Genomic DNA, 72,089 nt, shown 5'->3' with positions numbered 1-72,089 from the left:
ACAACGAAGTTAAATAGTATTGAGCCCATGACTAGTGAATGGCCTCCAGTTCAGACTTCACACTGTTTATCACAACCCTCTCAATTTGGCCAGTTTTCAATCCATCACACTGAGCATATCTAGCCTCTTAGCTTCTCTACGAAAATATTATTGGAGAAATTCCTGGATTACTTGTGCCTTGCTGTGTTCTCCCTCCAGGAAGTATCAAGGCAGTTGAAGTCCTCTTGTCATGAGGACAAGAGCCTGTGAATATGGAGCTTCTTCCAACTGTCTGAAGAGGCCTCATCTACTTCTTCCTGATGAGGTGGCCTAGAACAGACACGCACTGCAAAGTTGTCTATACTACACTGCCCACTAACCTGACTCATAAACTGACAGAAAAGAAAAAAACAGTAAAAGAAGCAGCTCACCTCTCTTTTGTCCTGGGATGGGAGTCATGTGGTCCTCCATTATAATATGCTTGGATGAGCAAACAAAATGCTGTAAGCCCTTTGTCTAAGGATAATGGTGTTATATCCAACCAAAACAAAATATCTCAAACATGTGCAAATACTGGACACAGGGATCACAGGAGAACATCAGAAGACTGATAGTGAATCTCATGTATTCCAGAATAAAAGTGAAAACTACAGGTTGCAAAAATGAAAATTACAGTTACAAAAAATCCTGTAAGTATTTTTCTAGCTTTTGCAAGTTTTTTTTTTTCTGATTCAAAGTTGTCCCTGATTTTGGATTTGGATTTGGATTTTTGACAAACATATCATTCATTTTCAATTAAAAAAAAAAAAAAGCTATAAAGCTTAGTACTTAAGTTAGCATTTACCTCAGAAAACATTCAAAGTGTTCAAAGTTCTTTAAAAAGGAACTGGAGAGTGTGCATTTGTGCACCTGTTTGCATGTGTATGCGTGTACCTTCAAAGGGGCACTACAGAATGACAACACATTATTTTCATTAGGACCACACAATTCAGTAGATAAAAATTATATACCTCATTTGGGTAGGAATGAAACTAGAAGAAAAATGAAAGAAACAATGTATGAGCTTTAGAAATTTAGAAATTAAAGTAACAAAAAAATAAATTACATACGTCTGAGTTAGTGCAGCTGTGTTGCATTTCCAAGAAGTGTTCTAGAAATTCAGGAGGCTTATGGGAACAGTAAAGTTGGCATAGTGAGGGTGAGGGGGAAAAAACAGAAAAAGTCAAAAAAAAAAGAAAAGAAAAAGAAGTTTTCTCTGACACTCTCACAACATACAGCGAGACAATCCTTAGAGAGTGGGAGCGATTCTCCTGTCATTTAAAAATCAGACCCTAACATACTGTGATCCTTGTCTTAGCCAAATCATAGAATATTCCTATTATACAGAGCAGTCAGAGTGGATGAAAAACATCTGTGAGATTTCGTCCTTCTGTGAGCTTGTCCTTCTAAATTAGGATAAAAATAAGAATTGCTTTTTCTCAAAAGCATTTTTAATTGGAATTAGCTAACACTGTGAATCTTTCCTTCTAAAGACAGAACCATTAAAGGAAAAATACCTAGGCAAAGGCAACTGGTTTCCATTTTGTTATTTTCTTTCCTGAAGGAGTGATGAAACCGGGATGGTTCCTTTTTTGTTTCCTTGTAACAGGAAAACAAACAAAAGTCTTAAACCAGTGAAGCCCAACAGTGGAAATTCCTAAGTGAAAAATGTACAAAGGAATTATTACTGGGCTTTCTTACATTTTATGACTAATTTTGTATGTTTGAATTCACAATTAGCTCATGATGCAGCTGGATGAATTTAATACAACACGCTGCAGATGACCAGCTGGAAGCAAACCCTTCTGTAAACCAAGGAATTGGTACAGTCAAAACAGCATATGCCACAAGACCCTCTGCATCGCAGCAGTGGAATAAAACACCCTCCAGTGGGTCCCTGCAAAAAGCAGCTGAGGTTGCCATGGGAGCACTAATGCTTCCAATACAATATGTGCTAAAAATCTGCACTCTAACGCTCTGCTCTTGGGACTATAGAGACTTTTTTATGTAAATGCCTGTGACTTCATGGATCTTTAGAGACCTCTGTACTTGCTGCCAGGAGGTTGGGCATTTCAGTCGTGAAATCATTCCTCTACCCTCGTGTTTTTTTTTATGATATGATGATGATGATGATGATGATGATGATGATGATGTTGGGAAGCATCCGGTGTCCTCCGGAAAGGCAGCGCTTGAACATCCCCAGTATGCAAAGGCTCCTGTAAATAGCTGGATCCCCATGCCAGCCGGGACCGCTCCTGCGCTGAGGCCGCGGGCTCCTGGACGGGACCGCAGGTGCCCGCGGAGCCCCGCGCGCGGAGCGGAGCGGCGCGGAGCGGCCCGCGCTGCGGGCCGGTTCCTTGGCCCATGCTGCCCTCTCGCGGGCTGCCCCGCTGCGGGGCCCGCAGCCGCGGCTTCGCAGGCTGCACACAGAGCTTTGGGCACCAGAAATTTGAGCAGAGAAAGAAAACAAAGACAATCAAAAACAATCAAAAACAATCACAATGAAATGAAATGAAATGAAATGAAATGAAATGAAATGAAATGAAATGAAATGAAATGAAATAAAATGAAATAAAATGAAATAAAATAAAATAAAATAAAATAAAATAACGGGGGACATCCCCCAGGCCCTGGGCAATTACCTTTCCAAACACAAGACGTGCAGCTTGTGCATGCAGAATTAGCAGAAGCACTGTTTTTTACTTTTCTTCGCTGGTGTATTTGTATGTCCCTCCCACTGGTGACATACACTTGTCGTAACAACTGCTGTCACGAGAAGAAAGCTTCTGTCGGAGGCAACCAAGTGCACACAAAGCAGTTGGAGGGATGTTGTAGCATTTAATTAGAATGTTGCCTAAAATAAATAAATAAATAAATAAATAAATAAATAAATAAATAAATAAAACAACGAATACAAAACACACTCTCCTTTGAAATCTAACACTCTCTAGGCACTGGCTGGAGATCCCAGGCAGCTTGCAGAAGAAAGCAGCATGTTTAAGAGCTTTCCCAGAAGAATATATTTGCACTGGTTTTGGACACCAGAAACCGTGCAAAAGCTGTCTTGCAGACCCCCCCCCCCCTTTTTTTTTTTTTAATATATAGTTCTGATAAAAAAAATCTGCCTTTGGTAGTGAAGTATAAGAGAGAAAGCAATGTGCAATACATCTGAAATTTTAGACACTTGCTTAAATCCTCATATGACCTAATTTGGAAAATCAGGTGTCCCTTCCTTGACCAAGATTTTTTTTGTGCTAGTCTGTGTTGACTTTTTTGTTGACATGTCCATTTGTGGGCCTCTGACTGGGTACCCAGATGCCATTAAAAATCTCAGCTGGTGCATTGGCTTCTCACTGGAAAAATATGTACATTCTACCTCCCTGCTCTTCTTGCTTGTGAGGAAAAGAGCAAGAGGAGCTCGACTAGTGTGAGAAGTTATGAAAACTACTACAGCAAAACTTCAAAAATCACAGATTGAAGTGTCTCCAGAAGTAAATATGCCACCTGCCTCAGGCCTAGATGCATCCTGTTGCTCTCTCAGAGACCACAGCAGATGAGTCTTCACTAAAAACGAGGATTTACATTTTCCTTAGCCTAGATAAAAGTGCTTCGTCCCCATTATCCAAGAGTCTAGACTAAATGTAGATTTCATTTAGTTATTATTTGTATATACATTGGATGTACATATTCAAACAGCTGTCAGCACTGCTCATTTCTGTATATACTCTGTTTCTGAGCAGGTTCTGCTTGTCTTATGTGTGTCTGTGACAGCAGAGCAGAGATTGCACAATGAGCATCGGCAGCAGGTTGTGTAACATGAAAAGCCTCTTTTAGCAATAATTCAGTCCATAACTCTTTCCCTCACAGCGTCCAGTTAACTGTTCACAATATCTAGGCGAAATCAGCAGTCCTGAAGCTACCAGTTTACAACATTTGTAAATGTACAACATTTGCAACGTACATCCCCCTAGTGTGCTCAGTCCCCCAATATGTGTTCCCAATACACATCATCTTTTAATCTTACAGAATCCTCTTGAAAACCAAGGAAAGACAGGGGATCTGATCTCTGCTCACTCATTCCCTGCTGTCTTTGATGACTCCTCTTGCCCATAGGTCATAAATCAGAACTTGGCTGTCCCACTGCTAGCATGGGGTAAGGTTGCCATCCAGCTTCAGAGAGGCCTGAGCTTGCACTCTATCCACCCCACAGGCAGCAGCGGACTATGGAAAACTCGTTGACTCAGCAGCATTTTTATCCACTAAATTAATATTTCTGTGAGAATAGCACAAAGGAGCTCTTGAAACTTCATCTCAAGAGCAAGTTCCATTTTTTTCCCCTATAATAGTCATGATCTCCCTGGTGCAATGGCACCTTGCTTTCCAGCTCTGACTGCTGGTGCACCTGTGTGGCTGCACCTTGGAGCCTGATGGCACTCTGGGCACTGAGGGGAAAAAACACAGCAAAGTTGCTCGCCTTCCATACGATATGGAAGAACAATGGCAAACAAATGAGTATTGGTACAAAAACCCTGAGAGGCCTGGTCATGACACTAGGGGGACCTGCACTCATTCCACACTGCATTATTTTTCCCTAGGGGTAAATTTGGCCCAGACACAAAGAGTAAGAAGGGATCACAGAAATAACTCCAGTACAAAAAAACTCTAACTTGCCAGCACTGGAAATCCTCCACAAACACCAGCTCGTTCATGTTGCTATTTTCAGAGAGCCAAACAGAGGCCTGAATGACCCAAGCTGACACTCTCATTAAAATGAACTGTTCTACCTAATCATCATATAATCAACCAATCAGCTAAGGGGCAGATCACCAGTATGGCTAGTATGGCTATAAATAGTGTGTTTGAATAAGTAAATAAGCAGTCATATGCATTTAGATTTCTCTTTGCATATTGTTTTACTTAGTCCAACAAATGCTAGAAAGAACATTTGTGTGCGTGCGTTCTACTGAAGGATTACATTCACTTTAGTGAAAGCAATCCAAACCCTGGGAAAAAGGAAAGATTCTGGATCACAAATGGAAAAAAATGAATTGGATATCTGGTCATGAAAAAATCAATGACCTCATTTACAAGCATAGGAGTACTCACCAGTTTTCTGTGTACCACCAAATGGGGTCTAGCAAACCAGAATTTCCCCTGCAACTCTACTGTTCTGTGTAGTGAGAAAGCTCCTGCTTTCTAACCTACTATAGATGCAATTATTGCTGTATATTCTCATTCCTAGCACATTTTAGTAGCATTGAGAAGCAAAAGACAGCAAAGATATAGAGAATATGATTGTTATTTATATTTTCTGGGTGAACTGAGGGAGGAAAAGGCTACTAATCATTTTTACATAAACCCTTACATTCTGCTGACTCTGCCTCAGTTTCTTTGGCCTTCATGATCGCTTTCTTCTTGTGCTGTAATTTGATATCATAAAGTAGATCTTGACACTTCATGATTCCTTTTATAGGCTCAGTACAGTGAAATACTTTCAGCTCATGCATGATTCTGTTGATTTCAGTGAAGGAAAATCAAAGTTAAGGCCACCTCCACTAGGGATAGGTTCCCGATTCAGTCCTTCCAATCCCTCTGAATACGTGGAACAGTTCATTTATCTACTGTTACTATAACTATCTTCTCACCTTGAAAATGACACTTTGCTGTAATTTGCAACTAGACACAGTTCATGTGCTTCAGCATATGGCTGTTTTTCCTAGCTTTCTTTTCATAAACTCAGTGCCAGCACCTGCACTTTGTGTGGAAGCATAAAGCAAGAGAGATATTTTATCTGATCATTAAGCTTCTTTTGAGGAGTCCTGGCTGACACCAAGTTAACCATGAGTCAGCAGTGTGTCCTCATGGCCAAGAAGGCCAATAGGATCCTGGCTGCATCAGGAGGAGTGTTGCCAGCAGGTCAAGGGAGGGGATCCTGCCCCTCTGCTCAGCTCTGGTGAGGCCGCACCTGGAGTATTGGGGGCAGTTCTGGGCTCCCCAGTATAAGAGGGACGTGGAGCTTCTAGAGAGGGTCCAGCGGAGGGCAACAAAGATGATTAAGGGACTGGAACATCTCTCATATGAGGAAAGACTAAGTAAGCTGGGCCTGTCTAGCCTAGAGAAGAGAAGGCTGAGAGAGCAGTTATCAATATGTACAAATACCCAAGGGGAGGATGTAAAGAAGATGGGGCCAAAGTCTTCTCAGTAGTGGCCAGTGATGGGACAAGGGGCAATGAGTACAAATTAAAACACAAGAAGTTCTTCCTTCTCCCCTTCTAAGAGAGCTTAGAAGTGTTGGGAGCTTAGCATAAGTAAGTGACGCAGCATAAGACAGGATTTAGTATAAGGCATGGCGTTTGGAAGATCTCGCGATGTTACGGAAAGAATAGGGACGTGTCTATAGCGCTGCCAAATAAGGATATACTGCCAGGCTACGCTTGTGATTGGAGATTGGGCATCGCCTGCAGCGCTTCCGCCAGAGGGGAWACTATAAAGGATGTGTGAAGCAAGCAATAAACATCACTTAGCATACCATCACATTGGTGTGGGAGCTTGGTAACCCCGGGATGGATGACCTCCGCTCAGGAATCGAAGTGGCGTCATTTAACACTATTTAGTGAATTCCAAAAACTGGTGATCCCGGACGTGATCCAGGGAGTTCACAACTGGTGAGAGACATGAGTCACAAAGTTCTATCTTCAAGTGACAAAGAACTTCTTCACTGATAGAGCCCTGGCACAGGCTGCCCAGGGAGGCTGTGGAGTCTCCTTCTCTGGAGATCTTCCAAACCCACCTGGATGCCGCCCTGTGCCCCATGCTGGAGGAGGGGGTTTGGACTGGATGATCTCTAGAGGTCCCTTCCGACCTCAACCACTCTGTGATTCTTTTTAGGTATTTGTATGCGTTTGCCAGCTTAGTAAAGATTAACTACTTTTGTTTTACTAAAAAAACTTTAAACATAAATGATGAAATTAATAGCTAACAAGACTGATTTTGTGCTCAATGACATATTTTTTTTCTGTGGACAAACACAAATATTTCAGTTCTTTAGTATAGTTAGTTGCAGGTTTTCTAACGTTCTTATGCCCATTTCCCCTTACAGACCAGTGTGGGCTGTAATCAAGAGGAAACTCAAGAGGAAACTCTCCAGGAGTTTCCAGAACAGTGTCTGGTTTCCCATTTTACTCTCTGGTACTCTCGGTCTATCTCCTGCAACCTATCATCTACCTCAGTCCAGAGGACAACCAAGTCCTCCTTTCACAAGCACTGTCACAATCTTTTGCTTTGCTCCAGAGTGGTGGCTACTGCTGCCGTTACAGCTGTACCTGCATATCCCTCCTTTTGGAAAGCAGAGAAACACTGAAACCAGTTTCTCTCCTGCAATGACCTCTGCCCAAGAATAATTCTTTTTTTAGATTTTATCTTGATTTTAGATGACAGAAAAATACATAATTCCCTTAAAACAGCATAGCATTCTGCCTCTTTGAGAGGAAGAACTGATTCGCACTACAGAATTAGTCTCTGGCAATACAAGGCAAGTTTGCTAGAAATTGGCAAATGAATTAACAGTGGACATTGATCCAACTCATGGATTTTTAATCTTTTTAGTTCAGCAATTTATTAGCAGCAATTATCATATAGCATGTGGAACATCAGGCATTCTTTATTAAAACGATCAGTTCACTATCTGTATAGCTTGCCAAACAAGTTTAATTCTGACAACACAGGTGCAGAATGGTTCACGCGTAGGCACAAACCAGAAGCACTGAGCAGAACAGAGCATGCACAAAAACCTGAGCCTGCATTAATGACAGCATTGCTACTCAACCATCACATTAGCCAGTGATGAAGACTGCATCTAACACAGATCATCCTGCATTGTCATCCTGGTATGTTTCTCTTCCCTGTTCTTTACTTCAGTCTCTCATAAGCAAAGAAGTAAGCCTAGAGAGAGTTTTCCACTACAGTGCAGTGCAATCCCATGGAACTAGCAGCTGGTGCTCACAACCCCACTAGCTGTTGCCTGTGCAGCAGCATGCAGGTCCGAGCAGAGAGTATATATAAAAATTCACATTTTTAAAGGTTCTTTCTAAAAGTCCCAAATAGAGCTCTTGAAAACAAACAAGACTAAGGTTAGGCAGTATAAAAAGCAGAGTATACTTTGCTCATTTCTCACACCTTTTCCTAGGGCTGGTAGTGCTGTAGCTGATTGCCCGTCACTGATGGTGACCACCTGCTGTAAGGTTGTCTGTGGTTCAGAGGTAAACCCCAGCTTCAGCTGAATGTACCTAATTGCTTTTTGTCTGCTGCATCCATGGTACTGGAGTATCAATTAATCTGAGTGTCTGAATCTTATGGCATGGGCCTAAAACATCCTCAGATACTCTCTATCAATACTGAAGCTGGTGCGAAGGATTATTCTTAGAACACATCAAAGTTGTAAAATATTGTCTAATAAGGAAGGAACGTTTTTATCTACAGGATTGAAATATTCCATTAAGAAAGAGTATGCCTGAGTCAAAGATAGTGCAGTCTGTCCAGCCTGACTTTTGAGTGAATATTCTACTTCAGGCTGCTGCAGGTCACAGTCTGAGTGGGAATAGAACCAAGGAAAGTGGCCAAAGTGGCTTTTGGTAGCTCTGAAGTGGCTTATTCAGTAGGACACTCCCAACACAGGTTTGCAGACTTTCCAAGAGACAAAAGATCACTGGATTTTTCAAAACAGACAAAGTCTTCCAAAGGATTTGTTCCTTCAGATGTTATTGCATCTTTTGAGAAGGCTGATGATATTTTGTGTTTCTTCTTTTCTTTTAATCTGATTTAGGAAGGAGGAACTCTGAACAGATTAATGCTACAATGTATAATATATATAAAATATATAATATAAAGTTAAAATATAAATAATAATATAAAATATATGTATATATTATATATTATATATAATATATTATAATATATATTATATAATATATAGGAAGCAAAGAAAAGTGTTTCCAAACAGGTCTGCTAATACTAAAAAAAATAATTTCAATTTAAAAATCATCACTGTTGCCTAAGATCAAGTGCTACTCTGGAGTTTTATTTTTCTGGCAGGCAGCCAAGCATAAGGAAAGGTACCAAAGGTATTTCTGCAGCTTTCAGAGAGCCACACTTTTTCTCATGAAAACTTGAAATAACCAACTTCATGTAGCAAAGGGTATTCTACCAGCAAAAGTGACAGGTTCTTTAAAAGTTTCATGATAAAACCTCATTCTTTATCTGTCATCCAAAGTGCCTTGTGCTCTTATGTCAGAACATGCCTTTCACAGCTTAGAAATGACCCATTAGGAAAGCAAATGTCTCACTTTTCCAGCCAGATAGTAGACAGCAGCACAGAAACCAGACAGTCGGCTCAACAGCTCAGTAACAAGGACAAGTGACTTGCTGAAGTTTTGACCTCTTTGTTTTGCATGGCTTTCTCACATAGCATGAGTAGAGTCTTTAAGTTATCCTGCCAGCTGCCTTCTGATATGGACAGTGGCCTTTTTACTTGCAGGGAGCAGTACCTCACCCTTGACTCTAAGAACATCTGTAAGAGCCATTCAACGAATACAGGTCTGTTCAATAGGAGTGGGGATGGCATAGTCTGTTCCTTATTCTGTTTATGAAGACATAAGCTAACAAAAACAAGCACAAAAAGCATCCCAAATCAGTCTGAGAAAAGGTATGTGAAGAGGCGATGGGAAGAAGGAAGAAACAAAAAATTGTTACCAAACAAGTCACCCATCCTGTGCATTGTAGATGGTCTCTGAAGAAACCTAATGGCAGGGCAGGAAGGGGTGGTTGCTGAGGCTCTCCAAGACTTATGCCTTCTAAACTGATGTGTGATCACCAGTCATAGAATCATAGAATCACAGAATCCTTAAGGTTGGAAAGGACCTCAGAGGTCATTTAGTCCAACCCCCTTGCTCACGCAGGGTCACCCAGAGCACGGGGTACAGGGCTGCGTCCAAGCGGGTTTTAAAGATCTCCAAAGAAGGAGACTCCACAACCTCTCTGGGCAGCCTGTGCCAGGGCTCTGGCACCCTCACCGTAGAGAAATTTTTCCTTAGGTTCCTGTGGAACTTTTGGTGCTTCAGTTCGTGGCTGTTTCCTCTAGTCTTATTGCTGGCCACCACTGAAAAGAGGCTGCCCCCTCCTCCTCACTGCCTCCCTTGAGGTATTTATAGACACTGATCAGGTGCCCCCTCGATATTTATAGACACTGATCAGGTGCCCCCTCGACCTTCTCTTCTCCAGGCTGAACAGGCCCAGCTCCATCAGCCTTTGCTCATAAGGCATATGTTCCAATAACATTAGAAAGTCTACATAAGCTTGAAGGCAACTTCAATACAACAGAAAGTTAGAGTCAGAGAAGCTCTGACTGGGAAATGTGTTTAAAGCACTGCTATTCCACTTTGTCTCAGATCCCTCAGCCTGAGAATGGCAGAGGGAAATCTGAATCTTCACAACCATGGTTCTTGTAAATCCGGTAGGTACTCTCCAAAAAAGGAGGGAGGGAAAAGTCTAAAAGAAATAGTGAGAAAGAAAAGAGAATAAAAAGAGGCTGCCTAAGCAAGAAGACAGGGCAGGAAGAGATAATCTAAGAAAGGTTGGAGACCAAGGTCCTTGAACTTCCAGACAAGCCAAAGTGTTACAGTATCACAGGAGGATCTTTACTCCTATTTTTTTGGCATGTTTCTAAGATTGTGACAAAAAAAAAAAAAAAAAAAAAAAAACCACCTTTCTTGGAGTGGATTTTTTTTTCACTTTACACTTAAACAGAACTCAGGTTAATCTGAAAAATAAGAGGTATGTTTTACTTCTCCAGGGTATCAAGTGTACATCTACTTTGCATGTCTGCTCTCATGTAAGTATATGAAACTCTGGATGTGAAGCGACTACTCACCAAGCTTCAAGACACAGGTTGCAGGCTAGTGTGGAGGTCAAGTAACAGGAAATGGAGAGAAAGTATTTGCATGTATTTTATCTCAACTCCATACCCTCATATTCTCTTAGGCAACATTATTTCTCGGCCTCCAGCACTGCAGTTGCTGCTTGTCAGACCTGGAAGGATACTCAGGCGGATTCTCCCATTAGCATTTTGCAAGAAGATGATAAGGGACCAGGAGAGAAGACCCAGCTACATAGAGAGCAGTCGCAAAGCCTGAGGACCTGCTTGTGCTGCAGGCACTCAGAGATAACTTGCGCTTTGCTTTGCCAGTTTTGTCTTTCTCTGGAAAGCAGCACCTCTTTTATAGTACTATCTTATAAATCCAACAGAGTGCATTTGTGTTTTTTATATAAAATAAATATAAATAAATATTATATAAATATTTTTATGCCATTAAGCCTGTAGTAAGGTCTGGAAAGAAAAGGAAGCATTGAAAGAGTTGAGTGTTACAACCAGAAGTGCTGTGTAGAATATATGCTGTGCTGTGTAAAAATATGCTGTGTAAAAATATGAAGATTCATATTTTTAATTGGCATAGCACATCTTGCCTCAAAGCTTGCTCCTGGGTTTCCCACACATTTTTATATAAACAATTAGGTTTAGGCAAAACATAATTGCAGTACAGAAAACACTGTATTTTTGTAACAACAGAAGCAAAGAAAGCAACACTTGAAGGCTCAGAGTTTGTTTTCTAAGTGGCATGCCAAACATTTGGGGTGTTTTCTGAAAGTTACTACTATTTTTGAATTCTCAAGAAGGGCATTTCTCTACATTTGGGATAGAAAGCATGTACTGCCTATTCTTGTGACTCTACCAAAAATCTTTTGGTACTTGATGCTTTGGATTTCAGATTTTACGACTAAACAAAAATCTTATATTATGCTGTTTTCTAAGAGGCTTCTATCATTTATAACTGTAAAGAAGAAGCTGCAGCTATAATTTAGGTATAAGACAATGAAGTAAAAGCAATTCCTTTCCCCTAAATCTCATCAGTTTTAAGCCCACTTAATGATTTTGGTGGGTCTATGGGGTGATGGTTGAAAATTTGTGAGCAATAGTCTCAGTAACTTTGTAAAAATAAGGCTACTTGTGCCCCCTGATTTGAGGATAAATGCTGCCTGCATGGTCCCATTCTGTCTTCTACCCAATCTTCCACTGTCATGTTTTACATATCAGTAGACTTTGTATTAGACAATATCTTCACAGGAAAATCCCCTCTCTGTGCTGAATATCACCTACACAGATGTAGAGTGACTGCCTAGCCATGGAGAGGTCATATCTCTCAATTTATAAATTGTCAGAGGGGTTAGAGTACCAGGGCAAAGAGAACATCCCATTCACACACTGTTAGGCTTGAAAAACTTTAGAAAAATCCTCTGGAGCATCTGGGGCAGAGAAGAAGGTATGAATAGATGATGAATTCCTGCATGCAGCATGGTGTATCTCTGCTCGTTGTCCTCCTCCTCCTCCTTCCCAACATGAAGTGGCACCAAATTCAGTCCTTGGAACTTCTGGAGGGAAAAGAATATAGGAAAAAATCTGTATCTCAGGAGGAAAAGGAAAAGGATATAGGAGATACCCTATACTTCAGGAGCATATAGGCTCCTGAGAGGAAAGCCTTCTGTGTATTATATCAGTGTTTTATATCTTCTCTAAATCAGATGAAGTGTGACCAGAGATTAATGAAAATGAAAATAATGGGGGAAAAATATTGTTTTTATCAGCCTCAGAGGCTGATAAAAGTTTGAACTATTTCACCTACCCATATCAGAACTGTTGCATACATGCAATAGGATCTGGCTGCATGAGCTGTTTTTCTCTCTCTCTCTCTCTCTTTGCATATATATTTTCTATATATATATAACATATATATATATGCCTATATATGTATATATACATGTATATATAGTATATAGACAGAGTTATATAGAGAGAGAGAGAGTAAATAAAAGCATATCCATTTATCGTTTGCTCTAATCCATTGTGTTGCTTGCTCTAAATTGCAAGAGAAAAAATACATTACTGCACTCTATGTTTTAAATTACAGCTTTTCATCCCAAATATGAGGATTGGATTTTACTCCTGCCTACATAGTCTCAGAAATTAGGCCAGATTAGGACAAATACTTTTTGTTTTCTTGATTCTTTGCATTTATTCTAAGCATTTCAGGCACCTAGCTGGTCTATAAAAAAACCATAGTTCAGGCATGTTTCTTCTTTTTTTCTGACACAGCTCTGTCACAGATAACTGCTGCAGGTATTTGTACTAAAAGAAGTGCTCCACCTGCATAATAAGAACTCAGAAATCAATGACCTTCAGTAAATGAAATTATCACTTATTTGAATACTGAACAGGTACCCCAGGATCACGATGTTTTGTACTTTTGTGGAACCACAGTTGCAAGAAGAATCAAGAGAAAAGTATCTTTATTCCTTTTTTCTTCTTCTTTTCTTTCACACATGCTTAAAAATGCCAACTTCATCTGAGCAATTATCTGCTAGACAGCCAGAAAACACATTGAACAGGACCAGGAGATCTTTGTTTTTAGGATTTTCTATTCAGGGACAATGTCAGGGCTACCAACTAAAGAAATTATTTCACTTTCAAAGTTGAGAGAAATACAGAGCATATAGGTATCATTGGTGTGTGTGTGGAAAGGGACAGGCAAATAAAATAGCATGGTGTCAAAAGAGCAGTCCTGGAAGGTCATTCTGATCAGAACCATAGGTCAGGAACTTTCTGCCAGAAGGGGCCTGTAAAACATAGCTGGAAACAATATGGATATATATGGATAGAATTAGGGTTGAGAGAAACACAGAGTGGAGAGGCACTGTTGAAGTGCATGGGAGAAGGAATTGGCAAAGGAAGCAGTACAATGCCAGGAGAGATGTGTTTTGAGGACTTTGAGTTTGAAGCTACAGTAGGAGTTCTTCCTGTAATTCCAAATTGACAATTAGGTTTAGAGTTAGTGTTAAGAGATCATAGAAGTTCTGTTTAAGTGTGTGTGCAGGAAGGGGTTGTCAAAAATATCAGTAAATATGGGGCCAGGAGAGATGTGTTTTGAGGACATTGTGATTGGGGCTAAAATGTGGGCTCTACTTCATAGCACCAGCCTGAAAAATATTCACAGCTAGAGATATGGTTAAGAAAATGAGATATCATAGAGACACCGTTTAAGTGTCTGCAAAAAGGACTATAAAGTACAGTACCAGGAGAGCTGTGTTTCAAGGACTTTCTCACTGGGAACACAATTACAGCTCTTGGTGGCAACCCTGGCCTAAAAAACAGTATTCAGTTTTAGGGTTGGAGTTAGGAGTTAGGGTTGAGAGAATGAGAGATTGTAGAGGCAATCTTTATGTCTTTGCAGAAATGGGCTGGCAAATATCATAATGCAGTGCCAGGAGAACTGTGTTTTGAGGAATTTCTCTTCAGAGCCACAAATGCAGCTCTCCGTGGCAACCTTGGCCTGAAAATATATTTTCACTATAGGAGTTAGGAATAGGGTTGAGAGAAAGAGAGATCACAGAAGCAAATTTTATGCATGTGTACAAAAGGGATTTGAAATATAGCAATGAGTTGCCAGGAGAGCTGTGTTTTGAGGACTTTCTGATTGGAGCCACCATACAGCTCTCATTGGCAACTCTGGCCTAAAAATGTATTTTCACTTTTAGAGTTAAGGATAGAATTGAGAGAATATAGACTCTGAGATCATAGAGACTCTGTTTATGTGTGTGCAGAAAGAGTCTGGCAAATGCAGTAGTGTGGTGCCAGAAGAGAGGTGTTTTGAGGTCTTGCTGATGGGTGACACAGTTTGAACTCCTACCGGTACTGCTGGCCTAAAAATATATATTCATCTTTAGGGTTAGGGTTGAGAAAGCGAGCATTAAGGCACTTTTGGAGTGCATGCAGGAAGAAGCTGGTACAGAAAGCACAGCCGTGCCAGAACAGCTGTCTTTGGGATGACTTCCGGGTCAAGGCCTTAAGCGGGGTTTTTTTTTGGCTATTCTCAGCCTCAAAAACATTTTCAAAATTAGGGCTAGGCTTAAGATTGAGAGATGACAGAGCTTAGAGGTTGCATTGAGGATCACGTGGAACAAAGTTGACAAACGAAGTGGTAGGGTCCTAGGAGAACTGTGTTTTTATGACTTCCTTGTGCGAGTCATGAATGGAGCTCTGCTTGCCAACTCTGGACTGAAAAAACTTTTCACATTTAAGATTAGGCTTATGGTTTGAGTTGAGAGAAAGATGGAATATAGAGGCATCTTTGAAGAACATGTGGAACAGGAACGGCAAAGGAAGTGGAACACTGTCAGGGAGCTCTGCTGGAAAGACTTTCTAGTCAGAGCCATGGACAGGGCAGTTTGTTCCAGCTCTGTCTTGGAAAAATATTTCAGAGTTTGAGTTAGGGCTGGGTGTGAAAGAGAATGTAGAGGTGCTGTTTAGGTGTGTCTGGAAAGCTGTCGACAAAGGAAGCTTCAGGAGAACTGCACTTTGGAGACAATCTGGTTGGGGCTACACTTCTTGCCAGCCCTGCCTGAAAAAGTAATTCACAATTAGAGTTAGAGTTAGGACTGAGAAAATGAGGGAGTGTGGAACACCATTAGAGTGCATGTAGAAAGGGGCTTACAAAGGAAGTGGAGTGGTGCCAGGAGAGTTGTGCTTGGGAGGATTTTCCTGTTGGGGCCACAAAATGGGTTTTTCATGCCAGGACAAGCCTGAAAAAGGTTCTCACAGTTACATTTAGGATTAGGATTGAGAGAAGACAGATTGTAGAGGCATTGTTGAAATGCATGCGGAAAGGAAGCAGTGCCAGAAATAATGTGCTAGGAGGACCTTGTCTTCTTGGTCAAAAATGGGGCTGTTTGTGCCAGCCATGAATAAAGTTTTAAACAATTAAGGATAGGGCTAGGACTGACAGAGAGCATCGAGGCACTGTTAAGAATGCATTTGGAAATGGTCTGCCAAGGGAACCAGCATGGTGCTAGGAAAGCTCTCTTTTGAAGACTTTCTGATTTGGTTATTCATGCCAGGACAGGGGTGAAAAAGGTTTGCACATTTAGGGTTATGGTGAGAATTGAGAGAAAGACCAAAAAGACCTTCCAGAACAGCTCTTAACCCTAGCCCTAACTGTGAAAAGGCTTTTTATTGTAGTGCTGGCGTGAAGAGTCAATTTGTTTTCCAGACCAGAAATTCCTTCCAGCAGAACTCTCTCGACACCACATCATTTCCTTTGTCGTCGCCTTTCCCCACACATTCCAGCAGCGCCTCTGTGCTCTCCCTTTCAGTCTAACTCTAACCACAACAACGTTTTCAGGCCAGTGCTGGCATAATGACTCCTATTTGTTGCCTGATCAGAAAGTCCACCCAAGAGAGCTCTCTTGCCACCACAACATCTTCTTTTGGTTGTTCCCATTGAGTATGACCCTACTTTTAGTTCTTTTACTGCATCTTTTTGTAGATTTTGCTCCCTTTTTTTTTTCATGGAATAAAATCCTCTATGTGGTACCTAGCATCTCTTGCTCCCTAAAATTCAGACCAAGCAGCTAGGGGTATTTAATCTGTATCTAAAGCCCTTTTGGAAGATCTTCACTGAAGTCTCTCTGTCACCATTTCTTTATATTTTATCTGCAAGTGTTAGTAGAACTAACGATCCACAAGGAATTATTGGATTACAACTTGTTGAAATCAATTCAAGGCTTCTTTTATTGGAGGACAAACAGAGCAATATACTTTTTAATGAAATCCTTATTACTAGAATCATTGAATATAGTTTATCACACGCTTATTAAAGTAAAATCTCATTATAAACAAGTCATGAAAATAAACTAAATAGAAAGGAAAATACTTCACATATTTTTTTAACACCAGCAATTTAACAAATGTGCATAATTAAAGAAAAAATTAAACATAATCTTTCTAGGCACAAATGCTAACTTGTACTACCTTTATTTGTTTTGTTAGCTTATGAGTCACATATCTGAAATGATGTTTCTTTTACATCTAATTAAACAACAACAACAACAACAACAAAACCATAGGGACTGTAAATCCAGGAGATGTTTATCAACAAGTTGTCTGAGTTCTTTGGGTGCTACTATAATTAAATTAATGACTTATTAAATGATAGAAACATCTAAAAATAATTGTTTTCTTTCAGAAAAGCTGTATGGAGAAGCATAGATCCCGAGGAAAAAAATAGCTTTTCACACTTCATCTATTACTTCTAGAAGTACTGTTTACATGTATTTTAATACTATGAAGCAAATTTTCCTAACTCTTTCTAGCCCCAAATAGCATCTGCCTTTATTTGTTGGATAGTTGCCTGGAAATATTTGAGTTCTTCTGACTTATCTAAATTTTGGCTTAATTTCATTCACTTATTAAGCCTGACCAGTATTCCTAGGATAGTGTTTGTGTTTCCAAGAAATATTTCAATTTAAAATATTTGAAAATTTTTAATCTTACATGAAGAGGTGGTTTCAAAACTCTTACAATGTCAGTAATTTTATAGAGAATAAGCAGTCATTCAGGGAAATTACTTTTTAAATTTTTAATAAAGTAACTGTTTCCTTTCTAAACTATTGTGGTGAATTTTGGAGTCTCACATGGCTATCGTTTTACTTAACGATATTATTGATAATATTCTATCCTAGAAAGAAATCATTTCCGTAACTCTTTTCTTTTTTTTTTTCTTTTTTTTTCTTTTTTTTTTTTTTTGTGGCTGAAGATCCTTAAAAAATATAAACTGAATTCCATTTTTTTTTCTGAGATCAAAATATATTCTGATGGTTAGAGGTAGTCAGATTTATCCAGTCTGTATGCAACAGGATTTTTTGAGGGAATGGCAAACTTAATTGCATATCTTCATTTAGCATTCCACTTCTGGACATATGTCTCAGCTTGGATTTTGTTGTCCCATCCCCGATCTGGAAGCTCACTTTGAAAAGTTGGATGAACATTTTAAATATATTCCAGTAGATTTAATTAGAGACATTAAAGTAACAATTGCTAACCTTAATATTGTGGGTGTAAGAAGACACCTTATATCGGGTAATTTATTTTTCCTTTCCCCCACTGAAAGTTTCCATGCTCTCAAGATGGAGTGCAGCCACACAAGTGATTCATTCAGCACTCAGCACTGCAAAGGGGGCTAAAATCTCTGGAGAGGTCCAGGAGAAGGAAAGCAAGCTCCACTCCTGAAGACCAGAAACTCTACCAGTGACTGATGTTCGTCAAAAGGCCTTGGCTCCTGATGGTACCATATCCTCTTCCACATCCCACTGCCACCACCAAGTGTTTCTGATCTCACAGTTGGGAGAAATACTGTGTTAAAAGGTCTGTTCGGGTGCATGGTAATTAAAAGAGTAGGAAGGTCTAGACAAGAAGATGGTAAGCACTACGTTCTTATTGACTGTGTGTTGATTTTTCACAGAATCACAGAATATTCAAGGTTGGAAGGGACCTCTAGAGATCCCAGTCCTGTTTTTTTTTTTTTTTCCAAAAGACTAGTTTTTATGATTATAAGGTAAAATGAACTAATCAAATGCTAGCAACCACAGTGACCAATAAATAGCTCCAAGATGCTTATTCATTGATGAAAACTTGGCATAGTGTCTGAAGAAGAGCTAGCCAAGAGTCATGAAAAAGTTATTGAAAACTAAAATGAATAGTGATGAGCAAACATGTCACAGCAATCTTGGTACGCAAAAATATTTTTCATATCAAGGAAGACTGTTTTACAATATCAGACTGATGTTTGCTTTCTTATCAGTTTGAATAGATATCTAACTAAGAAAGTGGACTTGAAAAGCTGAGAGTATGCATCCTAGTATAATAAAAATCTTATATTATGTACTCAATGGACCAGAGGGAGAGAAAAGGATCATATGAACACCCGATGAGGTACTTACTGAGGACATACAAACAGCCAAGGAGACAAATTTTCAGAGAACTCTCCTCATAGGTGCACTCCAAGGTGCAAGCAGTGGGACAGGGGAACAATAAAGACAAGCTGAAATATGGGAAATTCAAAATTAGTGTGAAGAGAAACATCTTTACCGTGAGGGTGGTTAGATCCTGGAACAGCAGGGAAACACTGCAGTCTCCATCTTTGAATATACTCAAAACTCAACTGTATAACCCTGAGCCACCTGCTCCAGCTGGATCTGCCATGGAAAGGTTGGACTAGATGACTTCTGTAGCCTTCCTTGCTATTTGGGAATACGTGTTTCCCCAACGGTTTAATGAAAACACTTGGAGTGACTTCGCTCTGTTTGGATCTTGTTTGTTTCAAAGAAAAGTACTTAAAAGATTGAAACAATTTTCTTGAGTAGTAAATTTTTGTAGACATGAACACTATAAATTAAATGATAAGCCCAAGCATAATGTAAGATAATGTAAAAGTGTTATACAAAAATAGAAAACAGTCCTTAAGAAATACAGTACCACCTAGAGCTAAGTTTTGAAGTTACAGCTATGCTTGCTTTTGCTCAGCAAATGGACTTTCGATAAAGTGATGAGTCTGATTTTGGAAGAGTTTGGGTTATTTTTTGTGTTTTGGGATTTTTTTTATATATTTTGGCTTGGCATAACCCAAAATACTAGCCATGAGATTGCTAGAATGAAAAACATGTGTGAATGTGAGTAAAGTAAGTGAACAGCAAGGAACTAAACAGTTATACAGTGTACTAAAGTGTACAACAAATAATATTATTCTTGATAAAACCATTTTATTATAATGGCATTAGGTTTTGCCCAAGTCATTGTTACAGTTTTTGAATGCATTAACAAGACACAGATATATGAACAAGATACAGTAATAATAAAATAAGGACAGACTACAAAACTGCATGTGTCTTCCTCAGGGATTATGATTGATTTTGCTCATTGTCTGAGGTACAGCTGCAAAATAATGACTACTGACTATAATAACTATGATAACTCTGCCTACTGATGACATGACTTGAGAAGTTTGACTTCCTCACATCAGTCATGGGTAAAAGTGAAGGACAAAAGCACACAGCACAATAAAGAGTTTGATGATGGCACTTATCTTCGGGTTGTTTTCTTCATGTTCTTTGATCAAGAAACTGATGTAGTTTGTTTTCTCTATAGTGCTGCCAGACAACATTTTCACTGCTAACAAAGCAGTAATCTTGAGTGACAGACTTGTTCAGAACACTCCACTTAATCTTCCATCAACTTGTACCAGTTCCTCCTGGTGAATGTCAGTCTGCTTCACTTTTGTGACTCACTATACCTTCTTGTTAATGATGATGCATATTCTGCAAGTTCTGCAATTTCTTAATTCTACTCACTCACTGAAAGAGACATAAATCACTCAGACAAATCTCTAAGGAATATTTTAAGCAAAGGTATCTTTGTGTACTGGCCATCCAGGGTTGCCCTCCTTTTTTTTGTTGTTGTTTGTTTGTTTGTTTTGTATTTAGCTCTCTATTCTGAGCAACAACTTCTTTCCAAACAAGTTTCTGTCTTTTTCCAATAATGTTAAGGGAGTTGCAGTCCATTTTATTCTCTGGATGACTAGACACATTTAAGTTTCACTTAGAAAAGCTAATCAAGGAGGAGGATTGCTTACAGAATCATACGCCACATGCATCCTCCCCTTCTGCTGGCATTTCCAGCAAGTTCGGAGGAAGCTCTGATGAACTCAGCTAGCAGATTGTCAAGATCTATTTGATCATCTTCCACTTTGTTCTCCAGCAGGGCTTCAGCATTGGCTGGTATTTTTCAAATCCTAAATAACCACAGACTTGCAGGAGTTGTTTCAAGGTGCTTTATTTGTCTGAAACAGAGGCTAAGTCCTTAGCAGTCACATAGTTTTGGTAGCACCTGGAGGTTGCCAATGCCTGAGGCAATCACTGGTAGCCCATGTAATATTTATTCCAAAGGCTGAGGCATCCATGAAGCGTATTTTATATGTAATTGTCATCTCATTGCTAATGATACTCTAGGTAAAATCTCAGGGATCTCTTGGTCTTTAATGTGATCATTTCCACTCCGTTTAGCACTAGACAATTTTGGATGAGCTGATGCAGCTTGTCTAGATACACAGAAATTTCCAAATGTTGTTAAATATTTTTACCCTCCAAACTTGGCCTCTGCTTCAATGCAGAGGGAAATACTTGAGGCTTTTATTTTTTATATGCCATGTGATGCTACCTGCAGTTAGTGTAACTGTGAGAATGGGTATTTTTATTACTCCCAAGAAGCAAAGTCTTCTTCCTCTGCTGAGCAAAAGCAGCTGTTGGTTCTTTGCATTTTCCATTTCAGAATATTTGTCACTCTCACAATCACAAAACCACAGAATGATTGAATTTGAAAGTGAGCTCTGGACATCATTTGGTCCAAACTCCCTGTTCAAGCAAGGTCACCTACAGCACGTTGTCTGGGGACTCGTCCCAATAGCTTTTCAATATCAATATTTTTTCCCTATGTTCAGCTGGAGCTTCCCCTGTTTCAATTTGTGTCAGCTGCCTCTTCTCTTGTTGCTGAGAAGCACTGAAAAGAGTTGGGTTCGCATGCTCCTTATATCCTCCCTTCAGGTACTTACATACAGTGATAAGATCTCCCCTTGGTCTCCTCTTTACAAGGTTGGACAGTCCCAGCTCCTCAGTCTTTCCTAATATGAGGAATGCTCCAGTCCCTTTATTATCATCTCATGGTTCTCATGTTTGTGGTCAGCTTGTTGTCCACCAGAACTCCCAGGTCTTTCCCTGCGGAGTTACTTTCCAGCAGGTCAGTCCCAGCCTGTTCAGATACATGGGGCTATTCCTCCCCAGGTGCAGGACCCTGCATTTCCTTTTGTTGAACTCCACAAGATTCCCCTCTCCCATTTCTCCAGCCTCTCAATGTCCAGTTGAATGGCAGCACAGCTTTCTGGTGTGTCCAGTCTTGGACTATGCCCTTTTTTCCCCCACTTTAGTTTAGTATGTGCTCCAGCTATATGTGCTTTTGGTGATAGATAGATTGCAGCAGCAATCTCAGTGATCTGTGTTTCTCTAGAAATCCCAGGCCCTAGGGACACACGAAGAGAGCCAGAGAGAGGAAGGCTTGCCCTGGATAGAGGAAGAGTGGGTCAGAGAGCATCTAGGGAGCCTCGACACCCACAAATCCATGGGCCCTGATGGGATGCACCCCAGAGTGTTGCGGGAATTGGCAGATGTCCTAGCCGAGCCGCTCGCCATCATCTTTGGAAGGTCCTGGAGAACGGGGGAGGTGCCGGAGGACTGGAAGAAAGCCAACATCACTCCAGTCTTCAAAAAAGGCAAGAAGGAGGACCAGAGTAACTACAGGCCGGTGAGCCTCACCTCCATCCCCGGGAAAGTGATGGAGCAGCTCATCCTGGCTGCTCTCTCCAGACACATGGAGCAGARGAAGGTGCTCAGGAGTAGCCAGCATGGATTCACCAAGGGGAAATCCTGCTTGACTAACCTGATCACCTTCTACGAAGGAATATCTATCTGGATAGATGAGGGCAGAGCGGTGGATGTCATCTATCTGGATCTGAGCAAGGCTTTTGACACTGTCCCTCACAGCATCCTCCTGGGCAAGCTCCGAAGGTGTGGGATAGATGTGTGGACGAGGAGGTGGATTAGGAATTGGCTCGATGGCAGGGTGCAGAGAGTGGTTGTCAATGGTGCGGAGTCCAGCTGGAGGCCTGTACTTAGTGGTGTCCCCCAGGGGTCAGTTCTCGGTCCGGTCCTGTTCAACTTATTCATTAACGACCTGGATGAAGGGCTGGAGTGCTCCCTCAGCAAGTTTGCCGACGACACCAAACTGGGAGGAGTAGCTGATAGCCCTGAGGGCTGTGCTGCCATCCAGAGGGACCTGGACAGACTGGAGGACTGGGCGGCGAGAAACCTCATGAGGTTCAACAGGGGCAAGTGCAGGGTCCTGCACTTGGGGAGGAATAACCCCGGACACCAGTACAGATTAGGGGTGGACCTACTGGAGAGCAGCCCCACAGAGAGGGACCTGGGTGTCATGGTGGACGACAAGTTGACCATGAGGCAGCAGTGTGCCCTGGTGGCCAAGAAGGCCAACGGGATCCTGGGGTGCATTAAGAAAAGCGTCTCCAGCAGGTCAAGGGAGGTGATCGTGCCCCTATAGGCAGCCCTGGTGAGGCCACATCTGGAGTACTGTGTCCAGTTCTGGGCTCCCCAGTACAAGAGGGATGTGGAGCTGCTGGAGAGAGTCCAGCGCAGGGCTACCAGGATGATCAGGGGCCTGGAACATCTGCCCTATGAGCAAAGGCTGAGAGAGCTGGGTCTGTTCAGCCTGGAGAAGAGAAGGCTGAGGGGGGACCTGATCAGTGTCTATAAATACCTCAAGGGAGGCAGTGAGGAGGAGGGGGGCGGCCTCTTTTCAGTGGTGGGCAGGGATAGGACTAGAGGAAATGGCTTCAAACTGAAGCATCGGAAGTTCCACAGGAACTTAAGGAAGCATTTCTTCACTGTGAGGGTGACAAAGCACTGGAACAGGCTGCCCAGAGAGGTTGTGGAGTCTCCTTCTTTGGAGATCTTTAAAACCCGCTTGGATGCAGCCCTGTGCCCCGTGCTCTAGGTGACCCTGCGTGAGCAGGAGGGTTGGACTCGATGACCTCTGAGGTCCCTTCCAACCTTCGGCATTCTATGATTCTATGATTCTATGATTCTATGATTCTATGATTCTAGGTAGACAATCTTTCTTGGAGAGGTAAAAATCTTCTATTATAGCATCTGTAGACACAGGTAGTACACACATTTAGCACCATAGATCTACTTAACTTTTTCAAATACTTAAGATTTTTTTTTTAATTTTGGAAGAAGAGCGATCATTCTGTTTCTCATATTGTTCCATCTAGAGTTTAGTGATTTCTTAGGGGTTTCTGCCTTGAGTCACTGCTGCCTTGCTCATTTGATACAATTAGCAGAAAGCAAAAGCCTTATTTTTTTTCCAGTGTAAGAGAGCCAAAGCATTTCCGAGCACATTGACTGCATAGTATTGCATTCTCATTCTTTTTTTTTTTTTTTTTTTTTTTTGGGGGGGGGGGTCATATATAGATTTGAAATGCTGTTGCAGAACTAGCCAACTCTCAGAATTTATATCAATATTCTCTCAGAACTTATATCAATATTTAACATGAAGTGGCATTAGGATTTCCTACAGCTGTATGAATAATAAAGGTCTTTCGTGCTTACTTGGAAGGGAATGGACATGCTCCATATTTTTCTTTCTACTGAGCTTTGCAGAGGTGATATTTGCACTGCTGGAAATAATATATATGTGTATATATATATGAAATGTAAAATGGCCGAAAACCGTACGCATCATGAACTGCCCTGAAGCAGCGATAACCGAAGTACAAACAAAACTGTTATTTTGGCAGCTAGCTTTTTTGTCAGATATGGTCTTGGCAAGGCTGCCTTTGCATAAAGGCGAGTGCTTGACTGCCCCGCTAACAGCCTGGCTGCATCTATGTGCTTCCCGCGAGAGGTAAGACCCCTGTGCGGCTGCAGCTTGTAAGAGTGACCTCCTCTGCGCCCAGGCCACCAAATAAATGCAGATAAAGAGGTCGCCGCTGCAGGAGCAGCCGCTCGCTGCTGCTGCGGCTCCTCGGGGCGCGCTCGCCGTCCGCGATCCCCGCTCACGCCGTGGCCCCGCCCCTCGAGGCGGTAGTGGGCGGGGCGAAGGGTTTGTGCCCCGCCCCCGGCGGCGCCCATTGGCGGAGGAGGCGCGGGGCGAGCCCAGGGGGCGGGGCCTCCCGTGGCGGCACTGTCCGCCCGTCGGGGCCGCGCCGGGGCCGGAGCCGCCGCGGGAGGGAGGGAAGGAAGGAGGGAGGCAGCGGGAGCGCGGGCGCCATGGCCGAGAGGTGCGACGTGGTCGTGGTGGGCGGCGGCATCTCAGGTGGGTCCGGCGGGAAGGAGCCGCGGGCCCCGCCGTCCTTAGCTGCAGTTGGGGGGTCCCCCGGGGCGTCAGGTGCGCGGCGCAACGGGGCGCGCTCAGCGCGGGCGTTCGGGGCGCGCTCGCTGCTTCTTGCGCCGCTTCGCGCGCGCTGCTCGGAGCAGGGTCCTGCGGAAGCCCCCGGCAGGTGCGGGCGGGTTGGAGTTTTGAGTGGTGCTTTCCGAGGGGGCTCTTGCACCGGTGCTGCGTTGTGCTCCTCTGATGGGGGCTGCAGGAAGGTGCCGGGAACCGTCTGTGAAAGCAGCTTGCATGTGGTTACTTTGAGAAGAGCTGTGCTCAGGAGGCAGCAGCTTCCCCGGTGGTGCTGGAGGCTCCGTGGTTTAGCCAGGACTTCCTGAAATACGGCTCAGATCCACTTCTGGCAGTATCAAGTGCCTTGTTGGTTCCACATCCCATTCCTTGGGAAAAGAGGGCATTTTTTCTGATAGAACTGCTACTATGGAAGCAGCTCGGGCCGGGTTTCAGTTTTCAGGGAGTCTCTACTTCACTAGCAGCCCAGAGAAGTCAAGTTACAGGATAGAGTGGCTCTAGTACCACTCCAAGCGTGACTGCTGCTGCTTTGGGCACCGTGTTGGTCTTGCTTAGAACTGAGAAGCGATGGGAGGCTTTCCTTTCTTTAGTCTGCGGTGCATTGGTGCTCTAAACATCATTTGCTATTTACTCGAAAGCCGCCTCAGTAACATAATTGCAATATTACAAAGTATTACTTCAATAATTACAGTTGTTTTTGTAAATAAATTGATGCATAGTGTGCTCCAGCGGAAGAGGAACAGCTTGCGCCTACTTCTGGCTTGCTTTTTTGTTTCAGCAGATGCCTGAGTGTTTTCCTGGTAACACAAGTAATTTGCTCTTCGTCCGTAGGGTTCCTGTAATCCATAGAGCCCCTTAAGGGAATTACAGACCGTGCTGTGTGCAGCTGATGGTGCTCTGTTCTTAATACGGTTATTAAGATCCGAGAAGCTCCTCTTCCCTGGAGCATGCCTTGCTCTTCTGGTTTTCTAACCTATGGTAGCATTTTGGAGAATGCATTGAACATTGCATTGAACACTGTACGTTGCAAAATGCATTGTACATTGCGATGAAAATGCATTGAAGTAGTACAAGTATCAATAAGTTACTTGAGGACACTTATTCCTTGGACTAGAGCCTACTCTGGAGTCCGAAATGGATCCAAGCAGGAAACTTACAGGTGTTACAGTCCTTAAAAATTTGGCAGTAACACTAATAAAACAAATAACTGTGTCATGGGACTCTTTGGGTATATTTTTCTTCATACTGGATCATACCAGTTGCACAGAAATCATACCAGTTGCACTGAAACTGGTGTTTACTTTTATGAATAGGAATAAACATCATTTTAAGAAAGTGGCCAAGAAAGTCAAAATGAACAAAAAATGCCTTATTTCATGACTAATCCATTGTCACCCCACTGCTTATAACTGTGCACCCTGACTCCTATTGCCTTTCGTTTTCTTTTGCTTTTCTTACAGCTTCACTGTCACTGCTGGTTTGGTACCAATGTGCTAGCTGTATGAGAGGGTGAGACAGTGATGCTTTCTGGTCTTAAATAAATAAATAAAATTCTGTTTTTAGTCTTTTATTTTTTTTTTTTTTGGTCTTGGTAACGTTAAATACTAAAACTTGCTTCAGCATGGGCAAGGTTTCACTGCCTGAAAACCCTGATGCAAATCTTGACTTGCTACTGCTTATTCCATCCAAGGTACTTGAAGCTTTCTCAAACTAGTGAGATTATTATCTCCTCTCCTCCTACTGTTTTAAACAATCCTTGTCGGATGCTTATAAGAAAGAATATGAAATGTTGGGATAAACTTGAGACTTTCTTTACTAGAAAAGCACAAAATGTATATAAGGAAAGCTGCTTGCTGTCTTAAGTAAGTGTGAGCTTCCCAAACAGTGAGATTACAGCTTTTTAATATGTTTGTGCAATGCCTAGCAAAATGAAGCCAAAATCCTGTCTGGCATCTCTGGAGGTATCTTTTTTTTTTCAGTGAAAATGAAGAACAATCTCCAGAACCAAGTTCTGAACCAGCAAGTGCATTCTTCTCATACACGTTGCTGGCATATGGTCTTTCACAGGGATGCAGAATCTAGTCTGTGCTTAGAAAGGCACAAGCTCGGGATGAAGAGAGGATCTGCAAAGAGTATTTCACAGCAGGGAAACTACTTGTAGGAAACAAGAAGGCTTTGATAGCCGGTGCCACTTTTGGTTTTCTGTTTATTTGTTTTCTATATATTCTAGGGAATCATGTTCAAACTGTCCATACTGTATTTGGACCTCTAGGGAGAGGCAGCTACAAAATTTGAGCTAAATTCCTATTTATTGGTGCTTTAATAGCCTTAATATCATGTCTTTAACATGCCTATTTGATAATCCCTCTCATGTAGGTGATGATAATTATAACATTTTAGTCTCCACCATATTGGTATATAAGGATTTTTCTCTTACCTGTGGGAAGTCCGTGTGTTTATCTCTTGAATCTAGTTCCCGTGCCTCATTTACAAGGTCTTTACTTCTCTGTTTTGGTGTAAGCTGTATAATTCTCTATGTTGTTAAAGGCAGGAAGCTGGCAACATGTGACACATTATGGATGTGTGTCTGATGGATCTGCAGGAATGTATCTTGATGTTCCATCAGACAGATATCTGCCACTTCAGTTAAGGCATTACTCACAATTTGTTAATTTCTGTGTGGACTAGTTAGTCTAATGGTAATTGCTCGTTTTATGCGGCAAAGTCACTGTCATACTTCTCCTGATTCATTGTCCCAATCCAAATTCCATTACCTGCTTCCCAAGCTAAGGCCACAATTAAAGGCAAAGTCATATTTTGGCTGCAAAGCCGTAGGGTGAAATGTGGGAGAAGCTATAAGATCTGACTTTTTTGGACAGTGTTTTGGGCACTGTACATTGTTGGGCAACATTAAGTGCTCTAAGAGTTGTGGAAGAACTCTCACATATTTTAGCTTTTAAGATCTAGGAATTGGCTTACATATGATCTGTAATTCCTCAGAGCTTTCTAACTAACCTTATTGGGTTGTATTTTCACATGCACAAGCATTATGTTGACTCAAAGACTACCTCCTTGCCAAATTTTAAGTCAGTGCTAGAACTTCCAAAGCAGAAGAAGAAGAAATTGAGGAATGGAGGGAGGTCCATCACTTTTCAGCATTGAAAAAAAATGTTTGTGTCCTAGAGGACTGCAAATACTAATTGTATTAGTAATTGCAATTTTAGCCAAGATTTCTCAAGGAAAAAATTCAAACAGAAAAAGACACCTCCCAAAATCAGGCTTAAAGCATTAAAATTTGGGGAAAAAGAAAAGAAAAATAAGAAAAAAAAAAAAAAAAAAAAAAAACCAAATGCTTCAGTGGAAAGTTTTAGAAATATCCCAGCCTCAACTTAAGCATGAGTTTTGGACACTGAAAACTTAGTTTATCAAAAGGGCATATGCAGAATTAAGAATCGTTTGCTGCATGATCCAAAGCAGATATTCATTAGGTTTGGATAAATATAGCCACAAGTATGCAAGACAAAAAGAACTTGTACTAAAATATGTTTTGGAAGAATTTGAGCACATTGTGTTACAAGAGCAAAGCAAAATGGAAATGCAGCTGTAACTGAAACTTTCACTGAAGATTATCATTTTTTGACATGGATAATTTTTAACTCCGGGTTAAGAAACATTTGTTCCTAACTAGATGCAGAGCGCTTCCATGACTGAACAAAAGGGACGCTTAGATTTGCCAGCCATATGCAAGAAAAAGCAGTGTTTTCTAGTACAATTGTATACAAGTCCAAGGGCCACAAATTGTGGGAGAAATGAGGATATAAAATTAGGTAGCAATTAGTCTTTATATGGCAAGACAACAAAATGCCATTAGAGATTCTGGTTTCTGACCATGAAAGAGCACCGGTATCTTGGTAACTCTTCGTACCTGCTTTAATGAGCAGCGTTAGGGCTTGAGCTGCCCACGCTTTGGCTGTGGTCTCTGCGCCAAGTCCTGGCTAGCGAAGAAACACAGATTTTCCTTGCTTTTCCTATAACAGCCATTCAACTTATGTTGCATACTGCTCAGTTGGTTCTGACAGCGTGCCAGCCTGATGGTGGGTGGTAGTGTTAGCTCAACTGCCAAATACGTGCTTACTGGTAGAAGACGTCACACCTGTGTAAATTTGGAGAAATTTCCTGTGTCTTTTGTGTGTGTGTGTGTGTGTGGTACTTGTAGATTTACAAGTAGATTTAGAGTTTGACTTGTAGGAATGCAGTCGCTGGTTCCTAAAGTGTGACTTGGCTTCTCCTTTTATAATCATTGCATGCTGAACTTGGCTGCCCAGTTCCCGATCATTGTCTTTCCGGATCTGAAAGGAATGATGAAAATCAGTGACAATAGCATTACCTGGTATTCAATTCGGATGCAGGAATGTAAAGAACTGTTTCACAGAACTCTCAGTTTTCCATGCGCTGTTAGCAAGCTGACTGTGATCATGTGAAAAATGCACTGCAGGATCAGAACAGTTGAACCAATACATAAGGTATTGTGGAAAATACCTACAAATAAGCAGAAATATCAGTTTTTGTATGCCTCCTTTTTTGCAAGTATTTTTAGCCCATTCAGTTACTACATGTTCTAGTGTTTTGCTGCTAAAGATGCACAATTTTAGCACATGTGACACTATTTTATTTAAGATACTCCTTTGTGTTGTGCTCTACGCTATAGATATGCTAATGATATATACTAAAATATAATTGCAATTCATATTATGTAAGCACATACAGAAATATTATTTTCTTCATCGTTCATCATTTTCTTCTTCATGTGTTTTTCTATGGTAAATGCATCATTTATAAATGTTGCCCAACCTGAGTGGTAACCTGAGCAGTTACAGCTGCTCCTGTTACAGAATGAAAAATGTGCTAGTTTTGTCTGACAAAAACGGTACATGCAAAAGTGTGACTCATTACTGAGCAAATTCAGAGTGCCTAAGAAAGCACTGTAAATCCAGTTTGTCCTTGAGAGCTAGACTTTGCACCACACTTCAGATTTAGCTGCAAGTTGTTGAAAGGTGTAAATAAGTATTCCTGTTATCTAGATATGTCTGAAATCTTTAGAGCATTATTTATAGTCACTAGCAGAATAATCAGCAGTTAGAACCTAACCCTAAGTATTCCAGCATAATGAAAGCATGCAGGGAACAGATATTAAATCTTTTGGTAGAATCTCAGTTCTGACGTCTTTGATACTGTGGAAATGCTATTGATCATAATTTTGTTGTGACATTTTTTCACGTGAAAAATGTTACTGAAAAATGATGCTGAAAAGGACTATTCAACAGACAAGAATTTATTGTGCATACCATCCAATTTGTATGTAAAGGTAAGGCAGGTGCTCCATTTTTAACTCCTTGCTCTATTTTTTTACTTGCTTACTTCTTTTTCTGTGAAATTTGAACTTTAAAATTGCAATGAATGTATATGTAAGGGTGGATACATCCTAGGAATACAATTCCCCTTTCTAATCCATTGAGTTTCTATTAATATTTGCCATGAGACACTGCCTTTGTACTCTTAAGAACAAGGTTTTCATCTAGTTGTTTAAACAATAGCACCATTTAAAACAGTTAGAATGGCTTGTTCTCCGTTAAACGTTGTACTCTGTGGTAGAAAATATTTATTCTCTTTTGTCTCAAATCTTAGATGAATCGACTAGATTATTTTTGAGGAGGGGGGAAAAAAGCACTGACATATATGAAAATCTGAAAGTGTCAAATTAAATAAATGCACTCTCATCCCTAGTATTGACTAGACTTGAATAAGGATTATGAAAGAACTTAAGGAAAAGTGAAATAGTGATTTTTGACAGACATAATATTAGTGATATTATGGTATTAGACTGAAACAAGAAATGAATGTGGACTTGTAGCCGTGTTCCACAAGTCAGTCTTTCTTTTTGTTTGTTTTTTGTGCAATCTTTCTGTTTTTCTGCAATATTTAATGGGCTGTAATTAAATTAATAAGTTATTTTCACAGAATCACAGAATGGCTGAGGTTGGAGGGGACCTCTAGAGATCACCCAGTCCAACCCCCTGCTCCAGCAGGGACACCCAGAGCACGGGGCACAGGGCGGCATCCAGGCGGGTTTGGAAGATCTCCAGAGAAGGAGACTCCACAGCCTCCCTGGGCAGCCTGTGCCAGGGCTCTGTCGCCCTCACAGTGAAGAAGTTCTTCCTCACATGGAGATGGAGCTGCCTGTGTACCCATTACCCTTTATTGCTGTCCACCACCAAGAAGAATTTGTCCCCTTCCTCCCTGCATTCTCCCCTCAGGTGCTTATAAGTGATCTTATGTATCCCTGAGCAAGTTTGCAGATGACACCAAGCTGGGTGGAGTGGCCGACACTCCGGAGGGCTGTGCTGCCATCCAGAGGGACCTGGACAGGCTGGTGAGTTGGGCAGAGAGGAACCTCATGAGGTTCAATAAGGACAAGTGCAGGATCCTGCACCTGGGGAGGAATAACCCCAGGCATCAGTACAGATTAGGGGTCAACCTGCTGGAAAGCACCTCCACGGAGAGGGACCTGGGAGTCCTGGTTGACACTAAGTTAACCATGAGTCAGCAGTGTGTCCTCGTGGCCAAGAAGGCCAATGGGATCCTGGCTGCATCAGGAGGAGAGTTGCCAGCAGGTCAAGGGAGGTGATTCTGCCCCTCTACTCAGCTCTGGTGAGGCCGCACCTGGAGCACTGTGTGCAGTTCTGGGCTCCCCAGTATAAGAGGGACGTGGAGCTTCTCGAGAGGGTCCAGAGAAGAGCAACCAGGATCATTAAGGGAATGGAATATCTCTTGTATGAAGAGAGACTGAGTGAGCTGGGCCTGTTTTCTCTGGAGAAGAGAAGGTTCAGAGGGGATCTGATTAATTTGTATAAGTTCAGGAAGGGAGAATGCAGGGAGGAAGGGGACAAGGTCTTGTCACTGGTGGCGAGGGATAGGACGAGGGGTAATGGCCACAAGCTGAAGCACAAGAAGTTCCGTCTCCAGGTGAGGAGGAACTTCTTTACTGTGAGGGTGACAGAGCAGTGGAACAGGCTGCCCAGGGAGGTTGTGGAGTCTCCTACTCTGGAGGTCTTCAAAACCCGCCTGGATGCCACCCTGTGCCACATGCTGTAGGTGTGCCTGCTTGAGCAGGAAGGTTGGACTAGATGATCTCTAGAGGTCCCTTCCAACCTTAAATATTCTGTGATTCTGTGTATATTGCTATCCATAGGTGATTTCTCTGGGGTTAATCTATACAAGAGTGCATATTTAGCCTATACTTTAGAATTTATTTAAATACCATCATGTGCAACAAAACTCTAATGAATGTAGTGTGGGGAGAAGGAGAAGATGAAGGGAAATTCTATCCTAAGGTCATAGTAGAAATGTTTTCCATTTCATGTTGGCAGGTTCATTTTACTTGGCAAAGACACTTCTTATATAATCAGCTCTCATTGCTCAAAGGTGACCATTGCCAGACTTAATTATTCAATTGTATTTGGAAACAATTGGGTTATCCATCAGTGAAATAGTAAAAATAATCACAGCGCTAGCATGCTGTCACACTGGAATGTTAATGAGCATGTATTAAAACTGTCTAACTTTACTGCCATGTATTAATGAAAGGAAAAAATTTTGAAATATGCCCCTCAATATCAGAAAAATGTAAAGATTTCTATAAAGATTTTTTTCCCTTATATTTTTCAGTTAAATCCTGTTAGAACACTACAATAATGGGATAGTAGCCTTTCATGTTAAGTGATTATCTGTCTTCATGTACAATAGGGTATTAACAGGGCTTTTAAGAAGTAGTATCGTAATTAGTTGAGTTTGGTAAACTATATGTCTATTACTAGATGCACATATGGTAAATGCTGTTTGTCAAACAAGCTAGCAACTAAGGAAATTATGCATCTAGAAAACCAAGAGACAGCTACCTATGAAACGGGAACAGTGACTTTTCCATACCTTTGTTCTGGTGTGTTGCACATGACAGATATGCAGCAGCCCCCATTTGAAAGGTTAGAAATCTCTGAGAGATCAAGCCTCATACACTGAAATGCCTGCTATGAATTCACTAGCACTCTTCATTTTTGCAAGACTCTGCAGCAGTATAATCTCATGGGCACACTGACTGCTACTAATCCAAATGGAAGAGCTCCGCTTGCACAAGAGTTTCCAGCAAGGGGGTTTCACCCATTGCTGGTAAAATAGACTGATGAGAGAGATAAAATTGCATTTTTCAGAGTGTTTTTGACAAAGCAGGTCACTTGTACCTGCTGTTTCTCTAGAGAGTGTGTGGGCTAATCATCAGTTAAAATATATAGTTACTTGCCCAACTGACACTAAAAACTGGAAAGAAGAGTGTAAGCTTGAGCACTTTTGGATCTGGTATTGTGATGGGCAGAAACATTCTTCGCCTGGTGCTGTGATATTTTTATGGTATCAGACTGCCACCACTTCCCTTCACTGTCCTTTACTCTATGTGGGTACTGCCCTTACATGTTTTGGATATGCTCAACGTACATCATAAGAAGTGTTATCTCTAAGTAAGTTACCAGTGATTGTTGTTTCTGAATACCAGTAAATTTGTTTGTAGTGGGTTTACAGAGTACAGATGAAAAGATGTTTACAGTAGAATATAGTATTATTTTGTACTGTGCTATGATGTTTGTATGATGTTCCTCCCTTGGAGGTCTTCAAAACCTGCCTGGATGCTGCCCTGTGCCATGTGCTCTAGGTGTCCCCGCTCGAGCTGGAAGGTTGGACTAGATGATCTCTAGAGGTCCCTTCCAACCTTAACGATTCTGTGATTCTGTGATTCTGTTTTCTGATGTTTTGAATAAAGTATAAAGTAGTTTTTCTTTTTTTTTTTTAACTCCTGTGATTTATATTGCAGCACTATTTATGTGCCCTGTATCAATCCCACTATTGGGGCATTGCAATCATTCTCAAAACATTTCCCCATGAAATAACAAAATACTTCCCATATTCTTTGTCTCAGTTGGCAGCCAAGTTCAGGTCCTTTAAGTTCTATCTGAAGGGATTAGCCTTCTTGTCCTATGAGCTAAAAACATATTTTGTTTTATTTCCTTTTGACTACATACAAAATTCAGTTTTATTCAGCATTTGTCTGTTTCAGCCATGGTCTCTGTTTAGTGCTCTGTAGATTGACATAAATTTATCTTAGGTTTTTTTTTTATATCTAGTATTTTGACAAACTTGAAAGCACTTTGCATGATAGGATTATGACAGTTTTCTGAAATGAAGGCAGCAGCAGTATGGTGTGTGACAGCAACAACTCTGAGTCCTTAACAGCAATGCAAAATCAATCAGAATAGTGCTTTTTTGTATGGCATCTTCAGGGAAAGCTCAGTATGAGTTTACTATAGAAATCCTTGTGGAGGAAGTATAAATCATCTTGCTGTATTTATTCCCATATTAAAAACAGAAAGAAGCTCACCAGCCAGGTACTTCAAATGAGGCATGGGTTTGACAGGCTCCTAGTCCACAGAGTGAGATGTGAAAGGAGCACAACTGCGATGTGGGGTGGCTTGCAGCTTTATCTCTAGGCTGCACTTAGAGGAAGTGGAGGAGTCAAGGAGACACAACATTAGCATCCGCTGCGAGGAGCCACGCTCAGGATGGGAAGGTGCTGGCAGCATCACCATGTGCATCACGATGAAAGGGCGCAGGCAGTGATGCAGTGATGGCTGCGGTTGTAGAAAGGCCCCGGCACATGCTCATCCGCACAGCATTTCCACGCAGCACAAGTGTCACTTCCTAACTTAGGGAGGAGAAGACACCCGTGTGTGGTAACAGTGCCAGGCATGGCAGTGCTGCGGTAGTATAGGCTTATGCACAAGAGCTGGAAAATAACTTACCCAAGCCCTGACTGTGGCCAGAGAGGTTGCAGCACCCAGATGGACTTCAGCTGGCCTGTCTTGCCTCCAGCAGTGTCCAATGGATGGATTTGGAGCTCATGTGCCACTGAGGGCCTGACACGGTGACACAGCAGTGCCTGCGTTGCAAAAGGCCTTTGGAGGATGAGAGGACCTGCCCTTGCTTGACGGCTCCTCAGTTGCAAATAGGTGCATCGATCTCAGGTGTTCATTCGGCAGAGAGTAAAGGACAGGGACAAAGCTTTTGAGAAATTCAAGCTATGGAGAAGATAAAGGGAAAATATGTGGTGTATTTTGAAGATAACGTTACCCATGTATCAAAAACAGATAGACTTTGTGGCCTGTAGGGTTGCCTAAGGTGCACATGTAAAAGGCTTGGGTCTAGTGCATTTCAGTTCAAAATAGAATGGAGGTAAAGAGTGGGGTTCAATAGATACATACATACAAATACAGATACTGTGCATGCACTCTTGGTACTCCGTTATTTTGCAAGAAGATTGTACTTAGTCTTTAAATATATAAATAAAAACTAAAGTCAATGTATTTGGTGTGACTCCTGCCTGTTCTCCCCCCACCCCTGTCTTGTCTTTAGGTGGTTTTATTCTCCTGGGAAAATATAACTGTTTATCCTGGATTGAGCTTTTCCCCCCCACCCCCCTCTATTTTCCATATTACTGTGGATATTTTTTAATTCAACCTTCCAGATCTGATCTTCAACTTTAAGCATTTACAGTGTCAGAGAGGTTAAAATCATAACCACTTCTGCTTACACTGTCTCATTGGGCCCGCAAGATTTATAAATATGAAGTTAGAAATTGGTAGGGTTTTTTATGTGTCATTTGGGCCCTCTGCCAACTGCTAATAAGCCATGTCTACCCTAATGCAGCTTTTGGCCTTTCTCAGTCTCTGGAGCTCAGAGACCTTTTTTTTTCAGAGCTGTGTCTTCAGCTACACTTGGGTTAACAACAGGGGAACTCAAAAATCAGCCACATCTGGAGACTGTGTCCAGTTCTGGGCTCCCCAGGACAAGAGGGATGTGGAGCTGCTGGAGAGAGTCCAGCGCAGGGCCACGAGGATGATCAGGGGCCTGGAACATCTGCCCTATGAGCAAAGGCTGAGGGAGCTGGGCCTGTTCAGCCTGGAGAAGAGGAGGCTGAGGGGGGACCTGATCAGTGTCTATAAATACCTCAAGGGAGGCAGTGAGGAGGAGGGGGCGGCCTCTTTTCAGTGGTGGACAGCGATAGGACTAGAGGAAATGGCCACAAACTGAAGCACCAACACATTTCTTGACAGTGAGAGTGACAGAGAGAACTGGAAGAGGCTGCCCAGAAAGGCTGTGGAGTCTCCTTCTTTGGAGATCTTTAAAACATGCTTGGATGCAGCCCTGTGCCATGTGCTGTAGGTGACCTTGCGTGAGCAGGGGGATTGGACTAGATGACCTCTGAGGTCCCTTCCAACCTTCGGCATTCTATGAAATCCGTAAGGCAGGAGGGCAAAGAAGTGCAGTGGCAGGTTGTACCTCAACATTCAACCAGCTTAGAGAATTCATGTTCTTCATCCTTTAGTTGTCCTTGTTTATTTGGATGCCTCATATAGTTAAGATATAAACCAGCATTAACGTCCAGTCCAGTGCAGTGTGATGGTTATTCTCCCTAAACAGTCGTTACGTATATATAGCCATTATATGCAGCATGAAATGACAGATGAGGGTGTCAGACCTTTCTAGGAGTAAATAGGCAATACAGGCAATGGTGCAGTTAAAGGATTTGTGTAAAATCTTTTAGTACCTCTTTTAGTATCTAGGCCAGATTTTACTTTGCTTTGTGTTCCATTGACTATCATGTGAACACACTATACATTTTTTTCAGAAAAAAATATATCTGTAATAAGCTTTCTCATGAAAGAATTACCTCTTCATGCTTGGTTGTACAAAGATATTTATGCAGATAAGTTAACACATGAACATGTCATGTATTTTTTCAGAAGAAATGTGTCTGTAGTAAACTTCCTTATAAAAGAATTACCCTCTCATGCCTGATTGTGAAAAGAAGCCATTATATATTTAGGAAAATCATTATTCTTAATAGACAAAGTCTACATATTTGGAAGAAAATACTGCAGTTTGTTTTCACAAGTTAAACTTGCATTTTCTATTTATGTTGAAGGGAAGGAGAACACCACCACTGAGAGGATGAAAGAATTAACTTAAACTATTAGAGATTTATGTTTCTCATGCAGTAAAAATATCAAAAGTATGCATAGAAATAATGTCAGTTTGGAAGACATTCACTATACTAACAAATGGCTAGCATTTTGAAAATTGCTAAGTAGATGGAAGTATTGAGTATAGTTCTGGGTCATTGGCAACCTAAATATGATGCAAGAATCTAGTTTTCAGGTGAGTGTGGAAAACATATGTATCATTTTTGTCAATGTAAGATGTATGAATTTCCTCAGTTTTGGTTTCCAGTAAATGCTGGTCTACTTCCCTGTTAAAAGATTTAAAGATTTTGTGCATGGAAGTTTATGGATTATTCTGTATTGCCTGCATAATAAATGAATACAATTAATACTTTCCAAAACCTTAGTATGGTTTCTCTCATCTGGTCTTTTAAGATGTACATTCTTTGTGGGCTTATGGACAGTTGCTTTTAATCACATTTCTAAGTAGTGTAATAAACATGAATATAATAATTCCTTACTGCAGGGCATCCCTATTGGAACGTCCTGATCAATAAGGATAGCTTTTGTGTACTGAGGAAGGGGAAACAATTCCAAATAAACAATGTTTCCGAGCCAAATTTGCCTGCAGGACAATGGGATAATCTGATTTCACAAGCTCATGACTGATTTTTATAATTTCAATTCACATTTATCCAAAGTAAAGAAGACTGCTGTCCTATTGAATTTTTAGTTGTTGCTACTGCCTCCATCACCCAGTCTCATAATTAGATAATTTTTACTGAGATGGCAATTCCTTTTATAAAGTTTCTACATGCAGCCTGTTTGAATGTCATGATCAAGCTCCACTGCGTAAAATGAGTCTTGACAGTAAAGGAGACTTTCCTTCAGCTTGTGAATGAGGGAAATAGATAGGAATGGTGGAGAGATCATAAAAGAGAGAAGGAGTTGGAAGCAGACCTTGTTGAAACAGGTCTGTTCTGTATATTATTATCTCTACTGCTTGAGCACTGCTGGTCCTGAAGGGTTTGGATCTGCCTTTCTATAAACTGTTCACATTAAGAGGAAGATCCATGTCCCTTAATAACTGAAATGCTAAACTAGAGGAGGGAGCTTCCGTCTGTGGAATGTTGATTATGCTGATGTTTATAAGATGCAGCTAAGCGGCAGCCACGTGATTTCTGTGGTAAGAAACTTTCAGGATTTCTGTAAGGATTTTTGAAAGCAACCTCTGTCCATAAATTCTTTGTTCAAACCAAATTGTTTTTCTCAAAAGATTCCTTGACCATGTAGGTGATCAAATACTGGCCCTTGCTTTAGAGGTCTGTCTTTCTGTTTTCTGGCAGGCTTGTCAGCAGCCAAATTGCTGTCTGAATCTGGAGTTAACGTGGTGGTCCTTGAGGCCCGGGACAGAGTTGGAGGAAGGACATTTACTATTAAGGTAAGTGCTTCATGAGATGCCTGAATCTCTGTCATACTGGTCTGCAGTGTTGTGGTGGGCATGATAAGAGAATGAGCAGTGAGGGAGTAGAGTTCCTGAAGAGCACATATGTCTCAAGTTCTCAAGTTCTCAAGTTCATTTCTATGAAATAATAGCGCTCTATTTGGATGGGTTCCATTTAATTATATGCCAGTGTGCCTCCCAACAACAGCCACTGTAAAACCAGTCTGGAAGTCACCCTGAGAGATGCAAGGCAGGATCCAGCTGCCAGGATAGACTGCCTGGCCTCCAGCAGCCTTTCCAGGCAACTGCAGATCTTCTGTGGGTCCTGTGTCGGATTTGCCAGCCCTGCATAGAAGTCTTGGATAACTTAGGTTGTCCAAAGTGTTGTTATACACCTGCATTAAGGCAACAGAACTGCCCACTTAGTCCATACTGTTTGTATGCAGCAGGATCTTTTGGTCCTTTAACGTTAACAGAGAGAATCTGAGACCCTGAATCTGAAAGCGTATAGCCTCTCATCCCCATCCCACACTGTAACAGACATGATAGCTAAAAACCTTACAGGAAACAGCCTTGGTAGGGTCAAACATCGTTATGGCTCAGACATGCATTTTAACACAGCTTAAAATTATCTGAAATAACATTCCTGCTTCTAAAAATAGACTGCAACTTGTTTGCTGTTGAAAAGCAAAAACCCAATGAAATACCAGAGCTGCAAGGTAATGCAATACAGGCATTATCTCTGTTTCTCACTCTAAACATAGGGGAGAGCTAAATTTTGTCAAAGGCCATTGCTTGGGAACTAGAGCTAAACTGCGGAGTTTTAGCAGAACCCATTATACATGAAACATGAAACATAAATAACCTCTCTCCGCGATACTGAAAATGCCTAGCCTAAAATGCTCACTATAAACAATGCTGAAAAGAATTACAGTCCTGGGACATCAGCCTGCTCCTAAGAGTGTGTGAATTTTTTTGCTGTGTTCCCAAGAGCGTGCGGTGCTGCTCTGAGTGGTGCACGGAGCGACTTGGCTGGCAGGCTCAGCTGGAGGCTCCCGGCCAGAACGCGCTGGGCTGCAGCCAAAGAAGATTATTCTGTCCCAATACTACCTGTGCAGTGCTCAGCATCGATAGCATTAAGTCTAAGCAGGTGCCTACACAGAAGGAGAAGATGAGCCTTAGTGCTAGGGTTAGTTCAAGTTCTGTGATGACAAGAAAAGTAACACGAGTTCTGAAAAAGTACTGTCAAACTTTCAACAGAAGGATGGGTTTAGCTGGATGTTTCTTCATATTCATATGTTCTTTGTGTAAATAAATAGCCATTTTTTGTAGTGAAGCTTAAACAAGAGTTAAACTGTGTGATGGAGTGAAGACAACATGGTCTCAGTCCTTACAGGGTTCAAAATTGCACGCTCTTAAGTAAGTAAGCCAATGTACCTTGTCTCATGTACATGTAGTTGCAGTGGTAGTATGCAATAATTCTTTTTAATTCTAGATATTTATATTGAGGGGTTTCCCACAAAGCTTCTGATTCATTTTTTTCTTTCTTTTGACAGAATGAGAAAGTTAATTATGTAGATGTTGGTGGATCATATGTAGGACCCACCCAAAACCGAATTCTTCGACTGGCAAAAGAGCTGGGTGTCGAGACATATAAAGTAAATGTAGCAGGCTATGCCATTCATTATAGGAAGGTAGGTACTACATTTTTCATATTCAGATACCTAAAAGTAACATTGAACTTTGGAAATTACTGGTAGTCATTAAAAGGGTTCCATTTAAACTTCATTTTTAGTAATCATCTAAATAGTATGTATTTGTTTGATGTGTTATTTTTCTGTTCTGCAGAAAAATATCAGCAGTTGGACCAATAATTCTTGTTTTAGTTCATAAAAAGTACACACAATCAGAGTGATGGCAGTTAAAAACTGGGGCCACGTTTGGCACCTGTTTTTTCTTTTTTTTTTTTTTTAACCATATCCTGTGCATAATTCTTAGGGTGACAGGATAACCACTCTTTCCAGTCCTGCTTTCCTAACCTTCAAAATGCCACTCAGAAGCATGTGAATCATTGCTGTTTAGTGGCACAGATGTGTTCTTGTTTTTGTTTTGCATTCCTCTGTTGCATCTCTGTTATGAAGTCCATTAACTAAGAAGAAAAAATAGAACATGATGCCTTTCCAAACCAAGTAACCAGAAGAAAGCAACCCCAAAGACCTACCTCTTTGGCAGTACTTTACATTGTAGTACTGTCCCTATCTCAGTAAAATAGTAGCACTTAAGGACTTTTTTTCCTTTTCTTGTCCACCTTCATGAAAAGCCCTGGCCTTCGAGTGTGATAGATGATCAATTGTCTAAGCTTCCTGCTTTTGTGCAAGCGCCAGTTTGCATTCAGGAAGCTGGCCTTATCACTGAGCAAACAGTAATCTAAGAGACCTTTGATTGCTCAGTGCTGCCCCTCCTTTCTCCTCCCCAGGCTACACCATAGAAAAAAATGGAAGTTGGTCAGGAATAATACAATTTTCTTCTTGAAATTAAGGGCAAATCTAGTTCTTAAATACAAACCCTTGCTTAGCGCAAGACATGGCATTTAAAATATGATTTGCATCCAGAGATATGATACTATTAGATAACACAATGTTGAACAACATAATCTTTATAGGACAATAGTATAACAAATTCTCCCAATATCGTAACTTGCTTTCTTTCAAGCCTACTAAAATCCCTCCCACTCCCTTAGAACAGAATTCATTTCACTTAAAACTGGATGTGTGGAAGTTGGACATCTAATCTGAGACTCATTTAGATTCTCTCTATAGTTAGTGATGAGAAACAACCATCTCCCAAGGCTCATTCTAAGCTTTGAGTGTGAGATGTGCAGCAGAGGGAGTTTTAGATAGCTGCTGCTTTTGAGTAAGTAACTAGCATGAAAGTGATCTGAAATGAAGCCTATCTTCAGAGCCATTTTCTGACCCATGTGTTAGTTCTTTAGGCCACCACCTTTATCTTCAGGTCTTCCCACTCCCAGACTGTGCAGAGTAGCTGAGATGCTGCAGTTCTTTTCTTGTAGAGGTCAGTAAAGTGGAAACCTGATCGGGCAAACTTCTTAAAGCAAAAGATTATCTAGTTAGTACCAGCATCTCTGCAAGGAAAGAAAATAATAAGCAGAATTTGTAGTTATCACTCTGTAACTTACCCCCTTCTATATGGGGACCCTGGTATATTGTGTGCATTTGTGGAGAGAGAAGGACTGGGAAAAGAAAGGCAGAGATAGACCTCAGATCCATAGAAATTAGGTGCAAGTGTTCATCTCCATATTCTAAAAATCTTTTTTTTTAACCTGCTTAAAGAATTTCTGTTTTAAAAAATAACTTTTGTCCTTTCTAATACCTTACTTTCAGAAGTCTATTTTTTTATACCCTTTAGTTTTGGTACTTAGCATTCTTTATCTGAACAGGGCTTGAAGTCTGCAAGGGTCAGTACTGATGTGCTTGATAGACAACAGGAAAGGCTATATTGTGGTTACTTAGCTGTTGTCATTTTTATTACTTACTTTAGATTCCTCCTAGAATTAGAGCAATGCATTCATGCTGGGAAGTTTTAGAACCTGGTACTCTAACTTCTCCATATTGGCTAGTTTCATACTGTGTTCACAAAAGAGTCATATTTTAAATAATTGCATAGTCACTCCATAGTGCTTAAAAAATAAATTGCACCGCCTGGAGTGAAATAAGTGTAGTCCTACAGCAAGGGAGCTGGGCTGATTTGTACCAGCTGAATGTTTGGCCCACTCTGTTTAATTTAACCTCAGACATGTATCTCTTAGCTTCTTAAAAGGCACTTATCATCAGTGTTTTAAATAAAAAGCTTTAATGGGTTACATGAATTTGAGTCCTTAATCCATTTTGACACTAAATATGCATTTTTTTCTCTCTCTCTCTCTCTCTCTTTTTTTTTTTTTTTGGTCACATATTACATTATTCATGTCCATGCTAACGACTATGCAATTTTTCTGGTGTTCTTTGAGGTGAAAGCATATTCCTAGGCAAGAGGCAGAATTAAAAGCTATTCAGCTAACCATGGCCTCCAAGAGAGGCTTAGTTGTTGAAACAGGCTGACAGCAAAGGGACATTAGGATCTCCAAGTGTGGACACTTAAACACTGAATAAATAATAATAGTTCTCCAGTGGGTCTCGTTCCTCCTTTCTAAGGTTTTTCACCACTTTTCTCCTTTCTTCTTCCTTGAGAGCTTGTGTAGTCACAGTGTTTTAAGGACCTGTTGCTGCTGAATTTTCTTATCTCCCATGTCTGCATAAGACCAGGTGAAAACAGACTAGTAGTGGGAATTGGCTAAGGTGATGGTGGGAGCTCAGTGATCTTGTGGCTTGTACACTTTACCTCCTCCTTACTGTTTGGACGCTTCAATGAGGAGTTGTCCAGCAGAGATCTGCGTTCTGTCTATAGAGAGAGGAGAGACATCTTTTATATTCATGAAAGATACTTCTGGAACCCAAATAACAGTAGTATTTTCTAGATAATAGAAAACGTGTTTGCAAAGACATGATTTGATATTAAAAGATCCAGAACTTAAACATTCATCTGGGAGACAGATGGGCTGGACTAACAGACTGTCAGATGTGGGACAGCTGCTGACTTTCAGGTTGGAAAAGTATTGCTGAGAGCTTCTCTTCTTGTGTCACATCTGCTATTTCCCTCCGTTAGTGGCTCTCAGAGAGCATGTAGCCAGGGTCAGAGGCCCTGTTCCCAGGGGTGGATCCCTGCAGTTTGCAAAGCAGCAGCGTTGTTCTCAGAGAGAAGAGTGAGCGTTTTCTGAGGAACAGTGAAACACAGCTTTCAGTTTTGTGTGACAGTTTTTTCTCCATACGTAATCCTCAGCATCCTCAAATGAAGACATTTTTGGTCTCTTGTTTAGCATACTAGTAAGTTAAATTTTGCTCTTCTTTCTGAAGGTTTCCAGGGTACAGCTAGGACCAAATTAGACAGAAGTGAGGAAATGGTTTATTATAAAAGAGGAAGCAGGCAAGGGAAAGTGGAAATCCCCTGAGCTGCTGCTCAGAAAGGATTTTTTTCCCATGTGTGTGTGGAATTTGTTACATACTGTATGCTTGAAAAATCGTGTTGCTTTGTGTAGGCAGGTTTCCTTTCTAGTCACAGTTTATTTGAAAAGCTTGGTATGTATGCTACTGTTTATCATTTTATATTTTTGTTCACTCTTTCCCGTTAGCTAGCATGGTAACATGTGGACTTCCTTTTTTTAAGAATCAGAGATTTGTCCATATCCCATCATTCTAAACGTTCACCTTCAACCTGCAGCTTTATCACAAGCCACTGGAGTTTCTTTCCAGACAGCTTGCTTTATGGCTACTGTCCTGTAATTCAGAAAGCGTATTTCAGGAGTGAGAAGAATCAGGGTTGCTAGAGTTCCGCTCTCCAGAAGGTTAAGATAGCTTTTTAATTTTATGGAGCTCCTTGAAGGTCACACTGTGCTCTGTTTTCACTTCCATATTGACAGAAGACTCTTTCCTTCACCTGGTTTTGAGATTAAGAGATTAACGTGCAGCAGGTAAATCTGTGATTAAGTCGTGCAAATTGCTGTAAATCTGCAATTCAGACCCAAGAACTGCAGAAAGACCAAGGGTTGCAAGGTTAATTACTGAGCGGACGGGTGCTGAAGGAGGGCTCACACGTTAAGGAGCTGCTGTGCTGGCTGTGTGTGTAGTGCAAGATTCAAAGGCAGAAGCACTCCCTGCACTCAGGGTCAATGACAGCTCCTCCGGTGCTTCCTGATGGACAGCAGCCAGCTTTGCCTTTCTCAAGGCTGGGAAATCTGTTCCTCATGCCCGCCTTCAAACTCACAATGGTGCCACATCTGCTTTAGTTGAAACAGAAGAGACTCAATTCCTGTAGCTGCAGCTACAATCCAGAGCACAGTCTTGTGTGGGGAAAAGACAGACCTTGCAAATGCCGGGTCTCAGAGGTGCTCTTCCTAACCTCCGAGCTGCAGTGCTTGAGGTTATTATTTCCTTTGGGTCTGTGTGGAGCAATTAATCCAAATGGGCAGCAGGATTCCAATCGGAGGTCTGCAGGATAGCATTCAACACCCTAGGAAATGAAAAAGATAAACGCTGTGGGTCAGTCCAGCAGTCTTATGTTAGCATGGGAACAAGACCAGCAGATTATTTGCCTTTCACTTAAGAAAACAGCAGTTCTCAAAATAGTCTAGCCAGAACACTATAAACTTGTTTAAAAATGGAGTACTGCAAGATCTTGCCTGCTGCAGGGAGCCTCTATGTGAAAAAGGCAGTCTGAGATTGTCTGCTTAGTAGGAAGCCACTATTGAAAAGAAATGAATAACCATTCTCCGATTCTGTGATACTATCCCCAAGTCATTCATCCCCTGGCTTGGACAGATATGTGTAGAATGGTTAAAAAAATGATGTGGCCGAGACTACTTAAATCTTTTGCCTTCTGATGAGTGATAGGAAGTTCTCCATTCGGAATTTCTAAGAACTGAGCTTTCTTCATCTGGGACCCCTTGTGCAAAGAGCTAGAACATGTGTGAACCACTTCAGACTCTCTAAGATCAGCCTCAGTCTCCCTCAATCTTCTCAGAGCTTTGTGGCTTCATTGTGTTTTTTTTTCCCAACTTTTCCTACCATGGTGTCCAATCTTGCTAAAATTTTGTTTGTTTGTTTTTAACCTTAGAGAATAGCAAGTAATCCAACTCTGAACTGTATTATCTCTTGTTGTTTCACAGTTCTGACAGAATGAAACATGTGTTCCCATTGGTCTTCTAGGCTGTACCATTGACTGAGGATATGGAGATAATGATATTTTCAGATCAATAATAGAGGTGTATATATTCATTTTAAAACAGCAGAGAAGTGAATCTCCAAAGTGACACATATTATACCAGCTGGTGATACCATAAAACTTCTTCATCAGTCCTCAGAAGAGTCTGTGGTCATGGTTTTTAAAACTCAAGAGCTAGTATACTGATGGGAAACTTGCAGTAAAATGTTAACTAGCCAGATTGTGGGCAGGTTCTCTCTGTCTCACCAATCACTCTATCTGCAGGAACCTGAATTATTTGGATTCTGAACCTTAACACATTAGAATCAAGACTGGGAGTCAGGAACGTGCATACGCTGTAATAGAGTTACTGACAGGCACTTTTATCAGGCTATTCAATAAGAGTAGATTTGACTGAAACCAAGATGGATAGGAAATGAGGGCAACTTTACAAAATCACCTTAGAAGGAATTACTCTTTATTTCTTTTGAATAAGCAGTTGTTTTTCTTGAGTAAAGTAAGTCAAGGGTGTGAGGTGTGTGTACAAGTTACACATCTGCAATGCAAGTGCAGTTACTATATTAGCTAGTTATGTGGGGAAAAAAAAGGTCTAAATGAACAGTAAAAATCTTCAGGAAGTTCAGTGCTGCTCTTGAACTGAAGATTTATCTTTTATCTTTGTCCTTGCAATATGGGCATCACAAAACCTCAGTAATAACTTACCTGCATCTGTTTAGATGGCCCAACAGTATTGCCCCTCGTCTCTGTCTAAAGGCATGGTTGTTAATTTTAAAGCACATCAAGATAGGTACCTTGATAGCACCTGCATTTAGGACAGAAGTAAAAAGTCTAGTAGTAGCTGTATGGGGTGATCGTTTTGCAAAACAGTTATACAATAAGAAGAAAACTATTAGCAATAGATTAATGCTTCCAATAGGGATTTTCCTGTTTGATAAAGCATCAGCTTGTGAAAATAGGAGCATCAGCCTGTGAAAATAGGAGCTGTGGAGCGCAGAATATGAATTTGCATACTTTTTAAAATTCTCTCTTCTGTGGCTGAACAGCTATTGCTCCAAACTACCAATGAGAACAGTGTGACATGTTGCTAAAGGAAAAGGAATGGACAGTGCTGTGTGGCAGATTTCCTTGCTGGAAATTCCTAACAGGTTTTTCTCTTATTGCCATGCAGCAGTGTGTTTTGCACATGAAAATGCACCTGGAGAAGGGTGGAGCACCTTCATCCCCTTACCCCAAACATATACAGTCTCCTCCAAGATAATTTCTAAAACAAAATGAAAATGAGGAGAGATAAAATGAGATGAAGAGATAAAGTACAGAAGATTAAGATTATGTATCCAAAAATCCAGAGGTAGCCAACCAATTCTGGAATCAGCTTGGTGGCTAGTGGCCAGTGACTTCTTGAAAAGAAGATTCAGAAAGCAAAAGCAAAATTCTTCCAGTCACTTGGTTCTCAAGCTGAATTGAATGCTGAGAGTGATCTTCTGTTTTGTTGGATCCAGTAGCACAGATTGTAGACTTAACTAAACGCAAGGGTAGTTTGCTGCTACCCTTACTGAAAATGGTGAGAGGGGGAAGGCATCGTGCACTCCCCTGACCATGCAGCATGGACCTGGGTCTCCAGCTGTCCTCTGAAATTAGGGGTGACTCCCCAGAGAGAGGAACTGCATGTTTGCCGTATGGAAGATTCTCTACCATAATGGTCTTTCAACTGCCTTTTCTCTCCTCTGCTGTACCTGCTATAGGGATGGCAGAAGTTGCCCAGAATTTGGGGCTTGCGTGTTTTATTGCTTTTGCCAAGTCTGAAAGTTCAATATACTCTTCAAATTTTATCTTACAGCTTTTTTCTTTTTTCTTCTGATCTCTGCAAAAACATATTCAACAAAATATCTGAAATATTTATTTGCACATGCATGCGTGTTGGTCAGAGGGGAAGACTGACAAATTCAGTGTAGGAATGACATAGTTGGCCCCTAAATTATATGTGCCTATCCCTACATCCATATCTCAGGCATTTGCAATACCACAACCTCTTCCTTAGACTGTGACTCTTCTTTTGCCAAATGCAATGGATGGCATGGTATGCATAGCACCGAACAGTGCATTGCATGCAGCCTAACTCCACAGCTTGTACCTGCCATGGTTCAACACGTTTGCTGCACCCTGCCACATGTACTTTTGTCACACCCAGAACAGCAAACACTGAAGAGTCGTGATGAGAGATTTGCCATTGATTTGCATGGAAGAAGGTTCAAAGCAATATAGTAAGAGAAAATGTTGTCTGTTCATCCAGTCCTCTTTCAAATTAAAGTTATCACTCTTTCAGATTAAAGTTATCACAAAGAGCCAGCTGTTATTAGATTACTTCACTTATCATTCTATCACAGGATTATCTGAAACAGTCTTTATTCCTGTTGCAGTTCAACAATATACGTTGTAAGTACTGATTATGTTTTTGCAAGTGTATAGCATTTTTTTTCCTGCAGGAAGAAAAGTGTTTTTGGAAAAAGAAGACATTTTATTTTCAAGACATTGTAAAAATATTTACTTTTCATAGCAGAGGTGCCTTGTGTAGGTTGTTTGTATAACCTACTTGGTTGTACAGATGTCTACCATTAGGGCAAGAAAAAAAGAATTATTATTCTTCTTAATATCAGCCCACTACCTTTTTTTCCTTATACTTAGTTTCATATGTTCTCTTGATTATTTGTATGTATATTAAAAAATACTTAAAATTAATTTTAGATCTTTTGGGACAGACAGCAACTATATGACGAATCTGGAAATTGTGTATTCTGGAATGATGTAGATATGCTCTGTTGTGTTGCATTCATTTATATTCTTATGTATATTTTAGGGACGGTCACACAAATTCATGGGTATTTCTCCTCCAACATGGAATCCTTTAGTTTATCTAGATTACAATAACTTCTGGAGAACCATGGATAATATGGGAAAAGAGGTGAGCTGTATATATATAAACTGCATCTATTTCTTACAGTACTGGTGACATCATGAGTAAACTCTGGAGAGGGGTCTGGCAGTATTTGTTGTTGTTTCTTTAGTATAAAGGTGTAGAAACACACATCAGAAAAGACATCTATTTTACCCAGAAATATTAGTGAGGATACAAAAAAATCCGGAAGTGTATAAGAGATGTAAAAAAATGATGTTGAATCTCGATACCTCTACTTTCTCATGCGTGGCAAAACCAGTCCAGGAGCGTGGGAAACCAGAGCTTTCCCTCTATGAAAGCCTATTAGGGCAATGATAATTCTTTTTCTATAATTGTTTGAGCTGGGCTCCAGCTTGGCTTCAGAGTAGTTTTATTTCTAAAGTTCCCAAATAGTGCATGCTTTGAGAATTCAAGCAAAGCTTCCTGTGTATAAAAAGCAGCCCCTGGAGAGTCATGTTATCCTTGAAATGTCTATCACGTGCCCTATAATGTTGCTTGCAAATAAGACGCCCTACCTTACAATAACCTGCAAGTATAAGTAGCTGTATTGCAGTAAATTAAGTTGGTCAGGTATATGTGCTTTTATAGAATCAGGTTTGTGTATACTATGCCTATTTTTTCTCAAATAATATATATTTTGAAAGAGATCAAATATACTTTGGTGTCTTCATGCATCATGGTACCTGCATGCAATGCATTACTATTAAGCCTTTAACTGTCTAAAAATCCCGTAATATTATCCAGCAGTTTTTGCTCCATGAATTTAAGACTGCAGAGAGAATTTTTCACCCAGCTTGTAAGAGAAACCAAGAAACAAATTGCTACAAATTATTAGACAATTGCTACAAATTATCTATGACCAAGTAGTCGATGATAAAGTACTAAATAATTTCTTCAATGTTTTGCCTCTGTAGATTCCACTTGAAGCACCATGGGATGCTCCACATGCTGAAGAATGGGACAAAATGACCATGGAACAGCTGATAAATAAGACGTGCTGGACCAAGTACTAAACTCTTTATTCACTTTGAAATCTGGCCTTAGAATGATATTGTGTCCTAGCAAATTCTGGGACACAGCTACATGAAACTTACTGAGAGTCTGTTCATGTTCCCACTGACTTCAGATGGGATGTGATTGAATCTGTGATCAACTCTCTCATGGGCTAAGCATCAATTGGCAGGAGGGCCACCAAAAACCTGGAGACTACAAAAAGCAGAACAAGTCTGAAAAGTTAGAAATGCTTAAAGCTGATGAAATGTATTTCAGTATGGACAAGGTATTAATTAAGGCAAGGCAGTGTATAGGATAAACAGTGGTAGGAAGAGAAACAGAAACAACGTGGACGATATAAAGAATGTATTAAAAATTTTGTGGTGTCGTAAGTGCCACGTATGACACTACCCTAACACGTGATATCCTATGAAGGGCAAGGTAAGCAATAATTCCTTTTTATTCAGTGCTGTGGAGGGAGTAAAACAATAGCTTTTGAAAGTAGAGGAAAAAGGGAACTGAAAAAAAAATGCAGATTCAAAAATAAGTAGAAATTACTAAAAGTTTGTAGAAAGTCATTGTAGAATGGCTGAGGGCTATCACAGTGTGACCTGAAGTCTTGGAAGGAGTGGAAAAATTAGTGTGGTCTTCAGTGAAGTTACCATTTCAGCATGAGTTCTGCAGAGAGCATTTGGAAAAGATGAGATATAAATGAGCATAGTTTTAAATACAGATTAGCTGTCTCAGCCAAGTCTTTTCAAACATTTTTAAGTGTCTGAGGCAGTGTTAACCACAAAGGATAAAAGAGTAGTTGTTTGTGACTTTATTGGCTAGGCTTTATTATCATCTATTGTTTTTTCTAGTCTTAGTGCCTTTGTGTTTCCCTCACAGACCAGAACCCTGCAGTGTTAGATGCTATATAAATACAAGAGAAATATATTGTTTCTCTCACAAAAAGCCCATAACTTACGATGGGCAGCAGATACATTTGGGCAGTGAGGGAGTAGAAGACATTTGAGATGAGACTGGTTGCAGTGATGGACCATTATTAAGAACTGGGTGGAGACCTGTGAAGGATAAGCTAGTACACACTGCGTGTAGCAGGTATGATTAAAGATGCTGAGGAAGCCTCGAGTTTGTATCAGCATGCAGATCCCTGTGAGAGAGACAGCTGCTACCCTTCTCACAGGATTTCAGTTAACTCAGTGTGAGAATGTGTCTTTCTTTGTAGAAAAAGCAACACTTTAGAAATAAAGCTAGATGTATGAATAAAGACCATTTCTATACACAGAAATGAAGGCAGAAAGAACTCAGGGTGTTTCCCAGGCCACATAGCAGACTGGAAGGAGAGTTGAGGAATGATGTCCCCTGACTCTTGGCTATGCAATCTCCTGAATATATATATGTGATTTTAATATGTGACTGCTTTTACCCATCAACTTGTGTTTTGTTTATCATGGATCAGGAAAATGAAGCCAACAGATCAAAGAGCAGTACACTTTGTCAAAGGGCAGCTATTTTCCAGTGGTCGTTCAATTAGTAGGGGCAGCACAAGACCCGAGTGAGCGGCCTTTGGCTCTGAAAACTCCATAAATGCTCCTTTGCTGCTTCTCATTTCAGCAGTAGAGGCTGCTGGGTTTCTGAAACGCTTTGAGGGAAGCAAGGCAGTGAAGGCAGCTGAGGCAACTTCTGTTGTTGCCTTTTGACTCCCTGGATAGTGTCAGCTCCAAGTCCATTGGCTTTCCCGACTGCACTCCTGCATACTCAAGCAATGTCTGTGTCTTCCTCCTAGGTAGCCTGGCCCTGTTTCCACTTTCTGTGGACATTCTTGAGCCTGAACTCAGTCAGGTGCCCATGTTCACCCATGTTGGTCTTCCATGCTTGCTTGGCTGTCTGCACCTTCCAATGGGCTGTTATTGTGCTCTGAGAAGTCTGCCCTCAAAGGGGAGCCTGCTCTCCTGAGCTGCTTTGTCCTCCAGGGCAGTTTCTTATGGGAGCATACCAAGGAGGTTTCAGAGAGGGGTAAAAGCTGCTCTTGTGAAGTCCAGGGCATTTTCAACAGAAGTTGCCCTTGCTCTTTACGTCATCCAGTAGTTCATCCTTCTTTGTGAGCAACAGACCCAGCCTGCATTTTTTTTTTCTGTGTATAAAAGATCACACTTTTGGGGAGATGTCATTTGAGGAGTGAATTTTTTTGTTTTTATTTTTAACCTACAGTGTGGAATATTGAGTGCCAACAACTGGAAATATTTTTTTTCTCTTTATAAGGTAAACAAAAGTATACTCTTACTAGCACTTTTATCTCCTCTTTCTGTGCTGGTCCCCTGTGCTATTCCAACATACCACCCTTCCTTGCATCCAGCACCTTTTATTTGTTGGGCGGTGTTTTGTTTGCCTTTCATTCTGACCATGGTTTAGCGTTGCGCCTGAAACTTCCTGACCAAAATTTCCATCTGAAATTACTCTGGCTCGAATCCTGCTCCAGGTCTGTGTGATACGAGCTATAGCCATCTGAGTCTTCTCTTGCTCACTGTTGCAATGCGGTTTTCTTTACAATGAATTTTATGAGCCATTTCTCTACAAACACAGTCACTTTGAACTACCCTTTCTGTTGTAATTGGCTCTTCCTCTTCCAGTTTTTACTGTTGCCCTTAGTGAGTAAGACAGTGATGACAAGCAGAACTGTGTTTATAGTGATCTGTGTTGCAACATGCTGCTCTGCAAAACTGCTTCCACTGTGGATTGTTTTGTGGCACTCCAGGTTTGATGGACATGCTATACTGAGACACATTCAAAAACTTATCAGAAGGGCATTTTACATCTTCGACCTAAACCAAGCTTTCCTAAACATAGTTAAAAACTGTAGTTCTCTGAGAGGAAATTTGATCTTTTGAGTTGCTGTTCAGCTCCAATTAACTTCTGTTACTAGAATGTCTCTTTCCCTCTGTTTTCAGTGTAACCTGGATAAAGATTATAAAAGTACATTTGTCATGTGTCGTGAATGAAAACCTACTGATCCTGGACACTCACATTCCATTTCTGAGCCCTGAAGCTTGCTACCATTGCTTAGTGTCTCCATGCTTTCAGCTTGTTAGAGAAGGTTCTTGCATGCAAAACATTTCCATCTTCTTGCTAATGGGCACTTGTACTTCATTCCCAAGGAAAGGAGGTTATAAAAGTTTATAAGTTACATATTTCAGCTCAGGTAACTTGTAAAGTTGCTTAAGTTGCTTCCTTTAGCAGTTTATTATAAATTAATTTTGTTTTATTAAACTTTATCTCAAAGACCTTTGGCTGACTACTTTGGCTATCTTAGCTAAATGATCTTTTTTTTTTTTTTTTTAAGTAATCTGTCGTGCAAATGAAGCAAGTGGTGTTAATAATGTTTCTGTTCAGAGGAAATACTTCAGTAGACAACTGGCCTTCTCTTTTTATTTATGGTGATGACTGCCAACTTGGTTTCCATGGCTTACTGACCACATCTGATTTTTGGCTTTACAGCAGTGCTGTGCAGCAGTGTTAGATGGGAGACTAGGAATGTCTTTGGAAACATGTCTAGTTGAGTCCATCAGGACCAATCAACACTTGGAAGTGATGTTTCTGATGAGCTCGTCATGGAAGAGAAAAGCACAGAGTTTCCTTAGCTGGTTACCAAATGCATTCACCTGTTGAGAAAAATATATTTATTTTGATGAAAATAATACAGCTGGAAAACTATTTAAGGCAATAACTGAGGTAAAATCAGTGGAATTTCATACTAACTAGGGTAAATGCTTTGGCAAAGAGGGGGGCTGCTGATACAAACTCACTGAAATGATCCAGCTATAGGCTAGAAAGATAAGACAGAGTAAAATCATTTCTACTGTCCTAATTTTGGAATAGCATCCCTTTTCAAAAATAATGAAGAAATATTAATGAAAGCAATCAGAAAGTCGTATTTACTCACTAACTGTTTCTGTCCCTGTGCTTCATGCAGAGCTGCTAAAGAATTTGCCACCTTGTTTGTGAATGTCAATGTCACTTCTGAGCCTCATGAAGTCTCTGCTCTCTGGTTCCTGTGGTATGTGAGACAGTGTGGGGGCACAGCCAGGATATTCTCTGTGACCAATGGGGGCCAGGTACATAAATGTCAAATATTTTTCCTCTCTTGAAACTGTAAGTTGCAAGTGGAAAGTTGTTGTATGTGTCAAATCTCTGAAATTAATGAAAGGAAGACAAAACACAAGTTTTTTGTGACACCGAAGGCATCTATGTTCCATGGGGATAAACAGCCCTCTTGGCCAGTGCTGTACAGTGAGGGATATTATTAGCTAATCTTTGGAGTAAGTTGGGACTTTTTAATTAATTCCTTTTTTTTTTCTACATTTTTACTACATTTTCCTTTAGCACAGTTATTCTGTCTCTGTTTTGTTGCTTTTTGTTTTTTTCAATATATTCCACTTCGTTTTCTAAGGGTTACTTACCATGTCTGCCTGTGTTTAGAAGTACAAAGCAAGCATAATTCAAACTGAAATACTAGTGTAATATAATATGCAATGGCTTAAAAACGTAAATGCTCTTTAAACAGAATAGCAAATTCCAGAGCATGAAAAAGCAGAGATTTTAGGATTGCTGTGATGCCTGGCATCATCTCCTTTCAGAGCATGGGAGTGCTGTGCCCACCAGAAAAACGTTTGATTTTAGAATATTTGCCTTTGTGCTATTGCCTCCTATTGCCTTTAAAGATGGCAGTTGGAAGTCGACAGCAAAAGGCCCTTGCTTCTTGAGACAGCTTACAAGGTAGGATATTTAATGAGCTTGGCCAGGGCAGGCAGCTGGTGGCCCACATAGTCCTTTAGGGTAAGGATAGACAAGCACGTGCTAGGAAGGACAAAAGTGCACTGGGATGGGAGTGAGACCCAAGAGGCCTCTTCTTCAGGGGCCTCCCAGCCCCACTTCCCACCCAGTGCCAGCTGGAATTGGAAATAAAATGAGGGCCAAAATATTGGTAGCTGAACAAGAAGAGAGCAGAGGGCTAGACTGACAAGGGCAGGAGATTTCCTTTTCGTTGTGCCAGGATCTGACAAGTCATCATGGTTTCTAGCCTTTTTCCCTCTTTTATCACCCTGATTAAAAAAAAAAAAAAAAAGAAAGAAAAACCAGTTGAGCAACCTGATAAGCATTTCTGACTTACCAGTGATGACAAGGCTTATACCATATCTTCAGGCAGCCATTTCAGTCCCTTAACACTAGGTTTTGTTGTTCCCTGCCTGTTTTCCTCCCTGCCATACCAAAATATTATATGTGGAACTGAGCTGCCTAGTATAATGCTGGTAGCTGATAGATGAAAAAGGATTAGTGCTTCCAGTGCAGGCTCCTGCCTAGACATCGCAAAGAAATATATGTCATCAAAAGTACTTTTTCCAGACAACAATATCTTTGTGACTTCCTAGGGACAGATTAAGCTTATTGCTTGCTGCATTTGTGGTTAGATTCAGTTAAAAATCTGCCTTGCTTCTAGGCATTTGCAGGCGCAGCTGTACAGAAGCAAACTGGTATCTTTGTCACATATGCATGTTTTGGGAGCACAGAGATAGAGAAAACAGTCAAAATTTCTGTTTTATAAAGTGGGCTGTTTATGCTAGCCAAAATATCTGAATGAGATTTTTTTTTGTTCTGTAGTCTTCTTGAGTCTCTAAGTCTTTAAGACAGCAAATTAAACAAGCCATTGCAGAAGTAATTTGAATAAAAATCTTTGCTGGTGCTCAGACTTCTGACTTACCTCTCTTGAAATTCTAGGCAACTTAGTGCATCCTTAGAACCTGCAGATTTGGCCTGGATGTGCTTAAGAGCAGAAGTTATACTCAAGTTAATTGTGATTAATGCCACTGAATTTTGTTTGTTTGTTTTTCTGCTTGTAGGAGAGGAAATTTATTGGGGGTTCTGGTCAGATATCGGAGAAGATAAAGGAACGCCTCAAAGGCAGAGTCAAACTGGAGAGTCCTGTGGTCAGTATTGATCAGACAGGTGATAACGTCATTGTGGAGACACTAAACCACGAGATATATGAGGTAATTTGATCAAAGTAGAGCATGCATTTAGTGCATAAATGAAGCTGTTAGCCAGATGTAATCAGGGGTGTCCATTTGTGTGTGTCTATTTCTCAAAGTATCCTGACAGCCTGTGAAGCCTGCTTTATAGATTTGCATCTCAGTGTTTTCCTAATTGATTTCTGTCATTAGTCTGTCTCTTCTGTCTTAGTTGTTTCGGTTGTTATGTAATTTTACATTTTAGTTCCTCATCAAGGTCATTTGAAATACAGAAATGTTCCTGTTCTTATGCAAGATTGCGGTTTGCAGAAGAGAAAGACAGCATTTCAAATGATATTAGTAAGATGGCAAGGTCTAGTTGTCAGAAGTTAGGAGAGGCAAGAGTTCAGCCTCCTTTGTGGAGCTACGTTGTGAAATAACCTTTCAGTACATGATTACACATAATATTATATACAGGATGGCACTTCCTTTGTGTGTGCAGGACGGAGCCTGCCATGGAGGAGTGTCAGATTTGTGCAGGACAAGCAGGTCGGGTCTGTAAGACCCTCTGTTCACTGATGGCAGCCTTTGAAAGACTTTCTGAGAAAACTAACAGAAAGGGAAAGGGTTGTTTGAAACAGAGGGCAGGTTAAGGAGTCTTAACTAGACTAGACTCTGCCCACCCCAAGGATTTTTAAATCAGAAAGTTTCCCCTTCCGTCCTGCTGAGCAGCAGCAAAGTTAGAAGAGAGATGCTCCCTGCTCTCTGCTGCCGTGCCTGATCCCACCAGCATGACAGCAGCTGAAAGCCCTGATATGTATAGAGGTGCAATGTCACCTTGATGTCTGAAGCACAACATCCTTTGTCACTCCAGTCACGTGCTTCATGCATCCCATAGGTCCTTTAGGAAATCTGGAATCACCACAGGTGTTAGCTATCACAATTGAAGTTGTTTCCCACAAACATAATTTTGTTTTTCTAACAGCTTAATACTTGGACAAAATTGGGTCATATATTCTTGATGATATTAAAATGCACTTTTGTCTCTGTGTTAAGATATGTTTCCTTTCTCATTTCCGCCACCTGTCTCCAGATAAATTTCACCCCTGTTACTGTTGCGTCCAAAAAATCATCAAGAATCATCTAATCACAAAACAACATATTTTTGTCCTGACTTCTTTTTCTAAAATGATGTTTTCTTTTGGTATCTGTATATGAAATCCCCCACATGTGGGGAAGTTATCAACAACTAGAAAGAGAGTGTTCCAAATATGGCATAGTGGGCCACCTGAGTGAGAGGTAGCACCTTGTGTGTACTGATTGTGTTTTACATTTCAGTGCAAGTATGTGATCAGTGCTATCCCCCCTATCCTGACCACGAAGATTCATTTCAAACCAGAACTGCCACCAAAGAGAAATCAGCTAATTCAGCGCCTGCCCATGGGCTCTGTCATAAAATGCATGATGTACTACAGAGAAGCCTTCTGGGACAGGAAGGGTATGTGGGGAACTTGAAGGACTTGGGAGGACTTGGTGCTAGGGTAATTTTAAAGCTCTGTTGTCCATCAAGGAAGAAAACCAAACAGGCTTAAATATGCAAATGTCCAAAATTAAACTCACAGAAAAATGTAAAGAAAAAGCTCTTTTTCTAAGCTTAAATATTTACCATTTGTGCAAAGCAGAGCCTAGACACAGATGGGATCCTGAATCTCAGAGATGCTAGCTGAGGAAGCATTCCTTGCAGAAGGCAATATTACCTGTAATGCACGGAAACAGTGACCCTGCAGGAGCAAAGCACATCTCCCTGCCAGGCATAGAGTGAGGGCAGCCAAGGAGAATTTGTAGCAGAACACAAGGAGAGCTTGAAGTACAGGAAAGACTTTTCAATGTTTCTAATCCTCTGATCTACAGGCTTGATATCTCAGAGGACTGGAAAGGAATGGAAAAAGTAGATTAGCTTTTGCTTAACTGAAGATGTTTTTTTCCCATATACTGCAACATCACATTGGTTTCAACTGTTAAGGAATGATGGAAAAATAAGTTACCATTACCTATATTATTTTGATAGCTACCTTGGATAAGAAAGGCTTCTTTTTACTAGAAGGACTATGAATCTGAGTATTGCAGACACTGACTGGAATTAGATAAAAAGTGGGAAGGCTAATATATTGGTATCTATACAGTTTTGGGGTGGTTTTTTTGCATGTTCATCTGGAACATGTAAATGGTATCGGTCAGAGATATGATACTGAATTAGATGGCCTGTATTTCTGGTGCATTATTGTTACTGAACACCATTTTTGTTAGTCTTATTCTCTTCAAAATCAATACAGGGTTTAAATCTGAGCCCACAGTGACCAGAGGTAATTACATTGGGTTTTGCTGTTGCTTTTGTTGTTTTGGCCAAGCTACTCATGGAAAGAACACATCATAGTTCTTGCTAGATTAATTTATTTTTAATGTTTCTTGCACCCAATAATAGAAAGCCAAATGGAATTGCAATGTCACATAAATTCCTTGCTAACCAAGAAAAGTCACATTTAAATTCCATTATAACGTCTGTGTGCAAAAATTCATAGAGTCTGAGGGAAGAGTGAGGGTGAGGCACTGTGTTACAGGGAGGTTTTCTTTAGATTTTGTAGGTATAATCAGTGAAAAAGGAATTACCTTTGTCATGTCCTATTGATAATTTTCTCTGCGCATAATAGTTGACAATGATCATTACGAAGTCTGACAGTTACTTTTTTTTTTTTTTTTTTTTTTTTTTTTTCTCCCAATAGGTTATTGTGGTGGCCTTTTCATTGAGGATGAAGGATCTCCAATTGGAATAACCATGGATGACACCAAACCTGATGGGTCTTTCCCTGCCATTATGGGGTTAGGAGCTTCTATTCTTTACACGTCTTACAGATGTATATGTTGTTTTGTATAAAAGATAGGGGAGGAAGAAGAGGGGAAGTGGTCAAATCTTGTGGATAGTGCTGCTCCCATAGCATCCTCATGCATCAAGGAGAGCACTTGTAAAACCCTCTATGTCTTTCTAGTCCCTATAGATTTATGTGAAGTTTCTGCCACAAGATAAAGAAGATTATTGGAAAAGAATTGTTGAATTGAGCTGTAGTTCATTTTAAGCACTCAGCTAGTGTTTTGCTGCGGAGTACATTTAGAAACAAATCCCTTCCTTAGTTTTGTGAGTCTATGATCTGCTTCTATTTTGGGTCTAGGCCTAAATGAAAATGCTGCTGTTCAAGTACTTTTTTCCTTCTTTTCCCCATTGACCTGAAGAGAGACGAAGAATGTCAGCTTATGGTTAATGTAGTCAATAGCCATTCAGCAGAGGAAAAAAAAAAGATTTTGAAGAAGAAAAATCTTCTCTGTAGAAGACTTGTAGTTTGGATGGAAATATACGTAATAGCACTTTGGCCGCAAAAATGATGTGAAACCAATATGAACAAACAATTTTTATGAATGTTTCAACTTTAATCTAAGGTGAACCTGTCAGAAAGGTTTGACAGAGACAGCCTGTCACTTCGAGTGTATTTTGCATATTTATGGTCATATTTGAAGCTTAAGAAATTTCATGAACTGAGATCAACAGGCCTTCCCTACGAATGGCAGTGAAATTTCTTGCTTTCTTCTTGTGGGGATATACAGCTTCCTAAAAGGGTGAAGGAATTCAAACTATTTCATCCTATGGATAGCTCGACTGAGGTGAAATGAACTAATCATAGAATCCTTCAGATGGGAAGGGACCTTTAGCGGTCATCGAGTCCAACCCCCCTGCTCACGCAGGGTCACCTACAGCACATGGCACAGGGCTGCGTCCAAGCGGGTTTTAAAGATCTCCAGGGAAGGAGACTCCACAACCTCTCTGGGCAGCCTGTGCCAGGGCTCTGGCACCCTCACTGTCAAGAAGTGTTTCCTTAAGTTCCTGTGGGACTTTTGGTGCCTCAGCTTGTGGCCGTTTCCTCTAGTCCTATCGCTGGCCACCACTGAAAAGAGGCCGCCCCCTCCTCCTCACTGCCTCCCTTGAGGTATTTATAGACACTGATCAGGTCCCCCCTCAGCCTCCTCTTCTCCAGGCTGAACAGGCCCAGCTCCCTCAGCCTTTGCTCATAGGGCAGATGTTCCAGGCCCCTGTCCATATCTGTTTCTTTCAACCTAAATCAAAATGAATAAATATTAATCCCATTTCTCGAAGGACTGATCTGTGACCCTGTGTAATGCCAATTAGAGCTTCAGGCTCCCATTGCTTATTAACACAGAAAAAAAAAATGTTATGGACAGTGGTATGGTCACCTGCTTGTGAGAATTCAAGAAAATTCGGTGCTCCAAAAGCCTGCACTGTTTCTTGTTCTTTTGGGAAAGACTTAGATATAAAGAGTGACGCAGCACAGAATAGTTCATTGACTGCCTGATATAAGTTCACTTTTGCTTTCCTGAGTCAATGGGGACATAGAGCCTGTTCCACTGGCAGCAGAATGAGGTGAGTTCTGGCAGCCTTGAAAGCCCATGAGAGAGCTGTAACCTTCACAGGTGTTCAGCGCCAGCTGGCCCTCAGTGCATGCTCCTTGCAAACAAAACAGCTTTTCCTTCAAGTCACCTCTCCAGGGTGTCCTCTGCCCAGTGTCTCCTTTTGCCATCATTGCAGCGCAGACCTTGTTCTGCAGTCCCTGTCCTGCTCACCTGAACTGCAGTGACATGTGTAGTAGCCAAGAGGCTACTTGGGAAGCAATAGGAAGGCCTGGGGTGAGGCCATCAACGTCTGTGGGAATGTGAAGGGGAGATGCATCTGGGGCTGTGATTGCCTCAATGTCTTGGTTCAAAATGCTGAAAAGATGATAGCTGCAAAGGGACATGTGGTTCAGTTTGAAATCCATGAACTGTGATTCATATAGTCCTTTTCATCTATGTGAAATGTAAATTATGAAGTATGATGAAGAAAAGTCAATCTGGCTGTGTGCTGGCATGCTAGCACATGGTGCGCCCACTTGTTTTGAGAGTAGTTACAAAAAAGAGATTGCAAGTCAGCTGTGGCTCTGAGACTATGTGATATTTATACGCTGTATTTTTCTCTTCAGCTTCATCCTTAGCAGAAAGGCTGTTAGACTGGCACATCTCAGTAAGGAAGAAAGGTAAGAGTTCACATCCCTCATAGACGAAGGGAGCACTCACATACATGTTTTGGGATGTCCTTTGCATTCAGACTAGATGATAGAACTTAAACTTCCATGTTCGCTACAATGTGGCTTCAACTTTAATCTCTGAAACGAATGAACACTAATTTCTAAATGTAATTTTGCTGCACATCTAGTAGTTCTGTTTAGGAATGTGTGTAATACTTTACAGCTCCTATTCTGTTTTCAGTTATAGGAAATCTGTAGAAGTTTCACTGGTTTATATCTGCTCAATTCTGATCTTCCACTAGTGAACATGAGAATGAAATGACTCATTATCCTAAGATGGTTGCACAATATATATTTTTAGACCTCATTGTCAACGTTGGCCTGCATTTCCCATTTCCAGGGTCAATTTTGGATGTTGCATTTAGGCATCAGCTTTTAAAAACATAGATTAAGATGTTTTAAGTCATTAAGTCATTAAAAAATGATAAACAAAACAAAATCCAACTTTGCAGCATATTGCAGCATATATACGATTTTTTTAAGATAAGAGCAACAGCTGATATTTCTTTTCCACCTTATTTATTCTTGATTTTACTTTGATCTTTGCACAGGAAGAAGAAAATCTGTGAGGCATATGCCAAGGCGCTAGGAATGGAAGAGGCTTTACATGTAAGAAATGAATGTCTGTTTTCACCTGTGTTGTAGTGTTGTCTTTTGCTCTGGTAGTGTGAAGACAAAATTTTCAATGCCTAAAATAGATACCTAAAATTGTAGGTTGTACCTTGCAATCTCTGCTCCCAAGGGGAGGGAATTGCAGGAAGAGAAAAGCTAGCAGCCTCACTCTGTACAAGAAAAGTGAAGGCTTAATGGTTTAATTTGTCCTGTCATTTCCCCATGAGAAGGCAGTGCTTTTGTAAAATGCAAAGATTTGTTTTGCCGTGATAGATAGCACTAACCAGATGAGATGATACTCCTTTAACAAGCATCTTTTCTCTATTTTTTCCTTCTTCCAAGAGAAAGCTTTTATTAGCTTTTTATTTTCTCTGAACCTCTTCACCCTCTTATGTTTGCTACTTGCAGCCAGTGCATTATGAAGAAAAGAACTGGAACATGGAACAATATTCAGGCGGTTGTTATACAGCCTACTTCCCACCAGGCATAATGTACTCTTACGGAAGGTAAAACAGAGAATGCTTTTCTTTTTAGTTTACATTTCTTAGTTCTTGTTACAATGCTTTATGCAATGATACAATGATATAGGATGTGTACTATTTGGGAGAACTCCAGAACCCTTTTCTATTTTCCTCATCCCCAGATTAAGGATCTTGCTGTTGGCCTTAGTAAGAGCACAATTTCTCTTGTGGTTTTTTTTCTTTTTCTTTTTCTTTTTTTTTTTTTTTTTTTTTTGGAAACAAAGCACGGTCCCAAGGGGAAGCACCTGAAATATGAATCTTTTCTCTCCTAGATTGTTTATGGTATTTGCTGCTGTGCAGTATTTACACTAGATCTGTTATTGCTCTCTAAAGCCGTGAGGGGATACATGTTATACAGTGAGAGACTCTCCATTGACTTTGCAGGTGCAGCACCATTATCTGGAAAGCCCATTCTTTCATATCACCAGGGGAATACATAAAACTGTTATGTGAAAACTTATTCTCTCTTCCCAAAGCCTCGCATGCCCATCCCATGCAGAACTGCTGTGTTCCTAAGGGAACATATTAGATAATACTAATTAATGCTAGATATATCACTCAAGAGCTGGTGAAGAGAACATTTTCAGAACCTGTTGGGAACAACCAGACAAATCGCATATCCACAACTAGCAATTAGACAAATCATGTATCACATCAGTGATCACATTAGCATATCTTCCTCAAACTGACTGTCCCTTGTGGAGTTTGACCTGAGTCTGAGCCAAGGTTGCAGTTGAGGAAGAGCCTTCTCTCACATTTATCTGAATGCTTGGGAAGTAATGGGTGAAGCCTGTGAGCTGCAGAAGCTGCCATCAGGCAGATAAGAAAGCCCTCATCTGGGGTTAGATGAGAGCCATGAGAGAAGGCATGTCCTTCTGTGGGAAAGGAGGCTCTTTGGCAATGGCTGGGTTGACTGGGGTGTCTGTACAGCTTTGTACAGCTGATGGAGTCTTAATGGGAGAAAGCAGCTCTCCATTCTGGATGCAGAGGCGTTCAGCAGCTGTACCCCTTGGCAAGCAGCCAGTCCAGTTGAATTTCCAAATAGAAGCTGGTGTTAGTGACCTGTCGCTGCAAAAACATTCACTTACCACTGTAATGGCAGAATAACAGCAAAGCTGCCATGTAGAGGACATAAATCTGTCAGCTGGAGGCTGTCCCTTGTCCCAATACTAAAATAAGACTCATATTACTTCGCATGAGAGCAGGGTGCACTGGTTCGTGCCTTGGATTTTTTGTCTCTCAGATCTAATACTAGAGTTTTGTGTTTAAAAGCAGCAAGTGGGCTGTCCTGTGGAGACAGCATATTGTGTTTTGCTTACCAGCACGGGTTTGCAGGAATTGCAGAGCAATTAAGTTAGGAGCACTCTCACAGCCAACGTGTTGCTTTTAGAAGGATCACTGTCTTCCTATTACTTGTCTGACATTCTGCATTTGTTTTGAAGGATCATTCGCCAGCCCATCGACAGGATCTACTTTGCTGGCACAGAGACAGCCACCCAGTGGAGCGGATACATGGAAGGAGCAGTACAGGCAGGAGAGAGAGCAGCTAGAGAGGTACACACCTTTGATTAGCTTTGATCACCTCTGTTAAAATGTATAGAGATCTGCATGCAGCTACTCAGCAGATCCCAGAAGAATCCCAGAAAACAATGTGAACCAAAGCGCTTTTTCAAACAAAGAAGCAAAAAAACCACCACAAACTTAATTTAGTTTATTGTTTAATAAAGTGAAGCCCAAAATATGACGTTGCACGGTATGCTGCGCTAGAGATTAAAAATGAAGTTCACACAGTGTGCTTGCTGCCTATGGAAGAAGCCCTTCAACCTGGTAAACATACTTTCACCATTTCTGTCAGATTAATCACAGTATGCTTTATAAGTAGTTTAAGTAATTACAAATGCTTGCCATTGTTTTCTGTGCAGCAGTGTGGAAATCTGAGCATTGATCTTACTTTCTGTCTATCCCTTCTGTTTCTATCCTTTTACAAAAGAATACAGTTAGCTCGGCATAATAGGCCCCTCTGATGATGTCTAAATCTCCTCAGAATGACACACATTGGGCTAGATTCCCAGTCACAGTAAAATCCCTTTACAACAGTCTAGAGGGAGTAAAAAAGCAGCATTAAAGGGTATACATTGTTGTTATAGCTTCTGTATGGAAGAGTCAGAGTTGTTATTTAATTGAAAATCAGCCCTTCGCTTCCATTTGGCAGAATGACTTATCCCCCTTGCAAGCCTCATTACGTGTTCTGTTTCGAGGTACCTAATTTCTCTTTTCTTTTCTCTGTGCCCACAAGTACTAGTTACAAAAATTCTTATCTGCCTCTTCTGGAGACATTAATTTGCCCCTTTATGATTGTTACAATCAGTTTATTGTCAAAAAGGCCCTTACGAAACTTTGTACTACTCAAACAGCCAAGAGAGAGCTTCAAAATCCTAACCTTTAAAAGCACCAGACATGTGTCTCTTCTGTTCCCTGCTTAGTTTTGGTTCATGCAGTAGCACTGCTAGTAAAATTTGCCTCATGAGTCCATGGCAGTAACCTCACTTCAATATCTCTCAGCCTGACACATGGAAAAGCATTTTTACTTCTACTAAGAAGTGGTTTAAAATAATCATCTAGAAAATCAGCAGTTCATGTGAATTTCTGTGTGAAGCCCTACTTTTTACCAGCAGGTAGTGACACTGGAATGACACTGGAACTGTCCTTTTATCCTTAAAGCAGTGGTTAGGCCCATGATCTTTTGATGACTTGCTACTGTATTTTCACATGAACTGTCACAGCTGCCTCCTCCTTCTTTTGTTGATAGGAACAGACAAATCTATATATTTACTAGTTCAGCACCCTATCAGCTAATCATAGTTATATTTTTACTCAGTGTCACTTGCTCTGGCTTGCTCTATTTTTTCAGTGTTGTTTTTATTTTTTCTGCATGTGATGATTTCTGTTTTAGATATTATACAATATGGGGAAGATCTCAAAGAATGAAATTTGGATGCCTGAGCCAGAGTCAAAGGTAAGTTTTACTTTCTAATTGACATCAGAGTGATAGTTGAACCTAGTTGAATAGTTGAATATTTGAATAATTGCATCTTGAATAGTCAAGATTCAATCCCTATCCAAATGACTACTGGAACTTTTTGCTTAGCTCACACTTTGATGGCATTCACTTGTTCAATTCTGCCACGGAATATTATTACAACTGCCTAAGAGATGGATGACCAGATATAGGTACAATGATCTTGTAGCCAGGAAGACTGGAAAAAATTAGAAAATTGGTCTAATTCTGCCCAGGCCATTGTTTTAAGTCTAATATACTGAACTTCATAACCAGTCATAGGTAGTTTCTGTTAGTGCCTCTACCTTCTCTCTAATGTGGCCTTATGACACAGCAGAAATTACATGTTTTGTAACCTTCCCCCCACCTTATCTGGAGACCAGTTAAATCTTATGATAAGTGCAATATAGCGGGAGACACTTTACACAGTGAGGGAGTCCCTGTGCTAATAAGAACTGACCTCTCTTCTAGGATGTCCCGGCCCGACCATTTACTACCAGCTTTTGGGAAAGAAACTTGCCATCTGCATCAGGACTGCTGTGTCTGCTTGGATCTACTGCTTTTTTCAGCTCCGTGGCTGCTGCAGGGCTGTTTGCCTATAAAAAGGGACTATTAGTTCGAAACTAGGGTGCTGTAACTGCCCACTTGAAGCTGCACACCTCCATTCTTCCCTTTTACCAGATAAGTGTTATTTTGGGGGAGAAATGACATGGACAACTGGAAAAGGCAGAAGTTGTTCTCCTGGTGATTTTTTTTTTTACTACCATAATTAATGCATTAAATCTACTGCAATTGCTACGAGCAAAACAACAAATCAACCTGGGCGGGGAGCATTTCTTTTTTCAAATTTGCCTTCTCCTTCTCCATGTCCTTTTTTTTTTCTTTTTTTTTTTTGATTGAACATGATATTAGCAATGGTATATTCTTAATACAGGCAAGGGAAAATGCAGATCAGAGTTTTCTGCAAAATACCTTTGCATACTCACTTTAGTTAGTGGCTCAGAATATTTGAGGTTATTCCTGTAATACCCTGCTGCACAGAAGAGAAAAACATGTCAATCAGACACAGAAATGGTAAATTAATTTTCAAATGCATTTGATTAATTATTAAACATCACAATGTGAAACATAATGATGAGCTGAATGAATAGAGATAATTAGCATGAATTAGATGACTAAACAGCAAGAGAAGAAACGTGAGTGGACTTTATTCTACCTGCTACTGAACAAAGAACTACACTTATCTGTTGTGTAATGTCAGTATTTGAGTCTTATGTTTTGCAACATATCAACAAAGTGGCTCTTGGTTATTTCTTGGACAACGAGAATTCAATCCAGCCTGGACACTTGCTATTAATATGGGGTAAAATTAAGTAGTAAAGTTAGAGCCCCTGTGACTTACAGCAGATGCTATCTGTTATTTTCAGGATGACACCAGTTTCCTGGCTCCCTATCAATTTGCTGTCTCTCATTTTACTCGTAATCTGTACTGTCTTCCCACAGTAAGTGGAAATATATTTGGGGCTTGAATTACTGCCTTGTAAATTACAGTAATTGGATGCATCTTCCTGTTCCGCACTTGTTATGGCACACTTAATCACTTTAGTCTTAACTGAGTTTATGTTTTGAAATGTACCATCATAATGCAGCTTTTTTTGCCATGAATGTAAGCGCTGTATGGAATCATGTGTCCATGAACTCAATTGTCATTCAATATCATTTAAATGTGCCTTTAAATAAGCCTTGATAAGAGGATCTATTCAATAAACTTTTCTTCATATTCTTTCACTTGTGCCTTTTTTTTTTTGCAAGTTTGCTTTTTTTTTTTTTCCAGATTTTTATTAAATGTTGAGGCATATTTTTTATAACAGTAGCCAAAACCCTCGCTTTCCTTTGTGTAATGAGTATGTACAAGCCCATGGGAATACCTGCTTACCCTGCGAAATGATTTCCTTCCTGACCTTGCTGTCCAACACGCTCATGTGTCCTCTCAACCTTTAGTAGAAAAGCTTTGTAGCCACTATAATTTAGTGTAGGCCAATCTCAGCAAAGGTGCTGGTGGGCTCAACTGTGGGAGCTATTGCCAAAGCAAAGGGATACTTCAGATGGCTGCTTGTTGTCAGACCCTTCCATAGCAGAGCAAGGGCATGGGGTTAGTGCTAAGCTCAGTGGGGAAAAAAAAAGGTTGTAATAATGGTATGATGGTATGTGCCTCCTGCACTAACCATTTCATCGTTAGCAGCCTGTCTGGGTAAGAATCAGCCAGTGACTACAAGTTTCCCCATTGGGGGAAAGCTAAGACATTAGTAATAGAAAGCCTTTCTACATTTTTAGATTAAACTTTGTTGTCTATATCTTGAACTTGCACAGGCACTTCAAATTACCTGTGCTGGAAAGGATGAAATAGCCCCATAAGGAAGCAACAATGCTGGATTTTGGATACACTAAGCTATAGTATTAAATATGTATTCAAAGTGAACTTACAGCAAAGGGAATTTGATGAGGTTTTGACAGGTCCTTTTAGAATATACCTTAGCAACCTTTTGGAAATATTACTTTTATACATTTGTGTAACATTGTGTGCACAGGTAAGGAATACTTCACTGTCTGAAAAACTCTAGCCCTATGTGTTCAAAAACATTCATGCTTATGTGTATGTACAGCTATTAAAACCATTCATTTATGTTTTGATTTGAAATTTGACTTCTGAATTTCACAGAAAAAAAAAGAGCTTCTGTGCACATGAAACAGGGAGTCCAGGTAAACCAGAGTGCATCTGTGGCTGACACTATCCAGCCTCTCTTGTCACTTACCCGTGCACATTTATATTGCGATTTGTTTGGGGTTTGAAGAGCGAGTGTAATTCAATTGAATTAGTCTCAGACTATTTAACAAAGCCAGGCACAATGTTCCACACTTCACAAGGAAAAAGCCCATCTCTCTGCCGTGGGAATGGTAACTGGCAAATGAAATGAAAAAGGCTGATTAGAATTGGCATTTCTGAAACTCCTGCAGCTCCTGGGCACCATGCTGCTGCAGAAAAAGGGCAGTGTTCGTGCCTGTCAGAGATTATAGACCGGTTTCCATTCTGCTTTAGTGACCCTTTGACAATCGGAGCAATTTTCCTGTTTAATCATTAAACATTTAGCTTAAATATTAAACAGCCAGCCGGCTTTCTTAAACCAGTCTTGAAGCAGAATGGGGCTGCCTTTATCACCAGTGAGAGCTCCCCAGGTGAAGCACCGTAAAAGAGGAGAGGCTGGAGCACGTCTTTCCAATGGGAACTATGCAGGGCCCTCTCCCAGGCCAGTGGTGGGAGGTGGGAGAGCCTTTAAAGCCCCTCTCTGGAGTGGGGATGTTTCCCTGCTGCCTCTACGTTGGAGGCAGCGCTCAGAGGCCGCCCTGGTGAAGGTGACAGGCACAAGCGAGGGAGGGACGGCCCTTACCAACCCCCTCAGCACTGCGGTGGGAGCCAGGTTTCATTCGTAGCTACGAGGAAAGAGCGGGAGGCAGCTGGAAAAGGCTGCTGTTTGCTGCTTGCAAATAAAGCAAAGACCAGAGCAAGCAGAGGCTGCGGGAGCTACAGATGGGAAAAAGGGAGAGGGGGAAAAAAAGATCCCCCAGTCTGACTCACAGTGAAAACAGCAGCACTGTGAGTCAGCTGAGACAGAAAAAAAAGCAAATGGAGAAGAGGTGCTGCAGACAACCTGAACCCTTTTCTTCAGCTGCTGTTTTTACCTACTGGTGTCACACCTGCTGTGCCCCAGCTCCTCATGGCACATCACTTATTTAACCTTTTCACACCTTTGGGAGCCAAGAAGTTATGTTTTCTTTGAGAATAGAGAGGAAAGAAGGCAAATGGGACCTTATTGTGGTGTCAGGCTCAGCAGGTCCTATCATAGAATGCTTAAGGTTAGAAGGGACCTCAGAGGTCATCTAGTCCAACCCTTCTAAAAGTGTTTCCTTAAGTTCCTGTGGAACTTTTGGTGCCTCAGCTTGTGGCCGTTTCCTCTAGTCCTATCGCTGGCCACCACTGAAAAGAGGCCGCCCCCTCCTCCTCACTGCCTCCCTTGAGGTATTTATAGACACTGATCAGGTCCCCCCTCAGCCTCCTCTTCTCCAGGCTGAACAGGCCCAGCTCTCTCAGCCTTTGCTCACAGGGCAGATGTTCCAGGCCCCTGATCATCCTTGTAGCCCTGCGCTGGACTCTCTCCAGCAGCTCCACATCCCTCTTGTCCTGGGGAGTCCAGAACTGGACACAGTCTCCAGATGTGGCCTTTCCAGGGCTGTGTATGGGGGGACGATCCACTTTTCAGTCCACCTCAAATCCCACTGGTGCAAGCCAGGCAAGCAGGCAACAGTCCCATCCATCCCTGCCTCCTGCTGAACAGGGACAACCAAGTCCCCATGCAGTGATACAAGGCAGCAGAGCCAACCTCAAAAACTACTCCATGAAATCACCCTCTGCAGTCTGGGTCTCACCTTTTTATAGTTGCTATTCAGGCCATTCTGTGTTTAAATTTTGAGTTTGCTCTATCTGAGCACTTCTCACAGGACTAGACATATTCCCAGCCTTAGGCAGAAAGTCAAATTACATAATTGAATAAAAATACCACCTGGAGGCATTTGTCTGATTTGTCTGATGTTACATAGCCTGCTAGGGTCATAAGATACAAATTTCCCACCAGTCAATTCCCCCATCCCACTGACCGGGTTCTGCTCCCTACTAGTAAATGTTTTTCTCTAGTTGGAAACCATGCCATGAACCGGCTGGAGAATGTTTAGCATTTTGTATTCTTTATATACAAAACAACTCAATGTTCATACTAGACAACTAGCAGCAAGATATTCCTGTAAAATGGACAAATCTAGAGAGTCCTGTTCTTTGAAAACATATTTTTAGGTTTTTTTTTCCTGATCTCGTGTCATTTCTCCTTCACAGGCAACCAGTTTTGCATTGTAAATATTTCCCATAATAGTTGCTTTCCATATACAAGAAAACAAATTTCGTTAACAAATTTTGTTAACAACCAAAACAAATTTGGTTAAAATCCAGATGGGGAAATTAAATGTGCTCTTTGTTAATGAACTGTGACTTTTTTTTAATCCACTGAGCTCCAGCATTTGGCAATCAATGTTTTGGGCTGAGGTTGCATTCACTGTTCTGCTCTTCATTTGTAGCACTTGGCTTCTGAGTTTCTGTTCTCCCTTTATTTTTCCTTTGTGTGTCTGTGTGTGTTTGTCCTCGTTTTATGTCACAGAAGCAGAATAATACATCAGAAGATTGGGAAAAGCAAAACTTTCCTTAGTAGAAAGGTAGTACCTATAAAAGGAAAGAGTAACTTTAACAGAGTGGCACTGTGTGCTTGCCGAGCCCCCAAGAAGGCCAGCAGTGCCTTAGATGCCCTCGTGCACTCTTCTAGGGATTCCAGCAAATGCAATTTTCCTTATCCTGTGGCCATGAAAGGATTAGATAGAGTGTAATTTTATGCTGCCTATGACTTTATCAACACACTACAGATGTTCCTGGTTATGCATACCTTCACGTTGTTATTCTTCATCTTTCTGAAGTATAACTGTGAGCACCACAGCTACTTGCAGTGCAGTAAGACAGCATCCATTCCAGATGGTATTGAAAATGAAGCAAAAGACTTAACTAGAGGTAGTCAGTCTCATTCCTATCCCTGGAAAGGTGATGGAGCCGCTCATCCTTCATGCTATTGCTACGCACATGGAGGAGAAGAAGATGGTCAGAAGCATTCAGCACACATCCACTGAAAGGAAATCATGCTTAATCAATCTGCTTTCCAACCATAGATTTCTGTGATGGAATGACTGCCTGGGTAGCTGAGGGGAGAGCAGTGAATGTTGTCCGTCTTGACTTCAGCAAGGCTTTTGACACTCTCACCTCCAACATCCTCATAGGTAACCTCAGGAAGTGCGGGCTGATTAAGAGGACAGTGCAGTGGATTGAGAACCAGCTGAATGACAGAGCTCAGATGATTGTGACCAGGGGTGCAAAGTCTAACTGGAGGCCAGGCACTAGTGGTGTCCCTTAGGGATCACTACTGGGTGCACTGTTGCTCAATTTATTAATCAATGACCTGGATGAAGTGACAGAGTGCACTCTCAGCAAGTTTGCAGACACGAAATGGGGAGGAGTGACTGACACACCACAGGGCCATTCAGAGGGACCTGGAGAGACTGGAGAGATGCGTAGAGGTAGACCTCATGAAGTCCAACAAAGGGACGTGCAGGGTCCTGCACCTAGGGAGGAACCTATGCAGCCTGCACCAGGTCTACCCATGCGCCTAGGCTGGGAGCTGGCTCACTGGGAAGCAGCTCTGTGGAGGACCTGGGATTCCTGTTGGACCTGGGATTCCTGGACAATGAGTTGGCCATGAGCCAGTAGTTGTGGCCAAGAAAGCCAATGTTATGCTGTGCTTCATTAGGAAGAGCATTGCCAGCAGGTCAAAGGAGGTGATTTTCCATCTCTGCTCAGCGCTGGTGAGGGCACATCTGGAATACTGTGTCCAGGTTTGGTCATCCCAATAAATAAGAGGTGGGGCTCCTGGAGTAAGCCCGGTGGAGCACTGCTAAGATAACAAAGGCACCGGAGCATTTCTCATATAGCAAAGGCTGTGAGAGCTGGAATCGCTCAGCCTGGATAACAGAAAACTGAGGAGGGAATCTTATCAGTGTGTGTAAGTATCTGAAGGAGGGTGTAAAGAGGCTGCAACCTGATACTTTTCATTAGGGCCCAGTGACAGGAGAAGAAACAATGGATACAAATTGAAACACAAGAAACTCTGTCTGAACATAAGGGAAAAAATCATCTTTGAAGGTGACAGAGCGCTGGAACAGGTTGCCCAGAGAGGTTGTGAAGATATTCAAAAGCTGTCAGGACAAGACCCTGGGCCACATGGTCTAAGCGACCTTGCTTGAGGGATTTGGACTAGACAATGTCCAGAGTTCACTTTCCATTCTGTGTTTCTGTGATTCTGTAATTTTATCGTTTGTGCTTGGACTTCCGTGGTCAGATTTCCATGTCAAAACTGCTTGGATCATAGTTTAAACAGTATCATTTTAATAAAAACCCTCATCAAGCCCAGAGTTTCCAGGTGAAGTATAAAAAGCAGAGTCCATCCTTTGAGGGGAACTACTATTTAAACACATAGGTTTCCCACCTGCAGGCAGCTGTGGCAGAGCCATCCTTCTGCACTGAAGCACAACAGAGCAGTGTTGAACGCTGAAATAAATGGTGCCATCTTCTGGCTACATAATATCATTGTTTTAGCACTTCTTCAGGGAGAAAAACATAGCCAAAGCTCAATACTTTACCTTTCAGAAAGGTCCCCGTGGGTATTTCTGCAGTAGTTCTTACAATTCCTGCTGGG

General features: G+C 41.1%; 1 protein-coding gene across 1 annotated transcript; it reads left to right on the top strand.

The window, feature by feature from the left end:
• Window positions 1–38,435: 38,435 nt before the first annotated feature.
• On the top strand, window positions 38,436–65,556 carry LOC112951345 (amine oxidase [flavin-containing] A-like). Its single transcript, XM_026044008.1, has 14 exons — window positions 38,436–38,524; window positions 40,084–40,221; window positions 48,216–48,320; window positions 49,229–49,320; window positions 53,284–53,425; window positions 55,208–55,357; window positions 56,654–56,813; window positions 58,096–58,192; window positions 60,397–60,450; window positions 61,053–61,110; window positions 61,522–61,619; window positions 63,077–63,188; window positions 64,588–64,650; window positions 65,164–65,556. The coding sequence occupies exons 3-14, from the start codon at window positions 48,234–48,236 to the stop codon at window positions 65,317–65,319; spliced, it is 1,269 nt and encodes a 422-aa protein (XP_025899793.1). The 5' UTR covers window positions 38,436–38,524; window positions 40,084–40,221; window positions 48,216–48,233; the 3' UTR covers window positions 65,320–65,556.
• The last annotated feature ends 6,533 nt before the right edge of the window (window positions 65,557–72,089 follow it).

This window comes from Nothoprocta perdicaria, unplaced genomic scaffold (assembly GCF_003342845.1).
Source record: "Nothoprocta perdicaria isolate Ctin4 unplaced genomic scaffold, notPer1 scaffold_346, whole genome shotgun sequence".
NCBI lineage: Eukaryota > Metazoa > Chordata > Aves > Tinamiformes > Tinamidae > Nothoprocta > Nothoprocta perdicaria.
This window is presented reverse-complemented; position numbering and strand designations above follow the sequence as displayed.

Excerpts from the sequence above, each read along its gene's own strand:
- LOC112951345 (XM_026044008.1), top strand. The coding sequence starts at position 48,234 with ATGGGTATTTCTCCTCCAACATGGAATCCTTTAGTTTATCTAGATTAC. Across the intron at positions 56,814-58,095 it reads AGCCTTCTGGGACAGGAAGG|GTTATTGTGGTGGCCTTTTC; the intron begins GTATGTGGGGAA and ends TTCTCCCAATAG. Across the intron at positions 61,111-61,521 it reads GAATGGAAGAGGCTTTACAT|CCAGTGCATTATGAAGAAAA; the intron begins GTAAGAAATGAA and ends TGCTACTTGCAG.